At 33.9% G+C, this 72,089-nt stretch overlaps 1 pseudogene; it reads right to left on the bottom strand.

The window, feature by feature from the left end:
• Window positions 1-29,817: 29,817 nt before the first annotated feature.
• Window positions 29,818-71,200, bottom strand: LOC149533757 (putative auxin efflux carrier component 1d; annotated as a pseudogene).
• Between the last annotated feature and the right edge of the window lie 889 nt (window positions 71,201-72,089).

The raw sequence follows: 72,089 nt of genomic DNA, 5'->3' as shown, positions 1-72,089 counted from the left end.
TTTTGTATGTGTTTTTCTATGATGGGTTTTCGTATTTTATTTTTTGGGCCTTTGGTGAATTTTCTATTAATTAAATCTAATTAAAAGATATAATTAATGATTTCATTTAATGGAAAATTATTATGATATTTTAATATTTAATTTTATTTAATTAATTAAATAAAAAGAATTAAATTTGAAGATAAAAGCTATAAGATTAAATTTAGAATGTGATAATATTTATTTAATTTAATAATAATATATTTAGAGTTCATTTTTAAATTAATGCTAAATAGTATTATTATTTAAGTTAATAAATAGTTATCAAATTTAACGTTCGAAAATCAATTTAAAAGTGAAAAGATATTAAATTATGAAAAAGTTTTAAGTTTGCATGATGTGTGCATGAGATTAAAATATAAGAAATTAATTAAAAAGAAAAAACAAGTGAATTTAATAAAGATATTTTAATTGTATAAAGTACGCATGAGATTAAAATTTAATAAATTAATTAAAAGAGAGGTCAAGTGAAAATTAACTAAAGTTATTTAATAATTCAATAAACGTGCATGGAAAAGAAAAAGATAAAGATAAAAGAAAGATTAAGAAAGTTAATTTAGAGTTAAAGTCTAGTGAGCAAGAGTTCTTTTGGGGGATCGCACAATTAGTGCCCCAATTTAAGGAGAGAACTCCTTATCACCAATTGATGGTTCATTTTCAATGATGGAAGTTTTGGGGAAGGACCGTGAATTTTGAAAGGGAAAAGAATTTTGAAAAAGAGAAGGCTTTGAGAGGAGGGCTTTCTCTGCAATCATCTTGAGCGTAGCGATTAGCATCAAAGTCCAAGTAGATGCTTGTGATTTTTGCACAATTGATTATGCTCTTTCATTTCTTGTCTTCAGCATGACTATGGAATGTTTGTTCGATTTTCCCTATGATGAATCTTTCAATATTATATTTTGAATGTACTAGACTGCTTGTGGGAATCTTTCTGAATACATTGAGATATAGTATCATTGAAACCTTCTTTCAATAGATTTGAATATGAGAAATTAATCTATAAGGGTTTGAATTATAATGAACATTTTCTTTGTAAAAAAATTTTATAATTGGTGGGTTCGCAATAATTTTCCCATTAAAGTAATGCTAGGAATTTGATTTAAAAATATGTTTTTAAACAAATTTGTTTTATTCATTTTTTGTATGGGCAAAATCTTATAAAATAAATTATTTGAAAAAATACATAATAAAACATTTAATAAAAATGTAATTTAAAATATATATATATATAAATGTTAGCAAACTTAGTAAAACTTTAGGTTAATTCTTTTAGATCCCTTGGCAAGGTGTTACAAACATCCTTTGAATTATCTTGTTCAAGATGACCAATATAAAAAGACCATGAATCATCCTAAAACTCATCACTATATGCTACAGCCTCACCATTCAATGCAAAGTCACTTATCAATTATTTATTCTTATCTTCACATTCAACTTTATAAGTAACACATTAACTTATCATTTTCTAGACTTCATGCCTTAGGTGGAATCATTCTCAAGATCCTCACTACCAAACTAATTTGTATAATGTAAGGATTGAAATCCATTTTCAAATTTGAATAGTTCATACCTTTTCTTATAGAGGAACATCCACTCTTATTATTTCTCTATTCTTCCGATGTTGCATCCGAATCATATGAAGATGAATCAACACCATTGTTTTCATCACTCTCACTTGAGCAACAAGTCTTGGAATTATCTTCCCCATTGGACTATAGAATATATGTTACAGCTTCTTTATTAGCAATAGTATAAACATTATAACCAGCATCAATATTATATGGAAAACCTCTTGGAGCACCCACTTGTTGAACTAACATCTTATTATGTGACTCACACTTAACATAGTCTAAAATAAAACTTTATATTGTAGCATCATGAACATATATATTTTCTTCAACAAGATTAGGAGTATCTCTACTTTGTAAAAAGGAAATTTCATCAACACATGTTTTTAAATATGAATTTTTAACACAATAATTTACAACAATAGGAACATCTTCATGCTGATCTGAATTTCAAACTTCAACATGACATTCATTTCTAATCTTAAATGCATCTTGTCAACAAACCTTATTAGAGAAATGACTCTTAGTTAGTTTGTATTTCATATTGTTTTCAATCTCTATGGTTGTCATAAATGTTAGATTCAATTTCTTAGGTTCTTTATCTCATAATATGTAGCTCATCTTCCCATCAAAGCAAATGACTACACATACTTGATCATTAGGCCTACAATTCTCAAGGATTTCACTTAATACATTTCAAAATCTGATGGTAAAATTAGGAACCAATTCTTAGTTTCCAATCCTAATTTGTAAGAACTTATTAAATGCATCATATACACTTACCATCTCACAAATTTGCATCATAAAGGTTGAATACAACTCACTCTAGGAAGATATTGAGTAGGCTAGTAAAAAACAAAACCATTCCTAAGCATCATACTTCAACGTTTGAACAAACAACTTCATGTGAACATCCTCATGAGAAATCTCAAAATCATCCATCAAGTCAACAAATAACTAAGTATGAAGAGTTGCTAAATCATGTTTTTTTCCACAAAATCTTGGCAATTTCTCTCTAATATCATTTGGAATAACATTGGGGAAACCATGTATGCCATCAAAACACAATGGAAAGTATCTTTTAGTAGAGATAGGTCTACAAATACCACTAATGAGTTTCCTATTAAAACAAATACCACAAATATGTATTATGTAATGAGTTTCTATTTTCACATAACCCATAATAGATTTAAAACATATATGTAATTGAAATCCACATGCAAGAGAATAGACAACATACCCACAAAAATGTGACACAAGATATACCTTGGGAAACCATCATTGAGGGGAAAACCTAACCTCCCAAAACATCCATCACCATGTATTAATCAGAAAAAATCCATTGCAATACAACTATGAAATCATTTAAAACCATAGCCACAAACAAGCAATCCATGTGAACAAGCATGAATCCACACATCTCATTTCATGCTTCAAGCCTTCAGAAATTCTCCCTTGCCTAACCTACCAAGCCTTTTCTTATTCAACTTTCCTTTTTTTCTTTTTCCTTTTTCTATTATCTCTACAACTACCCTTGTGGCTACTTATATAGTAGCAACTCCCACAAAACCACCAAGTGGAATTACATAAACCATGTGCTACCCAACTCATTTCAACCTTACATTTAATATTAGATATTTAACTCTCTTTTTCCCAATATAAAATAATTATATCAAATATTATCACAATGTTACAATAAAACTCATCAATTATATCCCATGGAAATCTTTACACGTTGCACATCCATTTAGGTGCTCTTAGGTACAACATTACATAGTAAAATAAAATAACACAATATAACAATATTATGTAATGTGTGCAACACCAATTATCTCAACAATCTCCCACTTGTTGTATACATTGCATAGAGTCAATTTTAGCCACATAAATGATCAAGGAAAAAATCCCTCCTAACACATCTACCTTCATGGATCAAAGTACACCATGTACTCCATCCTAGTACTTACAACATAATCAAAGTATCCAGTATCTCAAACATGGATGATCTCACCTCCTACTATGCCACTACCATGGGACATATATAGAAGCCATCCAAAGAGAAAGCCACCAAAATTATTACATAAGAATCATAAAATCTTGTACCAACCAAAATTTCAAGCACAAACACCTGGTCCAAATGTAATCATATGTAGTTTTAGTTATCAAAATCCATAGCTAAAATAGCAAGTGCCAACCCATCCAACTATATATACCTCCAAAGGTACACCAATTGAATCTTACAGCATCAACATATACAATATATAAATTGCAATCACGAGCCTCAAGAGAAATACCTTCCACATATACACCAAGAAGCTCCCACTTCAAAAGATAATGTCAAATCTATAACCAATCTACTCACAAAAACTCAAAGAAGTGAACCCATGTAGTATCAAGGAAATCCATAGTAGATAAACTAATAACCTACAAAAATACATCTCATAGAAAGTCTATAACACTCTCCCAAGTTCTTTGCAACCAACAAAAGAAAGAGATAAAGGAAAAACCATGTCATCTCTCACATGACATACATGAGCACAAACCAGTGATCACAATCTCTAACCAATCTCAAATCCAATGTAAGTGAAACAAAAAATCTAGTAAGATAACCAAGACCAAAGAGAAACCATGCAAATCATAACCTGTATCATGTCCTTCTATACACACATCTAGATGTAAATTGTGCCAACTAAGATCTCCTCCATAAAACCCCAACCAAGGAGCTACAAAAACACCCAAACCATACCATATAACTAATCATGGATGTAAGCCTCTCATAAGAAGATCATACTCATAAACCATTCCTAAACCAAGGAATAACCATTCCTAATCCAAGGAATATGCCGAATATAAAACCATCTTCCAAACTCAACTAGCTTAATAAAATATGCACAAGGAGATAATCAATGATAATCTACCTTTCAAATGAACCCTACAAAACTAACTTTTGTATCATAGCTCAAGATCCATATCTATGAAAGAGAAGCATATATATAATGCACCTGAGAGAAATAATGGGCTATACCTCTCAAGTAGAAAACTTCCAAGTAGACCAAGAGTGGGGAATGAGAATATTCATCAAGATAGTCAAGTCTCCAACCAAGAATCATCCAATAAAATTCTCCTCTATAGTCCATATTAGGTGAATGCCCCTCGGACTTCCCTATTGAAACCAAAAAAATGTCCCAACAAATACATCTCCAATCCAAGAGAAATCAACATCACCACTATCTCTAAGTATCCATGAGCACTTGTAACCGATCAATCCATGTCAACTCCAAACACAACATAGAAATATCATGAAGTATACAAAAAATGATCAATATACTCAATACAAAGAAACTAAACCAAGATCAATGTCAAATTTCCAACCATGGCTGGGAACATAAAGATGACAACATGATCTAACCATCTCAACCAAAGAGACAACATGCTCCATGTAAACATAACATAACATTTCAAAACTCTAAAATTGTATCAAGACCATACCATGACATAATAATAAAATTATACTAACACCAAGGATAACATGTCAAGTATAAACCACACCTTTACCAAGAACTCCATCAGTCCTCAAGATGCAACCATCTCTAGACCCCAAAAATAAAACCATCTCCACACACCATGAAGAACCATCCTGATACACCATGAAGAAAACCATCTCCACACACCATGAAGAACCATCTTCATATACCATGAAGAAAACCAAGTGCACCATGCAAATGTCAAAGATGCTTGTGTAGCAACAAGATCTAATACAAACCTCCAACATCTGCAAATACTAAATAAGTATATTGATGCCAATAAGTCCCACTCAATTGTGATATTGAGTCACTGATGACATCATAACATCCATCTCCCACATTAAGATCCTCCAAGTCTACACACATACAACCAAATTGTTAGTACCAAGTGAAACCAAGATCTCCAAACTAAGAAGATACAAACCTAACCAGAAACTAATCTTGCACTATCACCACATCACTATCACAAGATCCCACTAAATAATGTATCCAAGATATCTATGATATAATGATGGAAAAGCTAGCCTCTAATCATGAGAATCAACCAAGGCATTAAACCATCAAAGAACTCAACATGCATATCATGAGCTCCTCAAAAGAAATCAAATAACCATGATCCTCAACCAAGAAGATATACCACCATAAACAAGTTAGGAATTCAAACCAATGAGTATCAAGGATGTACCTATATATCCACTCATGTCATGCCCAAATCCATGGCACCATTGTCAGATCCATGAATCAAGCAATTAACTCTTAATGTGTCCAACCTATCAACGTAAAATAGTCAATTATAGTCCTTGACCATGACTATACTTTATAACAACATCTCATCCCTTCTACATGAAGAAAAATTAGTAGACCATGTGACTAAGATTATAGAAAACCCAAATCCAAGTCACCAATCTAAATATTCATCAATAATGAAAGATCAATGGGAAAAGACAACCTGTAACCAAGCCATAAATGTAACCTATAAGTATAGACCACTTACAACATTGCACAACTTATAGATCCAACAAGTCATCATACATATCCAAACTAAATATTGATAACTATGCCATCATGAGACCAATTTGAAATATAAGCTAAGTATACAATGACATCAAATCTTAAATCTCCAAAATATATAATGTCATAAACTCACAATGTTACCATAGTCAATATATATCATAAACCACCCAAATTAATATATCACTAAATAAATCATGTCAAACCTACACCAAATCTGAACTAATGTGTAGATCTCTTCAAGAATTTTTTGTTGACTGATCGAAGTCCAAAATCTTCAAGAATTTTTTGTTGACTGATCGAAGTCCAAAATCTATCTCCATGTGCTCAAGTTATGCCCAAATCTATGCTCAAAATAAACAACATCCAACTTTTGAGCTCTTAAAACTTGACAAAATGTCAAAATCACATAATCAAACCTATGCCAAGTTGTAGTGCTTTGAATTAACTTTCCAACAACTATAAGAATTTCAAATTTTGATATCTTGAGAGAATGTTATGGTTATTTTACCAAGACAGTCTTTTTACCATTTTCCTTGCAATTTTTTCTTGTGATGAAAGTTTTGACGAGATTAAATTTAATGGTTGTCACAAGCTGAAACTAAAAACCTTTTTAATTTTCTATCAACATGGCCAAACTAAGGCATATTATATATCAAAATTTATGGACAACCAACCCAAACCCAATGGTTAAGTCTATTTTTTTTTCCTCCGAGATCATCTCTGCAAGCTCCCCCCTAAAACCTTCATTTAAATGAAACATCCAAAAAACCTTTTTGACCAAATTTCACATGCCCAAGGTATTTTCCAACATCCCATCATAACAAAAAATCCAAAACCCTTAGATCTAAAACAAATAACCAACAAAACCCTTATATCTTGCTCTTTCTTTCATCCTCTCATGGATTCCTATGGATTCAATCTGAGGTTACAAGAACAAAACTTGGCTTTGATACCACTTGTATGGAAACCTGCAACCAAATATATTACCATTTCCACATAACCCATAATATTTTTGAAACAAATATGTAATTGAAATCAACATGCAAGAGAATAAACAACATACCCAAAAAAATGTGACATAAGATATACCCTGGGAAATCCTTATTGAGGGAAAAACCCAGTCTCCAAAGTATCCATCACCATGTATTATTCAACAAAAAACCATTACAATACAACCATGGAAGCCTTCAAAGTTGTAGCCACAACCAAGAAATCCATGTGAACAAGCATGAATCCACACATCCCATGCCATACTTCCAACCTTCACAAATGCTCCTTTTCACATTTTTCCCTTTTGTTGTGTCTCTATAGCTACCTTGTGGTTGTTTATATAGTAGAAAGTCCTACAAAACCACCAAGTGGTATTACATAAACCATTTGCTAAAACCATATGCTACCTAACCCATTGACCCCATAGTTAATATTGGACATTTAATTTTTTTCCCCTATATTAAATAATTACATCAAATATTATCTTAATGTTACAATACAACTCATCAAGTATATCCCATGAGAATATTTACATGTTGCACATCCATCTAGGTGTTCTTAGGTGCAATGTTACATACTAAAATAATATAATATAATAATATTATGCAATGTGTGCAAAACCCATTATCTCAACATGATGAATTTTGACATATTTCACAAAGTTAACATTCATTCACAAAAATAACTCTCAAACTTATAGCTTGTAGCATATTTATGTACTTCTCTACTAAATTTTCAAGTATCATATGCTTCAAAATTCATACAAAATATTGAAAAATAATTTCCATGAAGTATGCATAACATTTCTTTTGAATTGTCCTAATTAGTGGTGCAATCACTTTGTGCAGAAAAAAAAAAGTGTACAACTTACTTTCACTAAAAGAGAAATATTTCTAACAGAAATAGTAAGTTTTTTTGTTATTTTTGGAGAACTTTGTGAAGAGAAGAGAAGTGTTGTAGGAGAAGAATTTGCTGATTTTATGGAGTCTTTACATAAGGAAGTAAAGCTAAAGTTGAAACAAAGTAATCATAAGTACAAGGAGAATGCTGATAAGTCTAGAAGACATCATATTTTTGAAGTTAGTGATGAGGTGATGGTTCATTTGAAGAAACAAAGATTTCCTACTAGAACATACAGTAAGTTGAAGATGAAGAAGTTTTGGCCTTGTAATATCTTGAAGAAGTTTCACAATGGAAATGCTTATGAACTTGAGTTACCTGATGACATGCATATATCTCCTATATTTAATATTGATGATTTGTATAAGTATCATGATTCAGATGATGAAGTTGTTGTACTTGATGATTATCCTAAGAAGTAGATTGAAGAGGTTGAACAGGTATTGGATTAGATAGTTGGTAAAAGAACATGAGGAAAAGAATACTATGAATATTTGGTGAAGTGGAAAAATGGACCAGTTGAAGATGCTACATGGCTTTCTCAATCTAGGTTGGATTTAGCTCAGGTTTTGATACTTGCATGATTTAGAAGAATCATTTCTTTCTACCCAAGTTGTTTGATGCAGGAGCATCTTGGGTTGACGTGTCATCCTACTCATTTGCATTCATTTTGCCAATTGTTTCGAAATTTTAGTCATTGCCAAGTTGCAGCAATTGTTGAGTGCTAGTAATTTTATAGTTTAAACCGAGTTGAGTTTATCCCACCTCATGTTAACACTCGAGTTTGTGCATTATCCCATCTCACTTTGTAGTGTATGCTAAGTTCCACAGTGTGCACCAAGCTATTCTTCATGTGCCAAGCTACCTAATGTATGTTGAGTGACCCTTCATGTGCCAAATAATCCTGTTTATGCCAAGCATCAATATTTTGTACGTTTTTTCTACATTTTTGGTGCGAGCCAACTTGTGGGATTTATTTCAGTCACGACATATATGATAAGAAATTTTCTTGGAATGTGTACAGACCATTTTTGGGTCGACCTTTCTCTTATGTAAAGATCTAGAATGTTTTGTAAGCCATTTTGGTAAGTATAAATAGAGTGTTTAGGCTTCGAGTTAGGAAAACTTTTAGAGAGTTTAGAAGAGGACGAAAAATTTTGTTGCATATGTGTCTAGAAGTGCGAATTTGAAGTTGGATCTTAGATCTTGAATATATTTTGTATCTGGCCATACCAAGAAGGCCTTAAAATTGGGCATGTATGCTAATCATTTGATGAATCAAATAAAAGAATATTGTTTCATCTCTCTATGGTGTTGTTCTCTTTGTGTTTTTTCTTTCGTTGTGTTAACTCTACAAGGTTGGTTTGGATTGTTGGGTGTGCCTTTGGCCCTAGTTATTCTTTGCCCTCCCTGTGTCACACAAAGTAGCTTAGCTAAAAATAATTCAACCTCCATCACCTGATCTATTAGATTTATCCATTAAATTCATCATTTTGATTAGATTTAATGTCAATTACCAATTCATTGATTAAAACTCCCTTTTACCCTTTTCTAAAAAGAAGTCAAACTTGTGTTAATAGGCCCTAGAACCAACCTTGAAAACTAACAACTGATAAAACCTTGGCACTTGTCACTCCTTCTCTATGGTCAATAAACTCTCACTCTAAAAAATTTCCTCTCATGATGATGTTTGAGTCAAAATATATTGACCAAAAAAGTTGCTCTTTCAAAACTAATCTTGCAATCACATCAAAAACAAGAAATTGTGTTTGGTTACTAGTCAAGTGATTACTAGGGAATTTGAAACCTGGGGCATTGGTAGAATCTTATATCAAGAATATAAATTTAGAATTTGGGCTCATTAAAAATAACTAGAAAAATTTGGCAAGTGTACAAAGTTAGCTTCTGGGATTTATAGAACTAGACAATTCATCAAAATAGTGATTTTTGCATATGGAATGGCCTTAGGAAAGTGCACAAATGGATTAGTCAAGATTTCAAAATTTGCACACTTGGAATATTTTTTATATGGAATATAGTGGGTTAGTTTGACTTCACCTATCATGGATTGAAAGATCCAACATCTTGAATAGGGCTACCAATCTATTTGTGAAAGTAATTTGCATCAACATGTTAGAAATTGTAAACAAAATCATGTTTGAAAACTGACCAATGAATTCATTATAAGCCTAAATTTGAAACATAATAATAATCTCAGTACTAGACTACAATGGAAAAATAAATTCCTCATTTTGTTCAATTGTCAAAAAATTATAATTAGTCAAATAGGGCTTCCAGAATAATGTGCAAAGTGAAAAATTATAATGGAGAAAAACACTCAACTTTGAGGGATGCAAAATCCTATCAAAACATATTGAGTTGACTTGAAAATTTAAACATAGGTTTTCTAATATGCATACTAAGTACTCCAATGTGGCAAGTCATGACACTTGACCAAGTGCAAGATATTTGAATGCAAACTAGTCTTCCAAGCTATGTTTGACACTCAGGCAAAAATGCACATTTGACAAGTGTTGCAAATGACACCTCATGAAATGATTCCAAACTTCAAATTGACAACCTAAAGTGCATGGATATACTAAATGAAAATAAATAAGAAATTGAAACATTCCCTATGACACAATAGGGCCACCTGACATGTTAGTAAACAATTTTTCCCTCTTGAGAGTTGTTGTCTTTTACAACAAATGTAAAACTAACTTGGCTGAACCAAGTCTTGTTATCACTTCAAGAACAAAACAAAAGACTCTCTATGTTAAAGGAACAACTCCCTTTATAAAATATTAATCATGAAAATCATTTATTATGAAATAATTTTGAATAATGGTTCTTTTAACATGAAAGAACATAAGGAAGCAAAAACACTAGTACATTTGGGCTCATTTTTTGACCTTCATTGGTCGAAATTTCGACCCAATTTTTCACCAAACTTCAAAAAAAAATTCAACCAAAACATTGGTTGAAAATTTTCTGGTCAAAATTTCGAACAACCTACTAGTTGGTCAAAATTTTGACCAATACATTGGTCGAAAACTTCTAAAATTGCTAGCACATTTTCTGCCAAGCATTGGTCAAAATTTCGACCAATGCTTGGTCAAATTTTTTTTTAGGCTCATAGTTATTGAGGTCCACTTCAGCAATGGCCCTTCCTGTGAAATTTCCATCTAAAACCTTTCTAATGAGATAATGTGTTATGAGCTCTTCATCAATGCGATGGAACATGAATCCAGGAGGCAGTTGTGCATCACCCATATCAAATTTAGTAATAGAGGCTCTTAACTTTAGTTACAGTCATGATATGGGTGATGCACAACTACCTCCTAGATTAACGTTCCATCCCACTAATGAAGAGCTCATAACACATTATCTCATTAGAAAGGTTTTAGATGGAAATTTCACAGAAAGGGTCATTGGTGAAGTGGACTTCAACAACTGTGAGCCTCAAGGAGGGTTCAATTCCCTCCTTTATTATTCACTATGCATATAATCCCATACACCCATTTGATCTCGAATGATGATATGTACTGAATGTTGAGTGTCTATGCTGAGTGCTCCAAAACCATCCATTTCATGCCTTCATCTATACACAATGTCTTTCTAGTTTCTTTCTACTCGCACACCCATTTTATTTCATATGATCATTTGAAAATTGTGTCACTCTAAGCTCTCAACTATTTCCTCTTGATTAATCATCTCATAACTGCTGAATGACAGCTTTGGGATAAGCTATAGGCATCCATCAAAAGTTTGGCCAGATTTCAATCTAGGATATAGTACTAGAAGTTATATTTCATGCCAGTCAAAAAATCTTCTTGGCCATGGCTTGGGGCAATATGAACCAGCCAGATGAATGCCACATTCATGTTTGATGGTGAAACCCTTCCTGAGAAAGGGGAGAGATTTTTTGTTGACCACTCAGTTGCTATTCTCCTAAAGCTACATGCTACAATTAGAAAAAAATAGACTCATCTTTGGAGTTGAATCTAATTCCGCTGCACACTATTTTTTAAAAGTTGCTGGAATAGGCATATCTATTTAGCTTATTTCTTCACACATATCTTTTAGCTCATTTCTTCATAGTCTTTTAGTCTTTATTTTTGGTTTTTCTAGTGTTTTAGTATGGGCAACACCAGAATTGTTTTTTCTCAAAAAAGTTGCAAACCTCAAGGGGTAAGCATCAAGACTTCCCTAGAGGTGACTTATCTTGGAACTACTCCAACTATGAATCATTAGCATTGTACAAGGATGGGTGACCTTGTGATATATCATGATGTTTCACCCTTGTGAGCATCACCTAGATGCAATAGATGGTAGGTTGACCATTCAAGCCCATAAGAACACAACTGACAAAATATTGATCAATGAGGTTGACTTTAAAGATACATAGTTGAATCCTGATAGAATAACATAAAAATCAATCCGCTAAAATACTTATATATGATATCATTTATTTGTATTGTATGTGTCTTCTTCCACACCATTCTATCGCTTTGTACATATGATGTTATTTGCATGTATTGTATTTGTCTTCCTCCACAACCATAGTAAATACCATATTGCAACATAAGACCTTTACATGTATGTCATACATAGAAACCCATAGAAATGCAAGAACAATTTTCTAATTGTGAAAAAAATGTTGTACAAAGATAATCTTCAGAATCTTAAATAGTGAAGAAAAGATATATTGAGACTAAGCCATGTGAAAGCCTCATATACAATTAGCTGATAAGAAGGATATGTCGATTGATCTACAATAGTATATCTATAAGCATGCTTAAACAGGAAGATGCACTTATATAAACTTAGCCTTGCTAAGGATGCAGTTTCTTTATTGTCAAATGAGATTTCAACTTGATGTAATTTAATGACATTAAATATGCTCTATCACAAATCATACAACACAAGAAGAAATTTGAATTGCACAAAACCTTACAATAATTAGGAAGGTCCTAAAATCAATCAAAATAATTATTCATATGCTTGCAATAATTAGCCTCAAAAGAGCATTCAAATGCCAATGAAAACTATTCCAAGTGTTGTATAACAAGAATGGCATATTGAGCATAATTGTAAATTTAATAGTTGGGAAGTGACATAATATAAATGTATCTCTTCAAATATGGGCATTTTGGTAATTCTTTATGTCTTGCTAGATAAATATGTAATCATGTTTAGCAAATAGAAATCCAAAACTAGTAACATACATTGCAAAAACCAAAAATTTCCCAATGTGATGGGAATAAAAGGATCACTAATTTTAGTATCCCAATGTTTTTAAGTTCCATTCCATTAGAAGTGAGCTATTTTTGCATAGTAAACAACTTTTCCCTACCTCAGAGAATTGTTTCAATATTATGATACATGTAAACACTATATCCATTGTGACACATATTTGAGAGAAATGAGAATAATTTAAGATACAAGATAGATAAACAGTCATTACCAAAACTCTATATTAAATTGATTCTATACTAGGAACCATGCTATTAATTCACTCTCTAATATGTCCAGTTGTTGTACCCAGCAAAGGAGCTAGCTATTAGCGCATCACAAATTATAGTTTCCCAATTATGTGTAAAAAGAATGATATGATTAGAGGTATGAGAATAGGATAATACCATCACAATGAAATTTTAATAGGTGTTGTGAGACATGAAGTGAAGATATCAGCTAGAAATCCAGCACTCTAAGGAAGAATCTCATCTGCAATAGAACAATCAAACCATAATAGAACAATCAAACCAAAAAAGCATTCACAATCATACCAGTAATAGAACAATCAAATACATAAATTGAGGGTTTCCCAAGCCATGATTCTAATTTAGAAACTGATAGGGGAATGTATTGTGTGTAATCCTACACTCAAAAAAAAATCCTTTAGCAACCTAACAAGATTAAAAGAGATATTGAACTATGTTCTACTAAGCAATTAACATTAAATTTAACCTTGTTAAACAGCCACATTTCCCCATTTGTTGTGAGCTTTGGAACTCCATGTCCATTATAATGGAAAAGAACCCACTCTAATTTAAAATTCTTGTGGCATTGGCCACAAAGCTTCTTTACCTCTTCAACAATAGGATCAAGATGGAGCCTATATCGAGCCTACATATGGAAAGATAGTATTTACATCACTGGTTCTAATATGCACATTTTACATCACTGTTGAGGCCTGTTCAGACCTTTGAGAGGCACCATGTGTACCTTGTACATATGTCACTAGAGGCTAATGCTTTGCTAGAATGTTAGCTGCACATTAAAAAAGAAAAATAATTATTCAATTGACAGGCTTAACCATCACCAAACTACATAAAATTGCTCGTTACTAAAAAATTGCAAATGATTTGGGTGTGCATCAATGTGAAATAAGCAACAATAAAACTCATTCCAAAGACAAGTTTAGTTCCCAAGAAACTGTTATACGTGTTATCTCTTATGTACTGTTAAAATCAATTAAGCTCTAGACTTATATAGTGAAAGCTACAACCATACATATCATTCAAGAAAAAAGGAAAATTGCATACAGATGTAAAGAATTAACACTTAATGTAATCTACATTATCCAGCATATCTCTCCCAATGTTCATACCTTATTACTTCCTTACACCCAAACACCATGTTCAATATTAACTACCAAATATAGAGCTTTATCTTATTCTTACTACATCGACATCCTCACACTAAGCATGTGATAAAATCCTCTTTCTTGAGATGCACAAGAACAATATAGATGATAGTTGGTTCAGGAAATTGCTTTAATCAAAAAGAAGTTAGAACCATTGATTTGCATCATGTTAAATGAGAAAACTCAAATATTGTGGATGCCAACTAAAGAAAGAAATTATACCAATGTCTAGCATAAATAACTAGAAATAGATTAAAAGAAGTGGAATGTATAGCAGGTTTTACCTGCAGATAGTCCTTATTTGAGTGTCTTTTGTAAGCATTCCTCATAAATCATGATGAATTCTTGGTGTTACAATGCATGTGATGTCCCCACCCCTTTTCACGCCATCTCCATTTTTTGAAGTCTCTGGAGGAGACAAAATTGAAAAGGTGCATCAAAATGATCATACAAAAGAAATCATCAATCACCCAAACTTGAAATTGCTTGTGGAAAAGCAACTTTGGGAGGGGTGGACTGTCATGCCCTTGTCATGACCTATGATGTCTTCATCCTTAAACAAGTAAAGTTTAACCACTATATATAGCAGGTGAAAATTCTAGTAGATAATTTGAGTATCGATTATTACAGTGATGGTTGCACATGCCTAAGAGAGAGAAGTACAAACAAACATCTTATGTTCTCTTGCAATAATCTCAGATATTCAGAACAATGAACACCAAAAGGAATTCACATTGAAGAAAAATGACATGTTGAGAATTCCATGATTGTACGTTGTGTTTTCCTTATGCATGGGTAGTGACTATTTTAGTGTTTGGGTTCTCTAAGGAAACTCATGGGAGATGGGAATGACAACTCAAACAAGGCTTTACATGATCTGTGGAATCTCTCTTGATATGTAGAGGATGTAATATTTTTTGACATAAGTGTGAGGGGAGGTTATGTGTCTTAAACTTTGAGCAATATGAAAGAAGAATCTCAAAGACCAAATCTATATAAACTTATGATTCCCAAAATTGCCACCTTGGATTAAAATAACAATTAATAGTTATAAAGGAAGGATGTGATTGACTAAGAATTATTGACATCCACTATAACATCTATTCAATGCCTAAGGAGACAACTAATGAATCAATTAGTAAGAAGTTTAAAGTATGATCAACAAAAGTCAACCACTCTTCAACCAAAAGATACAAACTATTGAGGTAGAGACACAAATCTCAATGGAAGGACCAAAATTATCATTTATAATTGGTATCCATCAAAAGGGAAGAGACCAAAAAGGGACTTATATTATTTATATTCATCATAGGATACAAATAATATTATATAGCAGGCGAGCATCATGCATCATCAAATTATGCTACAACCTATGTACAAATAAAATGTTGATTGGCATAATGTCATGACTGAATTCTATTAGGAATAAGGGGTCAATATATGGTCTAGTTTATATTCTATAATACCCTACCCAAGAACCCATGGAAAACATGGATTAAACATGCGCTAAATAATTTTTTTTTGTTAAATTAAATTGCAATAGCATTATAAAACCCAATCGCAACAAGCATAAACATAATATAAGGAACAAGGTGTGCAATCATGTGAACATAACACAAGCAAAAGAATTCAACTTTTTTAAAGGTTCCCAAGCCACTAACCCACTCGATCAGTCCCACAGATGTTCATTTTAAACCCAAATTACAAATTCTTACAATGATTAAGTATTCAAGTTCATTTACCTTTTAAAATCACATCTCATTCCAATCAACTAATTAAATAATCATAACAAGGGATGAGAAGGATCCTACAACACTAAGGAACCCTTAGGAATCCAACCTGGAAGCTCACTAATCAAGCCTACAACTCAAAACTAGAAGCCACTCAACACCTAGTGAAGACATTGATTAGTCAAGGATAGATGACGATTAGTTAGTGCAGTTGCTAGTTAATGTCGATAGGCATTCTATAGTAGCAGAATGAGGGAGTGGGATGGTGTGAGCATGTTAATGAGGGAGTGGGATGGTGTGAGCATGTTAATGTTAACCTTTCAAGCCATTTTTGTGTTAGGAAAGAGATATTGACCATTAAGATATCTTACAAATTCAATCAACTGAATTTTATCAACATGAAACCACTAGATGATGGGCAAAAATTTACATGTATTTTACTGCAAAAGGCAGACCTAATGAAGTAAGGCAAGGACATGCCAATACTGGTTCCTACCATTATTATTAGGAATCCAATGTTGTATCCAAATGCCATTCCAGCTAGCCACATTGAAGGTGCATAAGGTAGTAGAAAAATAGGAAATGAACCCATTGACCCAATAAGCACAAATACAAGTGCTTTCACACTAAAAGTTGCTGCTTCCCAATCCAAGATTGGTATAATTTTTCTTCCAACACTAATGCAAGAAAAAAATTAATTCCAATCTAGCTAGTCATAAACAAATGATCATAAACTCTAGCAAAAGATGTGGAGCATGTTAAACTTCAAATATGTTGCTCCTCCATCTACTTCTCCAACACGTTCAAATATATACAAACCACCTAGAAAATGATAGTAATTCACAATCATTTTCAACCAAATAGGCAGAAACAACTACAAGCATACATGAATGTGCATTCACATTAACACACACAGAGAAATGTCAATGCTTCCCTCCCTCTGACTTATTCTCATATTATTTTCCATATAAAACTAAATTATGTCAAGAAAAATTGTAGATTGCAGTGGATAAGTCAAAAAACTATCATAACATGTACTCAAAAAATAATACCATATCAATTAAGCTATATGGTATACCAAATTTATCAATGATGGAAAGAAAATTAAAATTAATTTTATAGATCTCCAAAGAAAGGCACAAGGAGTTAAAACATTTCAAAACCTGGTCAATTAGAATTGGCATTCCCTAGATGATGAAAGCAGCTACAGAGTGCCAATAGAGAAAAGCATAATAAAACTACCTTAATCCACCAGCATATGCAATGTTCCTATCTTTATTATGAATAGGCCAATCTAGTTACATGTATCTATACACATAGATCACAAAAGGAAAGGTTAATGAGAATGATTTATATGACCATAATTGTATGTAAAATAGCTCAGTTTAACTTATTTCAATAGATCAAAATGTTATAAAAATAGCAGATCGTGATCCTAAAAGAGAATTTAGAATAATTACACTCAAAGTGAATGCTTGTTTCTATACAAAAAGAGAATTAACCTACAAAATCATTGGAGTATTTGAATAATATTTATCATAGAGCATTAATACACCATGACATCAACCATTGCAAGCTTGTTGCTTGTCTTCAACCATTGTTCCAAAGCCAAATAATCGATCTAATTAAGGTGGCTAACTAAGCATATAACCCTCATGATTTATTACATGCTCCAAAAAGTGATTGTAAACACTACAATTTCCATACAAAATTCAAATTTAAAAAGATAGAGGTAAGCAATTCTAGTAGTTAAAACTCTCCCAAATTATTTTTTTTACCCACAATTCATATGCATACATTAAATAAAGTTTCACAATTGTGAAGGTCAGTTATCCACTTATATAGATGAACTAGAGAAAAGTTAACTCAGTTCGAAGGATCTAAGAAAATCATCTAACAACCTCAAGTATAGTTCAAAATTCAAATCAACATAGCAAATTTAGTTTCGGTCTGCACTCCCATAGGTAAACTTTCAGTTTGAATGTACTAAAGAAATAAACTTAACAAGCCCTAAAAATCCAGCATTGTGAATGATATATTCCTTACTTATTTAATTAAGGCTTTTATTTAATAAACACTCTACTTACCTAAATAGAATAGATATTTATGTAACTGGTTTATTTTCCCTTGCAAACACACATTCATATAAGTGCGTAGACACTAAAGTGAGATAAAGATTAAACCTTCAAATACATTCCACATTTAACTTTAGTATTTAATTCACAGATCATATATCTAAATTAGTTGTTTTTTCCAATGTTTTATTCATTTTATTATCCTATAGAAATTTCATTTTATGCTCTACTTATTTGATTAGCCTAGATATTTTTATTTTATACAATTAGTTTATTTTTCCTTACAAATGTATGCAAATATCATCCAAAGGAGTGTGTGTAAAAATAAATAATCTTTCATCTCCATTTTGAACTTAGTTTGATATGTGTATCTGTGCACATGTAAGCATGTGCCTCAAATAATTCACATGCCTTGTCTATGCTTCCACAGTTTGCACTAGTCTACCAAGGAAATTTGAACTTCAACATCTTGCAAAATGCCTCTATCCTTTGTACTTTGATGGATGTCTATAACCTGTTTTGAAGCTCCCATTTCAACATAGGAAGGCTAGATGCTGGTAAATATTTTTGTGTTTTCCTTTGAGACCAAATATCTTGTAATCATGACATGTCATCAAACTGCATTTCTTTGAGGCAATCAGTCAAAAAGTTTCCATGCCTTCTGCATGCTTCCAAATTTTGCATTCATATATGTATGAATGCACATATATATGCATACAACATGCATGCTCATATAAATATACATGCATATGTGTGTATATATTGTACATACATGTTTGCACATATGTACCCACAAGATTTTATTTAACACTAGATGCATGCAAGCATGTGTATAAAAACATACATATATGCATAAATATATACATACATACATGTTTGCACATATATATAAACTTTTTACATACATGCACAAATAATAATAATGCTATCCATCTTGACCACTAAGGACAACAAGATCTGAGATCAACAACCCTGCCCACCTACCTACCCTGTCAATCTCTAGTAGCACTGGTTACAAACTCCCACCAGCAATCATTAATCAGCAATCATAAAAATGATAATAATAACATCAAACAGTGCACTTTTTTAGAAGCAGATCCTTATCCTACTCTATAGTTTCTTCATCTTCTTCTTCTTCTTCTCCATGCCTTTTTCATCATCACAAGAATAGTTGTGCAATCAATGACCAAAAATATTCCTTCCTCTCACACAATCACCCCATGCTTATCCAAGCTAGAAAGAAAATATGTGCAGAAAAAGTATGCCTACCCCTTGAAACCACAAAAAATATGTGCAAAAGCACCATCAATTACACACGAAGAACACTGTAACCCTCATTGCATTTGAGCAAAACAATTTGTGGCACCAATCTTTTTGGGATGACTTCCTGACAACACTCAGTTGCAGAACAAACACAACCACCTGGCCCATCAGTACAACATGCCCATTCCATGGCATTCATATATTCATTTAGTACATCCTCTGACCCTAAGCCACACACCAAATAAGAATGTACATCCACAATGTATATATACAAAAAAAAAAAAAAAAACATATATACATGCCCCATCCTATAGGCCTCTGCCCCCTCTCTTCACTCCGTTCAACTCCATCTAATGTTTGCGATCCATTCTCTCAGCATCTTATACAACAGTTTGCCAAAAAAGTAGAATAAAAATCATTTTTACCAAAAAATTAGGGGATTTGGTTGCACAGTAATATAACTATATTCTAAAATTCATGTTCATCCACTTGCAAAATCTAGAATTTCCATCACTGAATAGTCATTGATATTCAGTATTGTAAATGCACTAATACCATTTCATGATTCCACTAAAACAAGATTGGTATCCCACCCTTAAATCCATCTAGTCTTTGGAAAAAACCATTCATGAACCAGTTTCCTAAATTAATCTCATGGTCTCCCTATGTTCCCATACAACATATAGTATGTTCCCTCACTAAGATTTGGTTGTTTTTTTCCATAAAGTTAAGTGGAGAAGCTAAATTGCAAGGGATGAGCATTATATATTGACTGATCACTCTTTAATTCTTACAAAAATGGCCTTGTCATTGATGCCAAAATATATTTAGACAAGTATGGCTATGATTCAAAGACATATTAATATTTGTAACATCAATTTCTCAGAATCAATTGTAGACAAGGGATACCATCTAAACTACAAAATTTATGAAGCATTTTGCATGTACACATATTGGAGGAGTAAAATAATGCTCAACTCCACTAAACATAAAACATGGTCCAAAATGTCTTGCTTTTCCAAGTACCTAGATCAGTCACTCCTTGGGTTGCTTTGCTAAGTAGTTAAGAGAACCACAAAGCTCTAGTAGAAAGTATCCTCTATTTACAATGGTCGACCCTAGACTGCTAGCTATTTTCTCTACAGCCAAGATCATTGATTTAGTTTTCTTTGAAAAATGAAACCATTTTGGTCAGCATTCTCCCTGGGTAGGCTGAAATGGGAACTGCATTTTCAAAAATTAGATTTGCTGAAAGCACTGCAAAAAATTTCAAGAAAATTAAATTGATATTATAAAGCCAAATTATGCAACCTTTTTTGGCATCTTCCCCCCCTATACCAAAATGGGAGCTCTAGAGTAGGTCATGGACATCCATCAAAGTATGATGAGAAGTTTGCACATATATATAAACTTTTTACATACATGCACAAATAATAATAATGCTATCCATCTTGACCACTAAGGACAACAAGATCTAAGATCAACAACCCTGCCCACCTGCCTACCCTGTCAATCTCTAGTAGCACTGGTTACAAACTCCCACCAGCAATCATTAATCAGCAATCATAAAAATGATAATAATAACATCAAACAGTGCACTTTTTTAGAAGAAGATCCTTATCCTACTCTATAGTTTCTTCATCTTCTTCTTCTTCTTCTCCATGCCTTTTTCATCATCACAAGAATGGTTGTGCAATCAATGACCAAAAATATTCCTTCCTCTCACACAATCACCCCATGCTTATCCAAGCTAGAAAGAAAATATGTGCAGAAAAAGTATGCCTACCCCTTGAAACCACAAAAAATATGTGCAAAAGCACCATCAATTACACACGAAGAACACTGTAACCCTCATTGCATTTGAGAAAAACAATTTGTGGCACCAATCTTTTTGGGATGACTTCCTGACAACACTCAGTTGCAGAACAAACACAACCACCTGGCCCATTAGTACAACATGCCCATTCCATGGCATTCATATATTCATTTAGTACATCCTCTGACCCTAAGCCACACACCAAATAAGAATGTACATCCACAATGTATATATACAAAAAAAAAAAAAAAAAAAACATATATACATGCCCCATCCTATAGGCCTCTGCCCCCTCTCTTCACTCCGTTCAACTCCATCTAATGTTTGTGATCCATTCTCTCAGCATCTTATACAATAGTTTGCCAAAAAAGTAGAATAAAAATCATTTTTACCAAAAAATTAGGGGATTTGGTTGCACAGTAATATAACTATATTCTAAAATTCATGTTCATCCACTTGCAAAATCTAGAATTTCCATCACTGAATAGTCATTGATATTCAGTATTGTAAATGCACTAATACCATTTCATGATTCCACTAAAACAAGATTGGTATCCCACCCTTAAATCCATCCAGTCTTTGGAAAAAACCATTCATGAACCTGTTTCCTAAATTAAACTCATGGTCTCCCTATGTTCCCATACAACATATAGTATGTTCCCTCACTAAGATTTGGTTGTTTTTTTCCATAAAGTTAAGTGGAGAAGCTAAATTGCAAGGGATGAGCATTATATATTGACTGATCACTCTTTAATTCTTACAAAAATGGCCTTGTCATTGATGCCAAAATATATTTAGACAAGTATGGCTATGATTCAAAGACATATTAATATCTGTAACATCAATTTCTCAGAATCAATTGTAGACAAGGGATACCATCTAAACTACAAAATTTATGAAGCATTTTGCACGTACACATATTGGAGGAGTAAAATAATGCTCAACTCCACTAAACATAAAACATGGTCCAAAATGTCTTGCTTTGCCAAGTACCTAGATCAGTCACTCCTTGGGTTGCTTTGCTAAGTAGTTAAGAGAACCACAAAGCTCTAGTAGAAAGTATCCTCTATTTACAATGGTCGACCCTAGACTGCTAGCTATTTTCTCTACAGCCAAGATCATTGATTTAGTTTTCTTTGAAAAATGAAACCATTTTGGTCAGCATTCTCCCTGGGTAGGCTGAAATGGGAACTGCATTTTCAAAAATTAGATTTGTTGAAAGCACTACAAAAACTTTCAAGAAAATTAAATTGATATTATAAAGCCAAATTATGCAACCTTTTTTGGCATCTTCCCCCCCTATACCAAAATGGGAGCTCTAGAGTAGGTCATGGACATCCATCAAAGTATGATGAGAAGACTATTATTGTCAAATAATTTTTATTGTTGGAAATGCAATGATAGATACATATGAAAAATACATAATAATAGACAAGGCACATTATTCTTCAAAGTGATGTCATCTCATGGAAATCCATGATTGTGGGATATGCAGTAAATGGATATATTAAATATAAGTTGTTCAAACTTGAAAAATAATAGAATTGGTAATGGTAGCTGTTAGATACATATGCAAAATAGAGAAGAATAGACAAAGCACATTATTCTTGCTTTAAAGTGATGTCTCATGGAAATCCATGAATGTGGGATATGCAGTAAATGGATATATTATATATCTATTGTTCAAACTTGTAAAAAAATGGAATTGGTAATGGTAGTTCTACAGAAACATTTCACTACTTCTTTAGCCTACTTCAAAGTTGTGGTAAAATGGCACCTTGGGAACATGGTATGGACATTAAGCAAAGCATAGAGGTTAATGGTGGAAGTCTCCCTCTCGAACCAGCAAAATCCTATCAAATCTGCAACTATGCATCAAGATGGTCTAGAATGGGAAGATCTCTATATAAATTGGGTGCATAAATAACCTATAGTCAGCTCATATTTAAACTAATATCAAGACTCTAGAATGTCCCCACACAGGACAAAGCGATTCTCCACATTTCAACAAAATTAACAACTAGAATGAATTTTTAAGGTTCAACATTCTCAAAACCTCCAAATATTTTACAAATAAAGCTATTGACTACAACAGTCTTAATCAAATTATCCTCATCAACAACACTATAAATCTATTCCCTTCACCCTCAAAACACCCTTTAATGTGAACAACCCTAAAATACAACCTATTATAAAAAATTTGGTGCATTTACATCCGCGAGGAAATTGAAATTACACACATCTTACATTGATTAAATCTTCATCTCTTGTGCATTTTTTTCAAACAATTTTAGCACCTTCTATATGTTCACATTTTGATGCCTTCTAACTTAGTAGTGGTTACTACCTTTATAGTTTAAATAATCATGGTGCAAACTTATAGAAAGAAAAGGTCAATGAACAATACAGTATATTTGGAAACACAAGTCAAATTGTAATATTGCTATCATGAGTCAATGAGTTTGACTCAAAAACTACACAGTTAAATGCTGATAGCAATATCACAATTTGATTTGATGTGGAAAATATCTCATACTTATCAAAATAGAAATCTATGAGGCCATTCTTTCATGGACAATAGGGCATGGTAATTGATCATCTCACAACCCCTATGAATATTGTCATTAGCAACCTAAACTTATGCATTATTTTCTAATGTACACAAACTTCAAGAAAACTAATAGAGAACATGGTAAAATTTCTAGCAAAATAAACTACAAGCTCGTAGATGTTTTATAAAACTGATTTCCATAACGTACCTAATAGTGTCATCTATTAATAGTTAACTCATTATAGAATATGAATCATTACAGTTTGTAACTATCTCAAGTAACAAATCATGTCAACAAAATCTAATTAACCTAAGCATTGACCTAAAATAATAGAAATACTTGCTCATGTTCAGGAGTACAAAATATACATACCATCAGTACTTATTCCAACAACATTCATGAGTATTCTTTGGCTTAGAGATAGCATAATTCCATGACAATTTTGAGACACTTTTGGGAATGATTGTGTGCCAATTTTAAACCATCAATGTTTCAGATCATACTCCATGATCCATCATATGGATGAAAAAGTGTACAAGGATGCAAAAGATCATGGATCATGATGATCCATCTACACTCTTTTGCTTTGCTTGGAAAATTTACCATGTTTTCTATTAGTTTTCCTGAAGTTTGTGTACATTAGAAAATAATGCACAATCTTAGGCTGCTAATGACAATACTCATGGGGGGGGTGGGGTTCATGATCAATTACCATGCCCTTTTGTCCATGAAATATTGGTCTCATAGATTTCTCTATTTTTCCAAATATTTTTGATTGTCCTTTTCTTTCCATATGTTTCAACTATGATTACTTAAACTTTAAGGTAGTGACCACTCCTTTGTAGATGGTTTGCATACTTCTCGAGAAATTGCTTAGATAGTGTCATCTTTTTATAGTTACCTCATTTCAAAATATGAATTTGAATAGTCCATAAGTATCTCAAGTAATGAATCATGCCAAACATAATTCTATTAACCTAATAATTCACCTAAAAGAACAACAATACTTGCTCACCTTCAATAGTACAAACTCCAAATACCCATCAGGTAGTTTGTCAAACAACATTAATGATTTTACATTTTCTTAATATTCATGAGTACCCTTTGGCTTAGAGATAGTAGATTCCACAACCCATGACAATGTAGAGAACTTTATTTCTCATTATATGGAATACCAAGTAAAAAATAAGATTTGCACTAGAAATTACCTATAGTCTTCTTTGCACTTTGGCATCCCCATCAGCTGTAATTCCATCTACCTTTACTAGTTGTCTCATGAGGAGCTCGATAAGTCTTGTTATATCATTTTCTACTACTTTCTTCCCATTGTTCACTAATCCTTTGAGGATAGACACCTGCAAATCTCCTCAATGAAAAGTATCATAAGTTACTAAATATAGGTTGTTTGAACTTACTACTCTGCAAACACCACGTACATGTATACTCACATGAATAAGTAAAAAAATGAAACAAGAAATTATGATGGATTAAGGGAAATGAATTTAAAATTTTAATCTCAGCAATGTAGGTATATGTAACACACAAAATGACAATCAACTGATGCATCAAGCCTTTGACCAACAATAATTAGTATAACTATATTTACACTATTTGATACTCATGAAAATCCATTTTTTAAATCCCATCTTGCACAAAAATGGATCTATTTCCTTCAAATGTGATCTCCTGATGTTATAATAATTAACAATGAATTTGGAAAATAGGACAACCTTTGTTTGATACTAACAAAGAATGGAAGATCGCGAAAGTCTTGGGCCTAATTTATGTGGACTTATGTGGTCCAATGAAGCCACTCAATTTGTCTGAAGTTAAATGTTCATTGCTGATTATTGATGCATTTTTAAAGAAGTTGTGGGCCTACTTCTACAAATAGAAGAACAGATATTTCTGGCATAATTTATCATTAGTTGTGTGGATGTAGGAGTTGTAGAAAGAAAGCGAGGTGCAGAAATTTCACGAGATGTCAAATTTCCATTCCTAAAATAATTTTAAAATCTTAAAAGTGAAAACTTACAAAATCCAATTAAAAGTTTGACATTTTCAGGGTGCATGTTTTGTAAGCAAAAGAGTCAATTCAAAATGTACATATAAAGCTAGAATGTTTTTTAGAAGGACCTCTAAAATATTTAATACCATAACATATGAATAAAATAATGGAGTTCCATCCACTAATTTTCTTGTGCTTCTATGTAGTGTTAGCTGTGTGGAAGCCAAATGTAATTAAATATTTTGCAGCTAGTGGAGTATTGTCAACTGAATTTTTTTGTAAGGATCAACCATGCTATGCAATGATAATGAAATTTGATCACAAAAAAATTGAATTTTTCCTTTACATCTCATCCATACCATCCAACTCTAAACTATCAAAACATAGTTCTAAGTTTCTAACTTCTATGTAGTACATTATTTGCATAAATTTAGATGCAATCATTTTTTACTCGCGTACCTGCCTGGATAAATCTCATGGCACCATTTCTTCTAGATCCCTTAAACTCTGATTCAATGCATCCTTGATCCTTGTGAATTTTACAAGGACAGAATCCCTAGTAACTACCTGAGAAAGCATGCACATATATGTGAAAATCAAATAACCTGAAAAAATTCAAAACTTCCACACTTATAGAGCATTAGGCTATGAAACTAAATCATATATCCCTTCTACTATTCAAAAATGGATTTTGCAAAGAAAACTACAGAATAGTTAGATATCTATCCCTCTACGATTCTCTTTTATTTTCTTTTTCAAATGCAATTCAACATTTAGCATTCCTTTCAGTGAGATAATTATATTACAAATTGTAGAATTAATTAATTTGGAACCACAATAAAAATAAAATTGCATTGTCTTATATCCCTTGAGTTTCTTCATTAATACGTACACATAATATTAATACAACTTGCTATTCATGTGGTTGCGATACAAAAAAATTCTACATGATATCATCCAAATACCTTCCATGTGTGAAATAGCAAGCACTATTATAGTTTTCTTATTGATGCATGTTCAATTAGCACAACTGGGACAAGATATAGATCATAACAAATTTTAAATGCAATAGGAATGAAAGAAGGGTTTGCACCCAGCCTATCAAACTGATGATAGCTAGTAGTTGCTGAGATTGCAATATCTTGCAAGATGTAGATTGTTACTAATGTTTTTAGAGTGGAAAATTATGATTAAATTAGGAAAATTGTGATTTTTTGGCAATCTCTAACAATTTTTTCATTAAAAAATTATAGTTTTTGGACTTTGATAATTATTGCACCAATTTTTTAAAATTTTCCTTAACCTAACCCTGACCAATTTTATTCCCCAAACTTAACACTAACCCAATGTTTTCCCATTATTTGAAAAAAGAAAAACATTTGTCTTGCAAAGTTATACACAAGAAATATATTTGCTACTAAGATAACTCTAGGCAGTGCCAATGCATGACTTCCCCCAGGCATAGATGAGATTGTGAATATGTATGGTGGTATTCCTCTAGTTATAGAACTAATTGGGCACAAATTTAAAAACCACCTTTCCAGTTCCTTTGAAGTTAGCTCTCTCAAGGAATTCTTCATGGAATCCATAGCATTTGGTGGAGACATTGGACTTGTGGTGGATGAAATATATAGAAGTTTAGACAATCTTTCAAAGGAGACCTTTTTAGACATTGTTTGTTTTTTTGATAATAGGCCAACAAGAGAAGTTAGTGTGGCCATTAGAAAGGCCCACCTTTGGACAACTTAAATCTCTGCCATTTTTAAATATGGCTAAATTTAGGGCATTTTCTTTTTTGCCACACAACTTTGGAAATCCATCCTCTTTGCAATTTTTGTCTTTAACTAAATACAAAGAATTGGTTGTATTATCTAAGAGCTTTTCCAATCTATGTGGTTTGAAGCTTCTCAATTTGAGTGACTGTTCAAAATTACAGAGTCTTCCACAATCATTTGGGCAGCTAAGTTGTTTGAAATCATTGTTTATGGATGCATGTGAGCACCTGAATAGTCTTCCTAATAATTTTGGAGAGCTCAAATCATTGAAATTTCTCACCATCAAAGGCTACAACAGCTTGAAGGCACTTAATGGTGGATTTAGACCCTTAACTTCACTTATGGCATTGAGAGCATCAAATTGTGAATCATTGGATGAAGAGGCAGTGGACATCATAGTTGAGATAAAAAGTTTACTATTTCCAGAAATGGATGGATCACAATCACTAATTCAGAGGTGGGAAGAAATAGGAGAAAGCTACCCTTTGATTGTCTCTGGCACTGGGGTGAGTATAAAGATAAGGTTCTAATGGTTTGGCTTGAACATCACAATCTAATTGTTGGATTGTTTAGGATCAGATGAACCATCTAATCTATCAGATTTCCACAAATCCATTAATAAGTGAAGCAAGTTTTTGGATTAGACTATGTGAATAATATTTACATCAATGTTTTGGATCACACTACATGATCCATTATCAGGATGCAAGAATACAAAGGAGGATCCACCATCAGGATGCAAGATGTCCTGATGATGGATCCTCCCTTGTCTTCATTGTTGAGATGCAAGAACACAAAGGAAGATTCATCATCAGGATGCAAGACACAAGAACACAAAGGAGGATCCATCATTAGGATGCAAGACAACTTGATGATGGATCCTCCTTTGTGTTCTTACATCCTAATGATGGATCACATAGTGTGATTATTTCTCCTTTGTGTTCTTGCATCCTGATGATGGATCCTCCTTTGTGTTCCTACATCCTAATGATGGATCACATAGTGTGATTTGAATGTTAATGTAAAAATCATTCAAAATAGCTAATATAAAAACTTGCTTCGCATGAAACAATCTAATCTAGAAACTTGCTTCACATGAACCCTCTAAACAAGTCAGTGCCTAAAGTGTGTCATTTAAACTTGACTGGAGCTGATGTTAGGAAAATATTTCACTTTTTTGTTTAGTGAAAGCTTGATTGTTGAAGAGCTTAGCTTGGAAGACATTCTTTGTGATTATATTTGTTATTCTTATCTTCTGGCCTTGCATGTCTTAGATTGATGATGAGTTCCTGCAAACTATTGAGCATACATTATTTCATGGTGGAAGCAAAGTTTTGGGTGTGGAGGGTGCTAATGGACAATTGGTAGACTGGCCTTGGTCTTATTTTGCAAAGAAAGAAGAAGTGGAAGTGAGTGTACTAATGAAAATGTGCAATCTTTCTTTAGATTGCAACAAGCATGTTCTACAAGTAGTGAGGAAGGAACCAGAAAGGAGGATGGAGGAAAACTATGGTAGGCAAAAGTTTCAAATAGTGTATGTAGAGGCAAGGGATTCATTGGACAAGAGTGAAGAATGTATCCGCCAAACTCTTTGGAAGCTTCTACCCAATTGCAATTGTGCTTGCATGCCAAAAAATAGTAGAAAAAGACAATTATTTGCATTTTCTCTCTATAGTCTACTTGAACCTAGGTCGAGGTATGCAATACAGTCTTTACATACATGTACTTTTCAATTAAGAGTTTGAATGCAAATAGACTAGAAATATGTGGAATTTCAAAGGTAATTTTTTCCAAATGATTACAAAGAGATGCTGAGAGATTGGGGAGGGGGGTTTAGGAGACTCTTCTCTACAATTGTACACTTTTGCAAAGTGGAACAGTAATTTGAGACTGACACTAGTACAAATAACACTATCACCTACTTTTATAAATGATTTTCCATAAGAAATTGGAAAACAACCTCAAAAGATGTAGAAAAAATTTGGGAGAGGGTGGAAGAAGTGGTTGTATATTGTACTCCTTAGCAAATAAAAATGGAACAATTCCCTGAGGGAGTGCTGCATGTGCCATGCAAATAAAACATGTTAGAAGACCTAAGAATCCAACTTTTCCTTACAAAAACAACAAAAATAATTAATATGTTGTTAAATAACGTGTGGATGATAACAAAATCTTCAATCAGAATAAATTGAAAAGAATTTGGTTGGAATTGGAAATATTTTATTGGTAGAGATGGGCATTACCTCACATAAGGGCTAGGTTCAAACCCTAGTAGTTTAAGGGTTCCAAATTGCTTAGAAAAGGAAGAGTTTGACCTCTAACATGGTTGAAAGTCTCCCAAGGTCTTATAGTTTCTCAAGTGAAATAAATAAGGATGGTTTCCCATGCCCAAAAAAGAAAAGATAAAGAATCAAGGAAATGAATTTTGAATGGCAATATGAAGATTACATTAATTGCACCAAAAACAACTAAAAAAAAAAATAAGAGACCAACTTTCAAAAATAGCAAGGTAGCCTCCAAGGTGTTCAGCTTTATTGTTTGAATGATTTTTCATAGCAGATATCTAGGTTCAAAACCTAAAGGGACATCTAATATGAAACTCTAAGTTGTGATTCATGATAATTTCCAGTTAGATTTGTGACTCTTGGTCTTCCATATGTAGTTTCTAGTGTAGTTTCTTGAAAGAAGCTAGTACTAGTCTCTTGTTGTGCTTGAAATTGTATTGGTCTTATATTGATGTTCATATGAATGGAACATTTGTAAAAAATTATAACTTTAAAAGAAGACGAAGGTGACCAGTCTAGTCACTCAAAGGAAAAAGGAAAAAAAAGAGCGACTTTGGGAGAGAATAATGAAACTAATATAATTTCAATATGGTGGTATTTAAAACAAAAAGATCTTTACAAATGTTAAAAAAGAAAAAGTCACATGCATATATTGAGTACCAAAAACCAAGATGGCCTAGAGATCTCCAGATGGAATAAAAATACTATATAAGAACATCTCTGCTATCGCCCCTTAAATTCTAAGATAGAAAACCTAACAATCAAGCATCTATGATTATTGAGCAAATTAACAGCAAATAGATTTAGAGAGAAAAAATAGTTCCTAATTTAAGCTAGTTTTGGCAATAAGTACCACTCAAAAGGTTTGCAACATTACTAGATGCCTAAGTCACAAGGTTTGAAATTCATATAATTTAGATGAAGTTTGGAAAGGATAAAAAATTTCTAAAATTTGAGCTTCATGGATGAAATTTGACATATCCTATGACTTAGCTATATACCTGAACAATAGCAGCATGCATTAATACTCCCCTTAGACCAAAAAAAATAGAAGTTGTACCCATAATAGTTGGCCCAATAAGAAACCTGACTGCCATTGAAAATGCTACATTTGAATTCCCACATGCTATGATTCTGGGTTGCAATGCCATGAACAGTCTTGTGACCCAAATAGGAAACTTGAAGCACAATATTAGTGAATCCATTACAATAACTTAAAAGTTATTTCTATGTGACAAACTCACTAAAATCTTAATCCAGTCTTAGATTTTTACAAGGCTTAGCTAAGCCATGCTCGAGGATGTGCAGAATAACTCCTCAAAAAGAGAGATAGAGAAGGATTCAAAACATACCCAAACTGAACATGGCTAGACCAAGACCAGCATCAGACAATATTCTTATTAACTACTCTAGGATGGTAGAAATTTCAACTTTCCATCTGCAAAAATGATTATAAAATCATGAAAATATATCAGAGATGTTTGATATTGATACAATACAACATAGATTAATTTATTCATACACCTATATGTCATAAAAATCCTTACACACTTTGAAAAATAATATTCCCTTTCACTTACTCAAAAGAAATTCACATAAAGACGATATTCGATTAACATGGATCCTAATATTCACAAGTATAAGATTATGTGCTCCATCATAGCAGCCTATAGATTTAATTTTGTTAAATGAAATAATTCATTGTTTTGTGTACAATCCTCAAAAATAATATTTTCCCTCGTCCACTTAATCCTATACAAAAGGCCATATGGCAGTAGGGGAAGAGACCCAACAATCATTAAGGGTCTAATTATTGTGAGGGTTTCCTGATAGATACTCTACAATTATTTCTTTTAAAAAGTCTAAAAAAATGATAATATGTGTATTAATAGCCAATCACATATGTACTAATAGTTGATCATCTTTTAACTTTCTTGGTTGCTAATTCATCCATTTGTGACACAAGTACAATTTTTTAAGTAAGCAATTATTGAGGGGTGAATATAATGGGTTTCATGCGAGTGATGGCACTTTTTAACCACTTTGCATTCCATGGCCTCTATAGAGAGATCTATAAATGCCCAAATGTTGAAACCTTAGCTTTAATCTCTTTAGTCACTAAGGAGGTCTACTAAAAAAGTTGGCATAATTTGACTTATGATTTAGGAGATCTAGATGTACAAAGTTAGCTTGGGTGGCTACTGGGTCTCTTCCCCTATAGATAGAACTATATAACATAAACCATAAACAATGGTAACCTTTGCAATAGTAAAAAATTGTTACAAAAATTTTATAGAGCAATAGGTTATGGCTAGAATAATTTTTAATCAATAGTGGAAAACAAAGAACTCTAATATATTCATGACTCACTTTAGAACAATTTGATACAACACAATAGTAGTAGAAGTAGGAAACAAACTTGAAGGTGATGAGAGACCAAGTGAGGCCTATAAGACTGGAATAAGCATTTGGATTGCAAATGAGATTTCTCCACACCGTGATAAGAATAAGTCTAGTCATGATGCTAGCAGGAGGCATATTTGAGAATTTGGAATTGTCATGGCCTTTGGGATTAAGCTTGGTTGTTGAACTATAACCAAACTCGGAGATTCTTGCAAGGGGAGGAGGAGATTCCTTGTGATTGATTTCCTCTTGAGTCATTCCTTTGTTCCCAAAACAAAAATGTTCGGGTATATATTCATCATATGTTTGGCGGGCCTTGTGCAAACCTGCATAACCAAATCACTTATCAAGCTGAAGATGTTTCACTCAAATCTATCAACCTTACAATGAAAAAAAATGTAGAATAGTTAAGTTTCTACTCACAACCTTATAAGTTTACTAAACTTCATAGGTTAGTTTCAGAATTGGGCATCAAATTTTAGTCCCTAACATATCTTGATAATCAAAATATAACTTCTATAAATGTCTCCCCAATTCAAATAAAAAGTTGCAACTACATCATTTCATGGTACTCAAGAGCTAGCAATAATTGTATTACAAAATATGCAATGGTGGCCTCAAAGTCAAGCTACCCTCAACACTCTTAAACCAAACCTTTCTTAGATAGCTCTTGGATTTATCGATTTAGCTCTTCATTTCCACTTCTCCATCAATTTTTGACCCTCTGCAATGTGGTTATGAATAAATTCTAATGCCATGACTAACCCCAGCAGTAATCCCAAACCAAGAAACATCAAGCTGCCTCATGAAGTGCCTCTTTAGCAAACTCACAAACCCTCACCATGATGGGGCGTCAACAACAATCCACCACAACTTATCTTCTCCGGCGAGGGAAAACAAATGGGAAAATACATACAATTTATCCAGGGCTTCGTCCATTCTATGCACAAACTCCATGGATGCCTTATACTCTTCAAGAAGAATCTCAAACTTCACAGGCAAATTGGGTGATGTGACAACTTTTGAAAAAAATAGAGGGGCTTCTGATCGTTTGACATGTACGATATTGAAGGAATATTTAGTGCGATTTTGCAAGGGAAGGCCTTGAATCAACCATACTAGGCCTCTCATTCCCAATTTGATGTGTCATGGCCTGCATTCACAAATTAAAACTTAAACACTTAACCATCCTCCAGCTCCTTTGCGTGCTCAATCAAATGATTTTTCATTTTAAAGTTAAAGCCCATGTTGGTCGAAATTTTGACCAACACAAGTTAGATTTTTAAAAAAGAGAAAAATTTCCTTCTATAATCTGACCAACCTAATCCTTTTTAATTGATGGTCAAAAATTTTGGTAGAAAAATGAGGTCAAATGTAGTAGTGAAACATCCTTTTATAAACATAAAAGAATATTGTAGATTTGAGGGATAATTATTCCACAACTTATGCCACATGAAATAAATTAAAATGCAATTCTGATATCTGATCAAACCTACTAAATTATAAAGAGGAATAGATGCACTATTTTAGAAAATTAATGAAAATAAATCATCATAGTGAGATTGGATTCAACATAAAATAATAACCAATTCAAACAATCATACGATCATATGAGTGATAACCAAAGAATAGCCATATGTTTAAACATTATTTATCATTAATTCACTATCAAAATGCCACAAAAAAATGATTACTACTATATCAAAAGCAATTATTATTAGTACTTTAGAATTCAGAGAGTTGACCCTTGGGATATAACCAAAGACAAGTAAAATATCCACACAGGGATTTAAAATTAGTTTCTAGTAATACTGCTAGCATCATCATTTTGTTCCAGGGTTATACAAGAATTGCTGCCAACTTCTTTATATGCTTTGCGAATGACTAGGAAGTTGATCAGTTCATTTTTTATGAGGAACTTTGAGTTTCTCTAGGAGTAGCTTCCACATCATCATGATGCTATTGATTTTTTATAGCTTCTTATCCTATGCTTCTAGGTGATCAGCATAAAAGATCATCATAGAATTGACCCTTGTGACAATGGTGAGATCCTTGATAGTAATTTCTTTCACCTGTTTCAATGCCCCTACTTTCGAAAATAATATCAATTCAACTTATTTAGAAGTCTTTCCTTCTTGTTCAATGTTTTCCATAATCTTCACATCGATACATTTGATATTGGCAGTTAAGATCTCCTTCAAATAGCTCATTTTTTTATGTAACTTATCACAATAATCTGAAGATTATTCAATCATGGCATTCATCAATTCAAGGTTAGCTTGAGCTACGAAAAAGAAATCCATGCTAATGTTGGCTACAAGTTGTTCAACCAAAAATGTGTCCACTCTGCATTCCTAAACCTCTAAGATGTCAATGATGTATTTATCTCATTTAACCTTTTTAGACTCCAATGCATTTATCTTAGATTCTAGAGTGATCACCATCTTTTCAGCTTTCACATTGGTGTTGGTGAAATGGGAGAAATAACTAGTTGTTTGAGTATTAATTGCATGCAGCCATTCATCATAAGAATGAGCAACAAACCTATCCCTTTTTAGTTGTCCAATAAAGCCCTTGTTGGTGGCAGAAGTAACATCAATTACAAAAATTGTGTTTAGTTGGTTTATTGTATCTGGATACTAAAGTTCATGAATATACTCTTGCCATTTTGTGCAAGGATTGCTTGAGTTCTTGATTATCCCTTTTGTCTTTCCATATATAATGAGATATCCTAGAATTACAACCACTCCATATCTTCATATTTGCAGACCTAGAGGTAGTACCAAGGGTGGTCTTTTCCACAGAATAATCCTTAGGAATGGTGAAGGGTTCTCCCCTTAATACCATAAACACATAACAAAAACAAAGAAACAACAACAAATGTGAGAAAAAAATATGGATTTCTATTATCACTAAAAATGTAGCATTATAGATATTACAAGTACAATATACTAACCCACATGGGTGCCTTTGTTACAGTAATTTGCAAGACTAAGCTGTGAACTACCACCCAGAGTTGTCCTAGACAATGTTTGAGTCTTTCTTAAATAGGAAATTTTATGCCATCGGGGAAGGTTCTAGACATTGAAATGTAATACCTAGGCCAATAGACCCTAACAAAACATATAGAGTCAGCCAAATACATCTTTGATATTTATTGTAGAAATTTTGAACAACCCAACTTTGGAAGGCCATAACTCATGAACCATTGCTCCAACTGGCTATTATAACCACTTTTTGGAAATGCCAACTCTTGATCTAAGGGCTCAAAACCATGCAAATGCCCTTCTATTGAGTTTTCAAACCTCATCTAGGGCCTTTAAGGCCTTCAAAACTGAGCTTTAATATTTTTCTCTAGAATTTTCCACCGAAAATCTACAATAACTTCTCTAATAGTTAAGATGGAGCAATGAGATTTTTATAGTAGGTTTATAAGTCTAAAATGAACCTTCATGTAGAAAATTAGAACATTCTAAGCTAGAATGAAAAAATTATTAAAAATAGTGAGTTCCTAGAAATAGTAACCCCCCAATCTACTAGTCCTTATTAAAATAGGAAAGACTGAAAATAAAAATATTTTTGGGTGATGCAAAATTTGCACTTACACCTAGGATGCTCCTACATCAGACACTCGAGAGATAATTTGAGAAGTGGCCCCATCAGGTCTCAGGTGTTCAAAGGAAAACCAAGATGGTTACTCTCTTCCCTTGCTAGCCATGATTAATCCTCTACTTGCCTCCCTTTCCATTTGACCAAGTATTTCTCATAATTTTTGTTCCTTGTACTTTTTCCAATACGAATGTCTAGTATCTCCTTAATATCCTTTGTAGCCAAACTAGTTGTTGGAATACTTCATTGCACTTCTGCAATTTCATCTCCATCACATCCTTCATAATACTCTGTCAAATTTAAAATATTAAATATTGGTGAAATATTCAATTCACCAGGCAACCCCACTTCATAAGCATTTTTAGATTCATGCCTTTTCACTATCTGGCATGGTCCAAACTTCTTCATCTTCAACTTATTATATGTACGCATTGGAAAATGCTCTTTTCTCAAATGAACCATGACTTCATCTCCAATCTAAAATTCCTTATACCTCCTTTTTACATCTGCCTAAGCCTTGTACTATATATTCATCTTTATGATGTGTTTCCTCACCTCCTCATGGATATTCTTCAAATGTTCAAAAAAACCTTCTTCTTTACCAATACTTATCTCTTCTTTATCCAACAAAAAATTATTATATGCAAATTTTGCCTATGGTAAAATCAAATATCATCCTTTTGGCTTGTCTCTAACCAAACATCTTAGTAATTTTTCCAAACTATGATTCACAAATCTTTTCTATCCATCAGTCTGTGGATGATGTGATGAACTAAACTTCAAATTTGTCTTCAACTTCTTCTACAATGTATACCAAAAATACCCAACAAATTTGGTATCTCATTCTAAAACTATACTCTTTAACAGACCATGTAGTCTCGCCACTTCTTTGAAGAACAACTCTACCACATGAACAACATCACTTGTCTCCTTGATGAGTTCTCTCTAATTGAACTTATAGGAATGCACAACTAGATTCCTTTGAACAACATATTCTCCTAGATCATGAAATCCAACCACTTTGTCTTGTCAAGTGTAAGAGGTTCTGTACAAGTCTTCCACACTTCCCCAAAACTAGGAACATCTATATACAAAGCACTAAGTTCCTTGAACCCAACCACCTCTATTTGCATTTCTATCAGAAAAAGTTGTGTTATACTAAGAGCATCTACAACTCTATGAGACTTCCCACTCCTATGTTTCAAAACATATGTCTAACTTTGCAAAAAATCAACCCACTTCAAATGCCTTTGGTTTAACTTTCTTTGAATATTTAAATATTGCAAAGCTTGATGATCAGTATAAAAACAAACTCCTTAGGAAGAAGGTAGTGTCTCCACTTCTTCAATGCTTGAACTATAGCATAAAATTCTTGATCATAAATGAAATATTTTATTTTTGCATCATTCAATTTCTCACTGAAATAAGCAATGGGTCTACCTTCTTGGCTCAAAACAACTCCTATTGTAGTACCACTAGCATCACAATCTACTTGAAACACCTTATTAAAATTAGGAAGTGCTAAAATGGGTTGCTCAGTAACTTTTTGTGTCAACTAGATTAAAACTCTTATCTGCTCCTACAGTCCAATTAAATTCTTTCCTATCCCCTTTCATTGTTTAAGTCAAGGGTCCACAAATACTGCTAAAAACTCTTATGAACTTTCTGTAAAAACTATTCAATCCATGAAAAGGTCTTACCTCTTTCGCACTCCTTGGAGTAGGTCATTCAAGGATAGCCTTAACTTTCTCTAGGTCCATTTTCAGACCTTTTGTTGAGACTACAAATCCTAGGTACACCAACTCCTTCTTTGTAAAACTGCACTTCTTCACATTTATCAACAACTTTTCTTCCCTCAACTTATCAATCACCTTTCAAATATGAATCAAATTCTCCTCCAATGTCTTACTTAAGATCACAATATCATCTAGGTAAAAAATGAAAAATTTGTTAGTCTCAGATTAGTTTTGACAATTGAGTGTCAACACACTTAACCAATTTCTAAAATGATGTTGACTATAATTTAGATGTCGAGCTATAGTATGTGATGAGCCAAAGATTCTTCAAGTGTCGAGAAAGATTCAGGTGCCAAGTGATAAGTGATGTTGAGTCACTATAGGTGTGGAGAAAAACATAGATTTCAAGCAAGAAAAAATTCCTATATGTACCAAGCATCAGCAATCAGCAAGTGTTGAGTAACATAGAATCAGCATATGAGTTTGTGCCTTCAAAAACTTAGATGTAAACTATTTTTGGAGTTGACTTGGGATGAATCTCAAAGGATCTTAAAGATAAGATCAAATATTTTGCATTCCCTATGTAATCAACATGCAGCCAATAAGAAAAATGGAGAAGAGATGCAACCAATAGGAAAAGTGAAAGAATTGAGTGGGAAAAGAAGAATGAATATTGATCGTAGATTCATACCTAACCCTAAGACTTTGAAGCCTTTAAAAGGAGGATGAAGCCCCATTATTCATGCATGAGTGAGATTTATATGGGTGAATGCTAGAAAATTTTAGTGGGGTATAAGGATTTAGAAGAGTAGCATTGTAGAATTCATTTGGTTAGAACAGAGCATTAGCATTTCGAGCAAAGACATATCAAATCAAGGAAGGATCAGAATAGACAGAGTAGAACAAGGATTTGGAATCAAAAATTGAAGATTGTAAGTCATCAGGTTAATCCATTCTAATACTCTCTAGCCATTATATTAGGAATGAAAATCCTATGGAGATAGGTTGGTTTACTAGCTATGTTGTAAGCCTTTCAACAAGGTGTTAAATCCTTTAACAAGGTAACATTCCAAGTGAGTGTTTGTAAGTCCTTTAACTAGGTCACTTTTAACAGAGTGTAAAGCCTTTAACAAGGCAAACCTTTCATAGGGTAGACCATTAGTGTAGAACCAGAATCAGTATGCAAAGAACATTAACAAATGAAGTAAACATTCACAAACCAAAAACTAAATTCACATATATGCTTAGACTAAGAAAAAAAATAAGAAGTGCAAACCTCACAAGAAAAAACACTCCATGCTTTCTTGATTCTGTAGATGTGTCCTTTTGTTGTGGATGTATGCTCAAGATGCTCAAAAGCTGCTTCAATGGAGATGGGTAATGGCAAATTGGTAGCTTTGTGAGCTCTCAATTTGGCATTATAAGGGTATGGTTGATGGCTTTGGTTCTCAAAATAGCATGGTAACTTTAGCTCAAAGATTGTTGATGAAATGGCTTGGGATGGGATTCAATTTATAGGCTAAGGGGTAGAGGGATGGAGGGCTTAGATGCAAGGATGGATGAAGGCTTAAGGAGGGCTAAGATGCACTCAAAGGGGAGCACATGGATTGTGCTTGTTTAGCACCAATGGGAAGGTGACACTTGTCACAAGGAGGAGGAGTGTGAGAGGGTAGGGTTAAGGATTGGTTAAAGTCATGATGAGTGGGGTTGAGTATGTAAGAGGGATGTAAGAGAAATGAGTGTGGAAGAGGGAAGAGTGTGTAAGATGGATGTAAGAGTCATGAGTGGGCTTGTAAGAGTCTTTATGTTTTGTAAGAGCACTCATGACTTAGTGGTTGGGTTTTTTTGAGGGGAGACTTTGGTTTGGATTAGGAAAGTCTTAAACTTGTTTAAGGAATGTGACAACATTAGGGGGTGGATTAGGCTTGGGTTTAGGATTAGATTAGGGATGTTAGAGATGTGCAAGTGGATGGCATTAATGAGGGTGGGTGAGTTAGTGGCTAAGCTTGGTTAGTATGGGTGGATGGGGTGGATTAGGCTAAATGGAGGATTAGAAATAGGTTAGGGGTTTTTGAATTTGAGGATTTCATTTATCAAATAGATTTATTTAATAAATGGGGATTTTTGGAATTAGATAGAAGAATAGGATTTAATTGATAAATAATAGATTATTTGATTTATCAATTAGGACTATAGATGATTAATTAAATTAATCAACTAGGGGATGACAAAGGATTAATTAAATAGAAATTTAATTAATAATGCCTTTTTAGATAACTAAATAGGATTACTAAAATAGTGTAATCAAATTTAGGTGTCTACAATTAGAACTGGTCAAACTTTGTAACCTTAAATAGTTACATATTTTTGCAGTGATAATTTATGGGTATCATCCCCACCCTAGTTTTACCTTCTCATTTTGAAGGGTTTCAGGGTGACCAAAATCTTGTGTTATCTATTTTCATGCATGTCTTTACTTTTATGTTAATTAGATAAGGTAGATATATGTGAATGATCTCAGCTAAAAAATTAAAAGGTTAAAGTTAGTTACTTCCCCCCCCGCCCCCCCCCCTCTCAGAAGTAAATCTTCCCATTTGTAAATTCCAACAAAATTTACCTAGAAACTCCTTTAGTACCTTAATCATGAGCCTCATAAAAGTGGTTGGTGCATTGGTTAGCCCAAAAGGCATGACTAATCACTCATACAATCCTTCCCTTGTCTTGAAAGTAGTCTTCTTCTCATTACCTTCTCTGATACAAATCTAATGGTATCCACTCTTCAAATCTATGTTTGTGAAATACTCACCCCTAGTCAGACAGCCCATAATATCATCCATCCTTGGTAATGGAAATCGATACTTGATTTTTTATTTTATTGATAGAAGGATAATCTATTCACATCCTCCATTCTCTATTCTTCTTCAGTGCTAATATGGCTAGTAAAACACATGGACTCAGACTCTCTCAAATCAACCCCTTCTACAATAACTCATGAACATGTATGTTTAACTCTTCACTTTCTACTAGTGTCATTTTGTGCACTGCCTTGTTTGGTAAACTAGATCCTAGAACCAAATCCATCTGGTGACTAATCTTCCTTGTTGGGTGTAATCCATTAGGTACATTATCTGACACAATATTAGAAAACTCTCCCAACATATATGTAACTTATGTAGGTAACTCCTCTACTTCTTTATTATCTTTTGGAATTATAGAAAAAAACATATGCTCAGGCTCCATACCTTTGAGAAACTCATTTCCATCAACAAAACATATTTTGGTAGCACTGCATACCTTTTCTTCCTTCTCTTTCAACATCTTCAACTTATGCTTCACTCTATCCTTGGTCAGAGTGTAGGTATTTTCTCGCCCATTGTGTACAACATGCCTATCAAACTACCATGGCCTACCTAGAAACATATGACATATGTCCATACCTATGATATCACCCAATACCTCATCTTGGTAGCTTTTGATCTTGAACTTCACTAAGCATTGATCATTGACCATAACCTTATGGTCATCTTGCACCCAAGCAATACAGTATGGATACGATTGTTTCTATCTTTTCAACCTCATATTTGTGACCATCATTTCTAACACAATATTTTTAGTACTTCCACCATCAATGATCACATTACAACACTTATCTTCACATATGCACCTTGTGTGAAACAAGCTCCTTCTTTGATCAAGTTCATTCTCACCACTCAGTAGGACTCTTTTGTTAACTAGGCCTTCTCCTCTTTTAGCATCTTCAAAATGTGATGATATAGCATCTTCACCAACATGTGCAATTTTGGCTTAGCCTTTGGTTCTTTGATCTATCATTCCTTGGTGCTAGGAACATTCAAATGCTTTATGCCCTTCTGCTCCACAGTAAGAACATCTCCCATGGAAGCCTCCTCTTCTAGATCCTTGTCCTCTGCCACTTCCTCTCTAATCTCAATAATTCTAATCATGGAACAGATTGCAATTGTTTCCTCTCTAGTTCTGACTATTACTTCTAGCCCAATCCTTGTTCTTATGATCAAGCTTATGGCCTCCATAAGATTGTCCACTAGATCTTCCACTGTGACCTCTTCCACTATTCTTATTATCAAACTTTTTGCACAGTTTCTCTTCAACTATTAGGGAAAAATGGTAGGCCTCCTCAATCATTTTCATTCAAACTAGGCTTAGCTTATCCTGAATACTCGGCCTTAACCCATTAAGATAATGAGCCACTTTCTCCTTATCAACTTCTACATAGTCAGTTCTAATGAGAACTCAGAAGAACTCTTCAGTATACTCTTGAACAATTTTTCCTGCTTGCTTCAACCCTTCCATTTTCTTAAAAAAATCAAGCTCATTATCCATAAGAATGAATTGTTGCTTTATTTTAGGTAACATCTAATCCCATCTGGTGGATTTTTCCTTTCCCTTTCTATGGTGAATTTTTCCTTTTCCTTTCTATTCCACTCCAATTGAACCTCCTACCACCAAATCTTTTCATGTCCCTTCAAGTTTGTCTTCACAAACTTGACCCTATCAAGATCCTCAATATCTTCATACTCAAAGTACTCCTCCAATTCATTGATCTAATTGATCAACTCCTCTGGGTTAAGATTTCCAAAAAATGTGGGAACCTCAAACTTAGGTCTTTTTCCAATCTTGGAGATGGCCTTAAAAAGCCTCTATCACTCTGTGTTTAGAACTATTTCTTCTTTGGAATTTTATTCTTCTTTATCCTCATCCTCACTTTCATCTCTAATGAAAAATTTTATTCCTCTGTACATTTTTCTTCCAATGTTTGCATTTGTCTTTGGAGGGTTCTAAAACCCTTAGGTGTAACACTTACAACTCTTCTACCACTCTCTCTTCATGGATGCATTTTTGACCTTATGTTGAAACCCTAGTGCAAACCACCTCACAATCAGTGATCTATCTACATGCTCAACCAAAATAATTGTCCTAGTGTGAACTACCTCATAGTTGGTGATCTGTCCACACAATCAAGAACTCTATCTCTAAAACCACTTCATGAAGTGTGCTCCCCTTAATACCATAAACATATAATAGAAATGAAGAAACAACAACAAATGCAAGAACAAAATATGGACTTTTTATTATCACCACAAATGTGGAATTAGAGAATTTACAAGTACAAAATGCTAACCCACATGGGTGCCTTCATTATAGTAGTCTACAAGACTAAGCTGTGAACTACCACTAGAGTTGTCGTAGACAATGTTTGGGCTTTTCTTAAATAGGCAATGTTATACCACCTGGGAAGGTTCTAGAGATTGAAGCTTAATACCTAGGGCTAACAGACCTTAACAAAACATATAGAGTCAGCCAAATACATCTTTAAAATTTATTCTAGAAATTTTATGCAGCCCAACTTTGGAAGGCCATAACTCACAAACTGTTCCTTCAATTGGCTATTATAACCAATTTTCAAAAATGCCAGCTCCTAATCGATAGGCTAGGAACTGCAATAGTGATCTCCTTTTAGTTTTTGGACCTCATCTAAGGCTTCTAAGGCCTTCAAAAGTTAGCTCAAAGTTTTTTCTCCAAAATTTCCACATAAAATCCACAATAACTTCTCTAATACTTAAGTTGGAGCAATGAGATTTTTAAAGTAGGCTTATAAGTCTAAAATGAACCTTCATGAAGAAAATCAAAACATTCTGAGCTTGTATGACAAACTTCCAAAAAATAGCAAGTTTCCATAAATAATAATTATTGCAAGCATGAATGTTGATGATATTCCTTTGGGGGAGTATCATAGATATGTTACTATGATGATATGTTACATTCATGACTGAGTTTGTCATTGATGTCAACATAGCAGTTTTATATGGTATCTGATAGAAGAATAAAGGAAAGATCAAGTTTATATAGATGGCTAGTTGAGTATTATAACTATCAGAGGTTATCGAAGATATGTCTAAGTATCTAGTATATGTAGTTAATGTCATAAGAAGAAATGATAGTTCTGGAAGAAGTTATGTAAGTTTTGGTGATGTCTATTTTGAGATAGAGCTTATAGAGGCATGTTCTAGTAAACTTGTTATATCTCTTAGCAGAGTTGTTATTCTAAGAATTGAGGTTGAGGATATGTAGAAGACATGTTGATGATGATGTGGCTAATTTTTCTCATCATAATATTGCATATACAAAAAGTTATTCAAGTTGCAAGGTGAAAGATTAATGTTATCACTAAGTGTAACGTGTTCTTAATGTGGTCCTATAATAATTAATTGAGAAGGTCTAATAGCAGACTTAGGGAATTTTTTTGTGGACTTGGTATAAAGGAAGGACATTTTCCTTTATCTAGTATGAATGAAGTTGTATGGAATGATACTGATGTAAACTAATTGTAAATAGCAGACCAGAGTGGAGTAGATGTGAAGGAAACTTCATTGTTGAGGTTTTGCTAAGTGATTTGAAGTTTGATATTTGGATCTAAGGTTTGTGACCTAGTATACAAGGTCTAATGGTGATTGGTTTGGTTAATAAAACAAAGTAAATAAGAACATACTAGTAAATTACTTGTTTGAGCAATGAGCTCTTCTTGTAGTTGAAATTGCATGTTTGGGTAGTGGGCTCTTCTTGCATACATTCTACTACAACTCCTAACAGGGTTGGCACAACTTCTAATAGGGTTTGAATCTCGTAACATGGATTCAAAGTCTCATAATAGGGAATTGATGTGCTAAATTTTGTAATAGAATCCTAAAAAATTTGGAAGATCCATGGTGAGCATGTTTAGGAAAGATAGTCTAAAGTTTGATGGAACAAAATATGACAGATGAAAAGAAAAGATGAAGACACATCTGTTGTGTATGGGTCTAGGATATTGGATCTTGAAAAAATCAGAAAAGAAAATCATTGTTAAAAAGGATTTGGAAAATTGTACCGAGGATGAAACAGACCTTTTTATGTGGGAAATGAGAGCTAGAGAAGCACTATTAACTGCACTTCCTAAAATTGAATACAATTAGGTAAAATCACTCGTTATGTCACATTTGATTTGGAAAGCTTTGGAAACTAGTTTTGAAGGTGACCTAGCTAAAAAAGAATCAACCTCAATCACCTAATCTATCATAATTATCCACTTAATACATCTTTGTGATTAGATTTAACATCAATCACTAGTTCATTAATGAAAACTCCCTTTTACCCTTTTCTGAAAAGATGCCAAACTTGTGTTAACAGGCCCTAGAACTAGCCTTATGAATTGATAAAAACACCTACTGAAACCTTGGTACTTTTCACGCCTGCTCTATGGTCAAGAAAATCTCACTCTAAAAAAATTCCTCTCATGAAAACGTTTGAGTCAAAAGATATTGACCAAACTCTTCCAAAATTTGTCTAGCAAATATGTTAGAAACAAGAAATTGTGTCTAGTTACCAGCCAAATGATCACTAGGGAATCTGAAACCTAGGGAATTGGTAGATTCTTATATGGAGAATATAAGTCTTTAATTTGGGATCATGATGAATAATTCTATAAATTTGGCAACCATGCAAAGTTAGCTTCTGAGATTTATAGAACTAGATAATTCGTCAAAACAATAATTTTTGCATATGGAGTGGCCTTAGGAAAGTGCACAAACAAATTAGTCAAGATTTCAAAATTTGTACACTTGGATTATTTTTGGTTTTGAATATAGTGGTATGATTGGTTTGACTTCACCCATCATGGATCCCAAGATCTAACGTCCCAAACTAGGCTACCAATCCATTTGTGAAAGTAATTTGCATCAACATGTTATAAATTGCAAACGAAATCATGTTTGAAAACTAATCAAATAGATTCATTATAAACCCAAATTTGAAATATAATATGCCTTTGACCCCTAAAATGTAATGGTAAAATAAATTCTTCATTTTAGTCAACTAGATCAAAATTATAATTAGTCAAGCAAGGCTTCCAGAAGAAAATTTATGATGGAAATAAACACCCAACTTTGAGGGATGCATAACCCTATTAAAACATATTAAAATGACTTGAAAATTGAAATATATGTTCTCTAGTATGCTTGCTAAGTACTCCAAAGTGTCAAGCCATGATACTTAATTGGGTGCAAGATATTTGAATACAAATTGGCCTTCCAAGCTCTGTTTGATTTCTAAACTTCAAATTGACAACGTAAAGTGCATGGATATACCTCACAAAATTATTCAAAACTTAAAATTGACAACTTGAAGTGTGTGGATTTACTAAATTAAAAGAAATAAGAACTTGAAACATGTCCTATGACTCAAAAGGGCCACTTGATATGTTATCACTTCAAGAAGAAAACAAAAACTCTCTAACTTGCCACCACTGAGTCTTGTTATCACTTCAAGAAGAAAATAGAAAACTCTTTGTTTAAAGGCATAACTCCCTTTCTAAAATATTAATCATGAGAATAATTTATTATGAAATGATTTTTAATAATGGTTCTTTTAACTTGAAAGGACATAAGGAAGTAAAAATATCCTCTTATAAACACAAAAGAATCTTGCAAATTTGAAGGATAATTATTCCACAACTTATGCCCCAAGACATAAATTTAAATGTTATTTTGATTTTTGATCAAACCTACTGAACTATAAAGATAAATAGATGCATAATTTCATCAAATTAATGAAAATAAGTGATCATAGTGAGATTGGATTTCACACAAAATAACAACCATATGATCATATGAGTGATAACTAGAGAATTTTAAACACTATTTGTAATTAATTCACTATAAATATGCTAGCAAAAATTATTACTACTATATCAAAAAGGAATTATTATCAGTCCTTCTATTTTTTAAAAAGTCAACCCTATGGATCTAACCAAAAAAAAAAGTAAAATAGCCACATAGGGCTTCTGAAATGGTTTTAGAAACTAATTCCTTAAGGAGTTACTAACTATCAAATAATCAAGTCTTAAGAAAATATTAACCAAAAGAAAATAACATCACTATGACTCATGGCCCCTAGATCCCTAACTAATTGCTAGCAATATTTCCAATGTTAGCATTTTGTTCCTGCATCATAGGAAAACCACTACCAACTTCTTTTCATGCTTTGTGAATGACTAGGAAGTTTATCAATTCATTTTGCTAAGATACTCCAAGTTGCTCTAGGCATAGCTTCCACATCATCATGATCTTATTGATGTGTTCTGACTTCTTATCTTGTGCTTCTAAGTGATCATCACAAAATATCATCATAGAATTGGCCCTAGCGACAATGGTGAGATTCTTGACAGTAATTTCTTTCATCTATTTCAATGCCCCAATTTTGAAAAGGAAAGTTGATTCAACTTCTTTAGAATTATTTCCTTCTTGGTTAGTGTTTTCCATGGTCTTCACATCAATACATTTGATTTCATGAGTTAAGATCTCCTTCAAATAGTTCATTTCTTTCTATAGCTTATCACATTCATCTGGAGACTGTTCAATCATGATGTTCCTCAATTCAAGGTTAGCTTGAGCTATAAACAAGAAATTTGTGTTTATGTTGGCTCCAGGTTGCCCAGCCAGAAATCTATTCACTCTATATTCTTGAACCTCCTAAGATGTTAAAGATGTATTCATCCCATTTAACCTTTTCAAACTCCCAAGCATTCATAATAGATTCTAGAGTGATCATTAGCTTTGGCTTTGGTGTTGGTGAAATGGGAGAAATAACTAGTTCATGAAAATACTCTACCATTTTGAGCAAGAATTGCTCAAGTTCTTGCTTATCCCTTTTTTCTTTCCATATACGATGAAAGATCCTAGAATTACCAATACTCCATATCTTTATATCTATAGACCTAGAGGTGAGACCAATGGTGGTATTTTCCATGGCATAATCCTTAGGAAGTATCTCATCTAAACTCTTATCAATTTTTAGCTTTAGAATTTCTTCTACCCATGTTTAGTCTTTTCAACAATGTCTAGTATAGTTTCAACCTTTGGCTTCTTGGTTTTAGGGATTTTTCCCATGCATTTTCTCATTATGTCTTCAATTGGGAGAATTGTAGGCTCTAGACTTCTTTCATCCCTACTAATAAATCAAACCATTTAGGAACTCAAGTGTTATCCTTTGGAGGAGGTGTTTGAAATGTAGAAGAAGTGTTGAGTGTCATTGAATTCAAAGCATTATCCCCTTTAACAGCTTTCTTACTTCCTTGATCCATTCTATTATTTGATCTCTTAACTACATAATCCCTTGGATCTATTTCAATCGGCTTCCCTGACAGAGCTCTACTAACTCTACTATTTCCTATTATATGAATGGGTCCACTTAACTAAGAGGAGAATTTGAACTGAACATTAAATAGTTAGTTTAGGTTCAATGCTCTACTATAGTAAAAATGTAGTGTGAGTGAACAATTTCATTAGTGTCTTCAACATGATGAGTTGAAGTAGTGCTAGTAGGCGTGTCTTGAATATTAAGGGTATTCTGGGAGAGTCGTCCTTTGCATGCAAGCCATTATTCAGTTCTAGTTATTATAGATAGGGTTTTGGTTTGTAATTCTCCTTCTTTTGAAGTCAACCAATCAACAAAAGGTAAGGGGTATGCTTCAACATGTTCAATATACACTAAATTAACTACCTCTTCTTCAACTTCTTCAAGGACTCTTGAGACGTCAAGCTGAAGATTAGAATCCTTAATTTACTTCAAAGTAAGCCTTGACCATAATCTTTTCCTAAATTCATAGTCATCTTGGCAATCTACCTAGTAGTCTTCAATTTGAGGAATCTGGGAAAAAGATGAATGCATCTCAAAATTATTTGATACAAATTCTTGGCTATCAAAATTGGAACAAGGGGTATAAAATGAGAGGTTCATAGTTTTAACCTCCACCTTCAAGCTCAAGGTCATCTTGAAAAGACTTGCATCTGTAATGTCCAATTTCAACTAGAAAGTTGTAACCAGAGCCTTTCTAGGCTTTACAATTTCTTTTGACCTCTGCCAATTGCCTACATACTTCAATTAACACATAATGTTCAAGAAAATGTTGAGGTAATATTAAAGGTTTCTCTTCATATTCTCCAATCCTCAAGTAATTGAAATTCTGAAAGTAGATAAAGAAACCACAAAAATTATTGAACAGCTAAGTTGCCTCTTCCAATAGCCTCCTATTTTCCTTCCCCTAGAGGTCAAACACTAATCTTCAAAACTTATAGGTTTTCATCCTTCTATAATAAGGGGTAGTTTTCATAAATGGGCATGTCTTGGTTTCACACCTAGTGAGGTAGGCCTTTCCATTCTCTTCCACATGTTAGAACGAAAAACATAGATATGATGACATATAAAAACCAGAGATTAGAAATACTTGAGAACACTTCTCTTGCAATCTTGTTGCTATAATATCATTCCAATCAATAAACTTATCTTTTCCTAGAATATTTTGGATAAAAAAAATACATCCAATTTTTCGAATGGAATGCATAAAAGTTCCCTTTCACTTTATTTAATAGGGTTATGATATCTTTAATTTTAGGGATCATGTTCTCTCTAGTTAAAGGACGTGTAAGATAGGAACTCCATCTTTAAGGCTTGAGTAAACAAACCTTGGCAGTTACATTATTGTATTTGTTAGAATTGGTAGTGAATTGGGCATAGGCAGATTCAGTAGTCCAATGTTCATGAACCTTGCACAAAGGAATCCTCAATGCACCCATAATAGAAATTGTGCCCACATATACCAAGACTTCACCACCTTTTGTGTGAATACACCTTTCAGTAGAATCATACCTATCATGACATGATAGAACCTGTTCTAGTCAGGGGATAGCATTAGGAAAGCTAAAGGCTTGCAACAACCCACTACTTGAGACCTTTTCAAAAATTGACCCAACATTTGCATTGGAGAATCTAGCCACTAACTTGCCAATGCCCTCATTAGCCAATGATGTATCTTCAATCTGGGGTGGAAAACTACCTATGGTTGATGGTTTGTCTTTCTCTAGTAATTTGAGGCAAAAGGAAACCATGAAGGATTTTGGATTTGACAAACAACAAGTAGAGAAAAAACCAAAATAAAATACATAGACAAGTAATCAATTTGTAGAAAAGAAACAATAGCCAATAGAAAGAAAATGGAGGACTCACTGTGTTGGTTGTATAAGAATTGTTGATAATGTGGCCTACTGCTATCTCCTTGTATCTCTAGAAAAAATAGTAATTTTCACCTTAAATAGCTAAGTCAAAATAAAAAGAAAATATTCTTTCAAGGAATGCAACCTGGAGGTAAAAGTGTGTGGATGCAAAGAGAATGATTGAAAAGACATGTTACTTTCCATCATTAATCATTCCTTCAATTTTGCACATACCAAAACATACTTCATCATTATTACCATCAACTGCTAATAAATGTTTATATTTCCTATGAGCCTCATAAAGAAAAGGAAAATCATCTATATCACCACTTGCTTAGATATGTGTCTCCGCCACCAAGAACCTCCTAGCCTGTAAACTATGAACAATTGAACTACTTAGTAATAGTTCGATGTTCAAGTTTATAGGCCTTAAAATGTTGGAACTAACACTCATAACAAGATAGAACTCTATCAGGTGACTATTGAACTTGAACATAAAGTGTTCAAAGTTCAACTTCAATAATGAGCGATAATTTTTGGTGGTTGACAAATCACCTTAAGTCTAGAGTGACCTAACACTTTGTACCCATGAACCAATGAACTATGAACCTCTAAACACATTGTGTTCAAAGTTCATATTCAATTTGAGCTTCATGTTAATGATGAGATATTTTAAAAGGGGTCTAAAGACATTGAACTAATGAAATACTTGACTTCTAGGTTCACACTAGAGACTTGTTAATGAAAAGAGGGTTTTATTTCAACATATGACAAAAAGATGTGGCATGGCTAATACGTGGGTAACATGACACATAACCATGAAAGGCACTTATAGGGGCCTATTTTAGTAAAATTTTCAAAATTGTACTCAAAATCCACTCTCACTTTTGAGTCCCAACACATTTCTCTCCTGTCAAACTAACATTTGATGATAGCTTGATGTTTTGATGCATGTTCTAATGATTTTTTCCTTTTCTCTTCCAATTCAAAAATATTCAATAATATGATTTGGACCCTATATGTATCTTCAACATATCCCCTCATAAATTTTAGCACTAGGAGCTTGAGGTTGATTGGAAATATGGGTTCCTGTTCGTAGACTAGAAAATGTGTGGATGTCCCCAAAGAAATATTTATTCTAACCCTATCAATCCATAATTCATATTTTGATTGGGTGTGTCAATCCCTTTGATTCTCTGTGAGATAGCATTTTATGACCATTATAAAGTCCTTGTTGGTAGACTCATCTACACCATTCCCTTGTGGATAAATAGTTGGATGAGAATTTGATTATGACATAATTCTCTAATGCCCATTGGATAAGAAAATTGATGAAAAAGATGACCTTTTGTTCCAAACCAAAAAGAATGGCATTCCAAACCTAGTCACAATTTGTTCTTCTAAGAAATTAGTGACCACTTTTGTTGTATGATTCTTAAAAGTTTCACCTTTAGCACACCTTGTGAAATAATTTTTAGTTGTTAGAACAAAAATATTTCCTATAGATGATGGAGAGTTTATGGATCCAATGGAATCTATCCCCCACTTGGCAAAAGGGAAAACCTCAAAAATTGGTTGGAATGGCACAAACGAGTTCCTTTTCCTATTGGAATTTGTTTGGAAAATGTGACAAGAATGTATGTGTTCATGCCTGTCCTTGAAAGTAGTAGCCCAAAAGTATCTTGACTTTAGAATTTGATGGGTTGTGGGCTTTGTTGATCCATCACCAGTACCATAATTATCATGGTATTTTTTTAGAAATTTTCTTGCTTCTTTATGACCCAAATATTTCAAGTAAATCCCCTCTTAGTTTTTCTTGTATATCTTTCTATCTTAAAGCATATAGGACTCACATTTCATCTTTAGTCCTCTATGTTGGGAACTTTTCATCCATTGAGGGCACTAATTTTACAAGAGGCAAAATAGAATCTCTTCATACTAGACATCTATGATTATGCCTTTATTGTTGTCCACATGAGACACCATGTTTTGTTCTTCATTGTCTACTGTAATCTTTGTTAACCCTTGTCCTCTTACTAGATTCATTGATTGGATTTATAAATCAAATTCTTTTAAGATGGCCATCAATTTTCCTCTTCTTTCCCCTAGCTCATTTTGCATCCTCAATGACTTTACTGCAAGGTCCGATACAATGGCATATACCTTACTTTAGAGTATGTAATGATGAAACTTCTTGATCACTTTTACTAGTGAAAATAATTGATTATCCATATTGGGATAATTTAACTCGGCATTCTTTAGTGGAAAACTCACATATGTGGTAGGTCTCTCATCTTCTTTTTCTTTCTTTTGTGTGAGGATACATGCACATGAATGTTCCAAGTGAAAGAAAAGACTTGAATGGAAATCGATAATCAAGAATCACAAGTATTGGAGAAGTATAAATAGCCACTTTGATGTCTTCAAAAGATTTCTTGATTAAAGGAACCCAGTCAATCTTTTCTCTTTTCTTTATTAAACCATTGAAGCGGTGAACTATTTTGGCAAACCTGCTGATGAATTTTCATACAAAGTTAATCTTGACAAAGAAATACCTAAGCTCTTGGTGACTATGAGGGGAAAAAAATTTCAAGATTGCTTCTATCCTTTAAGGATCAATTGAAATGCCTACTTAATAAATGATGTGGCCCAGGAGCTTCCCTTTTGTAACTCCAAATGAACATTTATTTGGATTAAGAGATATGCCATATTTCCTACATCGGTTGAAAACTTTCTTCAGGTTAGAAAAATGGGTGCTTCCTTTTTTTTTAAATAAATTGAATTCCCATGCAGATGACTATGCATTTTTATACCAACCCCTTAAACACTCCATCCATTACTCTTTGAAATGTAGCTCCTACATTAATTAAACCAAATGGAATCCTTCTATATGAAAATATTCCCCATTTGATGGTGAATGTTGTCTTCAATCTATCCTCCTCATCTACCATTACTTGGTTGTATCTTGATTATCCATCTAGAAAAGACATCATCTCAGATCCATTTACAATCTTTAATGCTTTGTCAAGTGAAAGTAATCGGTAGTTATCTTTCTGAGGCACTTGGTTTAAATTCTAAAAGTCCATGGAGAGGTGAATCTCTATGGCCTTTTTTCATACATGAACTAAATTGGCAACCCAAGTAGAATGTCAAATCAATAAAATAATCTTGGAATCGAACAACTTTTGGACTTCTCTTATTATTAGGGGTTTGATAATGGGATTTATCAGCCTTTATCTCTAGCTAAAAGGCTTAGCATCATGCTTTAGGGGAATATCATGGGTAATAATGTTGGGATCATATGTCTTGAGCTCTTCATAACTCCTTGAGATAATATCTCTATATTTTATGAGTATTTTTAGCATACCTTCTCTCTCCTAGGAGTCACAATCTTTCCAACTTTTACCATCTTAGGGTTGTCCTTAATACCTAGGTTATAAGAGTTGCATTCTTCAATTCCCTTCTCTTTAAAGGTTCTCCTATGTAATTTTTTTTTGTATTGATAAAAGATATGTTCCTTCTCCTCCATTCCCTTAGGACTAGTACTAATTCTTATATATATGATCCCATCTTCATCGTCCTATTCACCCCTTTCAAGTATGTCATCAGGTGTTTCATCAATTTCTTGTCCTTCAAACAAATCATTACACATGATGAATTCTAGAATGTGTTGGTCATCTTGGAAAATTTGGAAGCTAGTAATATTATCAAAATATATAGGGCAGCCATAAGTTCTACTAAGAACCTTTTGAGTTTTGTTCTTTCTACAAGTTGTAGTGTGCTAGCAGAGATTGTGAGTGCATCAGCTACTATATTTCTTCTTCTTGCGATAGATTTGACATCTAGTGCCTCAAAATCGTCCATCAAGTCCCAAAATATTTTATAATAAGCCATCAACCTTTTTTCATTGCAGGAATAAATTTATTTGACTTGTCGAATCACCAGTTGGGAGTCTCCTTCAACTATGAGAGCTTTGACATTATTTCCCAACATGAAGAGGAATTTTTATATCAAGGCTTTGTATTTAGTAATTTTTTTAGTACACATGAATTTTAAATGATATATAGCATAAAAAGACTTATCTTTGGGATTAACCAGCTCCATACCTACTTTGACTCCCTATTTGCATTTAGAACCATCAAACCTAAGTGTCCAGACGAGTTCTTCCTTCGACTTTCTTGACTTGTGTTTATTTTTCTGAACCTTTCCTTTCATTTGGTATTTGAAAGACCATTTCTTGGGGACCCATTGCATCCTCCCCTACATCAAGCTTGATGAGCCACTATTAGTTGTGTTTGATATAGGGATTTCTTGTTCCTTTTGTTTATCCTCAATCTCTTCAATCAACTCCATGACTTTAGTAGTTTGAGTTTCTCAATGGATGACAACCAAGGTCCAACCTTGAACATTCACAAAATTTATCCTTCTAATAACTTTCGGCATTCCTGTAGAGGGATATAATAAAGCTTCCCCATCTGAGGAAGTGTTAATGTATGAAGCATTTAGATCTTCTTCAATTTCCTCCCCAAGGACATTGTTCATGATTTTAAGCATCTTGGGGTATGTCACTTGTGATTTTGCAAGTTATGGAGTGTGTTATCTAAGTAAAAACTTGAGAAATCACTTCTTGGGAGCTTGAGCATTCAAAATATGAGTGACTCATATGGTGCAACCTATAAAATCCCAGGAGTAAGATGTTTGGATTTGCATCTTCTCCTAAATACTACAAGTTTTCAACCATTTCATCTATGAATTGAGTAATGATTCCTTATCATGGGGAGGGTTCTTGTGATCCTATAGTAGCCTTGTCATCAATTTTTTTGGTCTAAGTTACATCTAAATCCATCACCTTATAGGAGCCTATGTCCAGTTAAAGAAATGCCACTTCCTTTGGAGCATTATATTCCATGATCATTGTCTTTAATTTTGGCTCCTCATCTATTTTGATTTGGTTTTTTAATCTCTTCCAAGGTAGCCATAATTAGGTAAAATACATTTAGAACCCTTCTCTCAGACACCTAGTCCATTCTTTTCTTAGTAGTAGACTACATATTTCTAGAGTTTCTACTACATGTATGTCAATGATATCATGGTTCCTGGCATTTGTGGTCAACTATATGGGAACATCCTTTAGCACTACTATGACTTTTACATTTGTTTTTTCTAGTTGGATTACAATTTGATTTGTAGGTTGTGAAGTGACACCTAACTTTTGAGATATTGAAAGTGGCATGACATTACATGAAGTGCCTAAATCGATGAGGCAATTGTGAAGATTTTTTCCAAAAATTTATGAGAATTAGTAAAAAGGGAGGAACTTATACTCTATCTTTACACAAGGTGGAGATAGCCTTAAAGGTATTAATTTGTGGAAAAAATTTCTTCTGAGTCCTAGCATCAGATGTTTCATTTGTGTGATCAAGGGTTTTTAGCAATGTTTCCCTTTGGATATGACAACTCTATAGCATTTCATACATCAAGGCATTGGCCTTATCTCTTTTCAATTCTTCAATTGCACTATACTTCTCAACCAAGCAAGATTTTTCATTATAGTGGGTATGTTCCCATGTATCTTAGTTTGTTATCCTTAGAAGGGTGATCTTGAAAGTGTCAGATTGTTATTCACCCTTGGATTAGGTTGAATTGGTTGTAATCTTGGGAGAATTCCATTAGTCATGGGTTCCGTTTAGTTTTATAGGTTGCAAGTGTTCTGATTATCATTATCGAAAGTGAACATCTCAGCTAGTTCAGGATTTGATTCTTAATTGAATGGGAACACAAATTTTTTGTTGACTCAATAACCTATTTCAATGTTCTTTAGAAAATCATAAGATTCTAATAACATGGTGTTAAACTAAATAGGACACTCCTTGTTATCATTGTGCAAATTTTGGTTCATCTCTTGATTTCTTCCAAAGAATGTGGCATCATCATTTGTACATTCTAGTATGCATCAAGTTGATTGATATCAATAAATAAAGCATTATTAGTGTCTACAAGAATACTTCCATTTTTTGGATGGGTATTCTATTGTCAATTTTGCCTTTGATAACTGTTGTTTTGATCTGGCATGTTGAAATTATTTCCTGTAGCATTATTTCCACTTAAATGCTTTTTGTAATATTGACCATAACTATTTTTTTTTTGGGGTTGCATTAGCTCTTTGGAAATTTTTATTTATCCCTTGTGACAACCAAAGATGGGTTATCTCATTGGTTATTTGGGACATGGTCTTTTTCATTTGGTCTAGCTTGGTAGTAGCATTGCTCTTTGTCTCAATGGATGATGTAACCTTTTGCTGGAAGAAGGTGAATTTTGTAGGTTTATATCATGGGTAGGTTATAATTGGATCTAAAGTAGTTCGTGTCTATTGTATTGGGACTATATTTAATAGAATTAATTGATTAGGTATCACTAGTGCTCTTGTAGGGTATGGCGGTACTATCATATTGGAATTAGCTAGAATCATCATGCCTCATCCATTAGGGTTAGCCTATTTGGTAACGATGACCGCTTTTTTGAAAACCTTCTCTAGAGAATTGATGTCTACATTAGGAAATCTCCTTAGGAAGATAGCAGTGAGATGATCCATAGAGTTTATATAGATTTGAATTGCAGCCCCTACTATTATGGTATAAAGGGTTTCCAACTTGTGGTATCCCATGTCAAAATGATAATTGAAGCATGAGATATTCTTTGTTGGATCCATCTTGATAGATATGAACTAGTGGTGTATCACGAATGCATTGATGAATGTTTTGAATTGATCCAAGAATAACTTCTCAGAAGATTTCCTATTTGGAATAGATCTTGATGTCATATTTACATACAAGTTAAATGAAACCTCTCCCAGTGTGTATGCGAATAGATGGAGAACCGCATTTTCTTTATGAATATATTTTTTATTGTATATTTCTTTGAAAATGTTTGTGCAATCTTTGGTTATCTATGTCTCTTTGTAGATGAACCTTGGGAAAATTTTCTCAAGGTTCTTCGAAAGGTCATTGAGTGGATCTTGTAGGTTGATTGCTAAATCTACTACATTTTCAAAGAAAGCCATAGGTGAAGGATTCAATGGAATAGTAGGTAGGGGTAAGTTGGAATGATAAATAGATGAAGATGGTATAATTTGAAATATGAGTGGCTAGAGCCTGGGTATCCCTTTTTTTGTGATTTTTGTGAAAGTGACTAAGTTCTAGGAACTCATATCTATCAGGTGAAGACATTAATGCTTTCTGAAATGGAGATGGTGGGTCAAGATCTTATAGTTTGTGCACCTTCTAAAAAGTACATCTTTTGACTATTAACAAACTTTAAAAAATAGAACCTTAAAAATTGCAGAACTGTTAAATAACAACTTTTTTTTGGGGAAAAATGGTTTTTAGGCCCTCCTTTTAGTGCCACTTTTATTGAGTCATCATATGGCATGATGATAATGGTAGAAATTATCATGAATCTGTCTCGTAAAAAGTTGGTCAATGACTAACTCCAAGGTTCTAGATGGCTATTTTTCAAATTGGTGGGTAACTTAATCAAAGATAAATGTGAATGTTCACAAGGATGCATTTTCTAGTATCTACCAATTCTGCACACGTTTAGTGAAACATAACCACAAAAATAAATATATTTTTGTATTTTTTGCTTTATGAATAATGTAATTTCTTATTAATATAACTATATGATTTCTTATTTTGACCACACATTTGAAAAGGAAATAACAAAAATAGAGTAATGAGAGAATAAAGAAAATTACAGAAAAGGAAACTCCTAATGGACATAAGCCATAGAAACAACACATCTGTGAATTAAATTGTTGAAAGGACCTAGTAGGAAACCAATGATTTTAGGAGTAGCACTTCCTAAACTCCACTAATATAATAATATATCATAACATTAATGAAAACTTAAAGATGTTTCACAATTCATCAAATCATGCAGCCACAGAAAGTGCCTGCACACGAGACAAAATGCTATGCAAGAACAATAAAGATCCTTTCTCCAATTTGTAGACACCTAAAAATCCTTTAGAAAATAAAGTATTTTTATTTTCTGAAAAATTCCTGATGACATCATCATTTATTAATTAATTAATTAATTAATTTTTATGCCATTAAATCCCTTTATCTTAATTAAAAATATTTAGTTAAGGAATCCCTCCCAAAAATGTTTAAATCTTATTTAAACATTATTTCCTTATTTATTAATTATTTAATTAATAAATTGACCAAAAATCCTGAAATAAATAAAAAAATTATTTTTTGCCCAAAACTTGGCCAATTTCCTTATGACCAATAACCTCTTCCAAAATATTCTAATCCTTCTTTAATTTCGATTAAAGGCTAATCCCATCATTTCCTACCCCTAATCCCAACTCAAAATATTTAATTAAGATTAAATATTAATCCTAATGTTTATTAAAAAAGTTTTAATAAATATCTCCTCAACCCAAACCCTTGAAATAAATAAAACTTTATTTATTTCCTAAAAATCTAATTTATCCTCATCCTAAGAAGTTCTAGACTCTTCTAGAAAGTCTTTATCCTCATCCTAGGAAATTCTAGACTATTCTAGAAAGTCTTTATCCTCATCCAAAGTCTAGACTCTTTTAGAAGATGTCTTTAAACCTAATCCTAATCCCCTCCTAACCTTGTCACATTCCCTAAACATGGGTTAAGACTTACTAACCCAAGCCAAAGTTAACAAATATCTCCTCCTTCACCCACCCTCATTAAATGCCATCCACTTGCCTATCCTTAAGCTAATCCTAAACCATCCTAATCCATCCTGTAATCATTTGCACAAGCCTAAGCAAGCTTAGAACCTTCCTAATCAAGCCCAAGTCAAAATTGCTCTCATCACCCTCAAAATATCTCAACCATAAAACTTTATGAAGTCCACTAGGTCATAAATGACTCTTACAAGCCCTTTTATTGCTCTTACAAGTCATTATGAGGGTCTTTATAAAGATTTTATCCCTTGAGCCTCCTTTGTTGACTCATTTTTGCCCTTTCCTCCATCCTCTCACCATGTGACATGTGTCACTCCTTGATTGGCTATAAGGAAGCACAATCCATGTGCTCTCCTCTCATGCAATCTGAGCCTTCCATAAGCTTTTTCCCATCCTTGCATCTTAGCCCTCAATCCCTCAAGCCTCTTTCCTATAAATTGGATCCTTCCCTTTTACAAAATAACACAATCTATGAAGTAAAGTTATAATGCTATTTTGAGAGCCAAATCCATACTAAAGCCATCTATCCACACCAAAAATCCACAATCATCCATTGAAGCCTTTGGAAGCATATTGAGCATACATCCTATCTATTTAGACAAAGCCACTCAACAAGAGAGCTTCTCATTGAGAGAGTCCATTAATGGCTCATATTCTCAATTGAGAGTTCATCTTAGTCTATCTTGAAGTTTATGAATTTTGTTTAGTTTGTAGAAGCTTTATTTAAATTTGGTTTCTATTAGCATACTAACATTGCTCATATACATTTTGGCACGCCCGATGGGACCCTGCATGGGTCATCTTCATTAGCTTTTTTAGTCAAGTTTTGTATGTCATTTGCTGATTTTGGCTAATTTTTCTTGTTTTTGTGATTGGTAGGATTGTATAAATTGGTTTTGTAGGTCCACATGAGCATGAAGAAGACAAAGGAACTCATAGTCTATCTCATAGTATTTGCAGATTTTTCAAGCTTATAGGTGGACAAAGAACTTGAAATTCTTCTTCCTCTTCTTGTCTATATTCTTCTTATTCCATCTACTTCTTCTTCTTCTTCTTGTGGGAGATCTTGGCCATTTTTTTTTTAAGGAAGCAAAATCATACACACTTCTTTTTAGTGCTTAAAATGAACCCCCAAATCATACTTAAATCCATTAAAAAAATAAAAATTTGCAAAAAAGAAAAAATCTTTTAACAAGTGAAACTAAACCAATCCAATAATTTGCATCCTTGCAACATCAACGTTTTAGATGCATTCATGCAAAGTTAGGAACACTTCATTTTTGGGAATTTAAAACAACTTCAAGTTTCCATTTCAAAAGGTTCAAAATCAACACTAAGTGCACACTAAAATCTAAATCAAACTCAAAGCATCAATCAAGGATAAAATGAACCTCATTTGCAAATATGTTAAAGTTCTTTTAAAAATCTCATGAAAACTAAGAGTCCTAAATGGTTGCCAAAATTGTCCTAAAAAGCTTTGTTATTTGTTCCAAACAAATGTCTTGTTGCAAAATCTTGAATGTTTCTTAGGTTTTTCATGCATCAAAACAATCTAGGAATATCATTTTTGGGCTTAAAACATGCAAACTAGAACACAAAATCTTGAATGAAAAGCAAAGTCCAAAGAGCCATTTTCACTTTTGAGTCCAAAACAATCTTGAATGATCTAAGGTTAAAACAAAGCACTTCAAAGTTCTTAAAACAACACACAAAATCTCAATCTTGAATGCTCAAAGGAAAAAACTTGAATGTTTAATTACTTGTCTTTGAATGCATGTTGCTAAAATCACTCTTGAGTGCCATGGATTAAAATCAAGTTTATTTTTTTATGAATGCATGATTAAAACAACAAATCCAATCTTGAATGCCATAGATCAATTAATCATCTTTTGGGGCATAAAAAGAATCCACATTTTTGAAATCTTCTAAGTTATAAAAACTAATAAAGACGCTTAGAGTAAGTTTGTAGTTGGACTCACCCTCTTTAATCACCCATCAATTTAACCATTGGTTCCAATCTCAACGCCATCTATGGGGATGGGTCTACCTAAGAGGGTGTTAAGTGCTCCACGCAAATCAAACTCCACTCACTTGGGTTTTTAGTGGGTTTTCTAAGTTAGAAAATTCCTTGAATGTGCATTAATCTCGCTCACACTTCATTTGGGCATAAAAATTGGACAAATCTTGACGTGGAGGGCCTCCGGGTGCGCGCTTGAAATCGAATCTCACACACCTATGTTTTGGGCTTAAAATAAACTCACACTCAATCTTGAATGCCTTAAAGAAAAATCAATCGATACTTGACGTGGAGGGCCTCCGGGCGCATGAGTTTACCTTCTTGTTGACCCTAACTCTTCTTCTTGTTTGCATTCTTCGATCAATTTTATTTTTGTCGACACTTCAAAGTTGGAATAAACATTCTATCTTAAACATGAGTGCTTGCAAAGTCTAGATCAGAAAACTTAAGCGTTAGTTGGTAAAAGAACAAGCGTGTTTTTTAGCCCAAGATCGTCCAAGTCTTCTCTCCCCTTGTCGTCTTTCGAGGCCATCTTGGGTGCATAAGATTAGGATCCAAAATCTTTTCTTAGCTTTTTAGGAGGCCTGCTTGGGGATTTCATCACCCCTTGGGACGACCTCAACTCCAGCGTTCCGGCGGAGTATAAAAATCGGGAGGTGATTTCAAAGACACCTCTCTTGGAATCAAGATTTTGTCACTCGGGCTAAGCCTCAAGGAACTTTATACCCTTGAGAAGTGAAAGAGGAGAAGTGGGTTACCGCTCCTCTCGGCTGTGTGACATCTTTTTGGTTTCATCTACGGATTTGGGCCTCACGTACCTTGCGTATATCGAGGACTCCCTAGCTATAACAAATTTCATCCTTGTAGAAAGCTTCCTAAGATGTTGGTGTGTTTGACATGCTTGCTCCAAAATTTTGTCTGCTTGTTTGTTCATATCTTTTGAATGAATGTTTGCCAACTTTGGTCAAAATCCCCAAAAAAAAAAAAAGTAGAAATCTCCCAGCTCAAGGCATACTTAGCGTAGTCACTGCCTCATCAGAAAATCATCCAAGCTCCCCCGCTGCAACTGAATCTATCTAGTCCTTTGCCTTAGAGCAATCCCAAATCCAAAGTCCATCCAAATCATCCCTCTAGTCAGCTAGCATCCCAATCCAAAATTACCCAAGCCTTTAAAGAGTTGTTGTCACTTTGCCAAATTTTGCTATCCAATCAATCTATCCTACCAATCAACCAATCTCACCAAGGTTATCCCTCTGACAGAGCATTTTCTAGGGTAATCTAGCTTTGTCACTTGCATCCCTCATCACCTTGAGCTAAAGGTTGGGATCCACAAGTGGTCAATCTCGTGTTCTTACTATAGGATCATTAGTCTATCCTTAAGTTGACATAATCTCCACCAATCCAGCGCATAGGAAAGAAAAACTCTCACTTTTTGACAGCATGCCCTTGAAGTCTTCCATCCACAGGAAAGCCAAAAATATACAACCAATCCTCCTTAGGTCTATCATGCAACTTTGACTCTCCCTAGGAAATCTTTCATCAACCAATCCAAAATGTGTGCTTAGCCCAAATCCAACCATGAGCTTCCGTGTTCATCCATACGCAAGACCCCATCCCCATCAAACTCATCATCAAAGCATGAAGTACCAATCCTATCATGATGTGTTTGGTCACATTGTCCTTGCTCCCGCCACCTCCTATTCCAATGATGATGAAAATCTTATTGACTATGATGGGTATATTGAAAGCCTTAGAAACATTCCCCCAAGCATCCCCCAAAATCCAAGAGTTATTCCAAACTATCTAGTCATGCCATCTGATATTCCAGCTTCCCCTCCATCACCCCATCAACCAAGCTTCCAATATTCCACCCCCATCACACTAGCTATTCATGTCAATCCACCTCCACCTTCGACACACAAGTCTCCAAGGAATCTCCTAGAGGAAATACAAGAAAAGTTGCCTCCAACAGTCCATAAGCCATGTCATCTAATCCAACCATGTGAAGTAGTCAGTGATGAAGCTTACCCATCTATAATATCACCTCCATCTCCCATAGCTATCATCCCCATACCATCCATCAAATTGCTTAAAATCCTTCCACTTCCCGCAAGCATCAAAATCCCACCACCTATCAAATCCCTCCAAATCCTATCCACATCGCCTCCAAGCATTTCCCAAATCTCTCATAATGACCCTTATGCATCCATCTTCTAGTCACCCACCTCCACTACTGAATCCCCCATCTATCCATCCGCTGGTTTTGAAGAATCCATCCCTTCACCTCCTATCGCACCATCCACTCCAAATCAATCCTATCAAGATCCTGCCCAAAAGCATGTTGACATCCCCCAAAGCATAAATGAAGATATCATCGTACCATGTCTTCCATCCATAGTGCAGTCACCATCTCCTCCATCTCCAAAACCTCGAGCCATATCTCCTCCACTACAAGATATCTTGTCATCCCACCAGCTACATCAAGATCCTATCATTCCATCTCCCCCGCTCCATGCTTCCATCTTACCACCTATCCAAGCTATTCCACCATCTATAATCTACCCTCTTGGTTCACTTACATTCATCCATGGTGGCCCTCTCTCAGCAGAAGAATTAAGAACAGTATCTCCCCATTGCAATACACCTAATAAATCACTTCTACCATTTTCTACAAGCAAAAAGTTTCCTCAGCTTGTTCAAATGCTCAATCGATGGAATTATCAAGGTTAAGGTTTAGGACCACAAGAGCAAGGAATCAGAGAACCTATTATTGCACAAAAAAATCTAGGATTTCATGGTCTTGGATATGTATCCAAAGACTCACCATCTAAAGGTGTTGGTACACCACACCCGCAAACCATGCCTATCTCCAAGCCCACCATGCCAGCCTCCCATCACTCCTTCAAGAAATCTTATGTCATCCCCCCTCCACCATCTTTGCAACCCAAAACAACCTACCATATCCCCCCTTCATCCGCTAAATCCATTTTGGGTCCCTATGTCCCAAAATCTACCATCCTCCATCCTCCTATCAGCCATCATAAAAATCCTATTCCATCCATTTCTATGCAAGATCAACAAAGGCACATATCAGGGCACATCATCCATCATCATCCCCCTACATGCTCTTTCATATCCTCTCCATCTCACAAAGCTTCTCCTAACCATCTTCCCAAAGCTTACCATAGCAATGTGAATGCCAACTTCAAAATGCATAAAGCTAAAAATCCACATCCTAGGCAATCATATGTCTATTCTAAAAGACATACTCCAAAAAGGCAAAATCCAATCAAAGAATGCAAAACAATGCAAAATCCTATGAAAAGAAAATCCAAAACCATGTGGATCCCCAAGAAAAAATTTGAAACCCAATACATAATGGCATCCACCATTGCTAATCCCCCATCTAGTGACTCATGTCCCCCATCTCCTAACTCCATCTTGGGTGTCTATATCCCCAAGCACGCTTCCACAAATCCTCCATCACGCCCGCATCTACCATCTATCCCCCATATGCTCTTTTCACACCCGTCCCAACATGTGCCAATGTTGCTCTTGCAAGCATCCCCATCTCAAGACTTCTATAAATGAAAGCTTGACCTTCTCTAGGTGCTTATGGGAGTGTAATTTTCATCAAAATGCATTTTTTGATGCATGAAATGCTCAAAAATAGAAATTGACAATTAACTATGATCACACTTCTTCATCTTCAAAATTATAGATGTACCTCTTGATTTGGAGCACCTTGTGAAAAGTTCACCTTCTGAAAAGTGCAACTTCATAAAAGTGCACCTCTAGGTGACAAGACTAAAATTAATAGAATTTTTCTATGTCAAAAATCAATTTCAAGCATCAAGCTCTTCTTCCCCCTAGAGAAAAATGACATCTTGATGTTTTATTCTAAACTTTTGGATTATGGTTATAGTTTCTTGAGTTACCAAAAAATCTAGCACACATACTTACTACGCTCTACTTGGCAATAATTACTAATCTCCAACCTAGCATCTACAAAATCCTCTAACCTAAAATTTAACTCCAATGGTGCTTCTTCAATTTTGAAGATCTTTCTAATATCATCTTTGAAGGAAGCTACCTTATACAATGCTCTAAACTATCATACTACTATTTCTACTAAATAAATTTGAGTTCTTGACTCATCCCCAAAAATTTCTAGGTTGGCGGCATTATAGTACTTATTCACTTCCAAAATTATCCTTCGAGCTTTATTCTTCATTTCTTGAATACCCTCGTATAACCCTACCATAACTCTATTTTACGTTGATACCTTCTCTATCCAATCATCTATTTTATCTAATTCTTCCACTATATATACCCACATAAACATCTTATACCTTTAACCTTAGATAGTCTTCAATGCTTCCAAATCATTATCTCAGGTATGTACTTCATCCATCAACCCAAAATATTGGTTTCTTACTATAACCAATTTGTTGGCATTATTTTGGATGTTTTGTAGAATGTTAAAATTACCTTCAATTATATGTGTCCCTCTATCTTCTAAACTATGGCACCACCTTTTACAAGTGTCAAAAAATGAATCACTATCTTTTGTAACTTGTCCTTGTCCTTTCTTCTCCAGAGCAGCCCCTAGAGAAACCTATGGATGGTTAGGGTAAATCATTCCTACTATTTCATTAACATATCCCCTTACTAACTTATTTTTCTTTCTTAATATGAAAACCTCTCACTCACCCTAATCCAAGTGTGTAAACACTTTCTTGAGGCTTGTGGTGATCATAACCTTTGTCACATCAATTGTGGTTCTTCCCAGCAGCAATCTTCTTCATGTGATAATCTTTTGGTGACATATCTTCAATATTAGCATGGGGAGGTGAGATGGCAATGTGTGCCAGCAAATTTTCATTCTAGTTCTTCATGATAAAGGCAAGTGTCTTAGAATCACCTTTAATAGGTTCTGGTACTTTGAATTCCTTTATGAACTTCGTCATACCTCCTTTGTGTATTCCATATATCTCCTTTGAAAAATTAAAATTTTCTTTTTTAACCACACTATAGTTGTTCCCATGAGGGACAAGTACTAAGTGGATGACATAGGTTCTAAAGCTAGCCCTTTCCCTTTATCACCTCATTCTAGAGTCTTCTCTTTTCATGGAAGGACCACTGATTGAGCCTCTATTTCTACCTATTGCAAGGATATAGTCTCTAATCTAGGAGGAATCTCTTCCCCTTCCTTGATAATTTTTCCTCCTTCTAATACTTCATCTGTGTGTAACTAGAAATATTCATCTCCCTAAATGGTTTGGCTCTTCAGCTATCTTACTAGAGAAGGTATCGCAATTACTTATTGTTCTTATTCATGAGGAGGTATAGATAGAAGGTTCTCTAATGGTGGAGGTATACCAAGTGGCCCTTTAGGTAAGGGAGGAAATTGCTCCCAATCCTCTCTAGTCTCCTAGTGATTCATTCTAAGGGGTATCCTATATCATTTCCCCTATAATCTGTGTACCCACTGGTATGAATTCAAAGTTTGAAATGTCAAAGATATTAGTCCCATATCCTCCCATATCTTTAGTCCATCCTTCCTTTTCTTGATCTGAGACTTCTATTTAAACTCTTCCTCCTTTCCTCTTCCATGGCTCTTCCTAACTAGGTCCTCTTATTGAGTGAGATATACTCAATTTCCTCCCTTTCTTCCTCATTTTGAGCCTTAGGTATGGTCTATGGAACCTGTGGGGATAGAGTACAATTTTTTCAACTTTCTCCTTTTTTCTCTAGCCACCATCGTTGTCTTAGTTCACACTCTCTTTGGTACTAACGAGGTGCCCTCCACTTGGGCTTCTAGGGATTCTTCTTCTAGAGCCTCTTCTTTCTCAGGTTGATTCACTTCTTATTGGGATAGTTCTAAGTGAGCATATTCTAGTTGGGATTCTTCATGTTGTGTTCTTTCTTGAGTAAACATTTCCCCCTTTTTACTCTTTAGCCTCTCAAAAAGAAAATACTCCACTTCTCGTTCATTTTGATCTATTGTCTCAGGCCTTAATAGTAACTTCATGGGATATGTAGGAATTATGACCTTTGTTCCTTTAACTTCTCTGGTCAAGTAGTTACTTGCAAATATATAGCTTGGGGATATGCATCCAAGTGGACTAGTTTCATGACCCCCTCCTTGGTTAATTATATAACATGTTAGGCCTTATGATATATGTCATCATTCTCCTCTCGATCAATCCCTAAATTCATAATGGGTCACTAATAGATCTTGTCCCTATTGTATAATGGGTTCAACACATCAGGAGTATCCTTGTTCCACACCTTTAGGGGTACCTCCAAATTATGTTTCTTTTTTGCTAGTTTTAGACTCATCCTATAATAGTCCCTAATCTAGACATCATAGTAATCTACACAGTTCATCCAATGATCTTTAATTATCATATCTAGTATGAATATTTTCCCTACAAGATGTTGTACCATCTCAATATTGTTGAAGTAGGGACAAGGTGTTGGATATTCTTCTAAGGGGTATGGATCCCATTTAGAATAAAAAAAATTTATGTGTCACATTTAATGTTTGACCTCAAACACTCCAATGGTGATCAGCTAGACCCATGCCTTCTTGTGTTATTTTTGAACTTTGTCATAAGTTGAGGCAAGTTGTCTTGTTATCTCCAAAAGTAGCAATCTATTTGAAGGATAATGAGGGATCTTTTTCAGGCACAAAAGAGTGTCTTCTACCCAAATATAAGTAGATGTGTTGAAATATATGAAATAATCTCCTACCTATGATATTCAAATTATCTCTTCTACTGACATTCTCTTAGCATAGTCCCCTTCGAAAAACCAAATAATAGAAAATATGAATCCATCATTCACCAATATGTATTCAGGGATTTTAAAATGTAACTTTCTTTTTATCAGCTTAGGCTAGACTATGTATGGCCATGCATTTGCATCTTTCATACTCCTTTTCTTAACCAAACTAGTATAATTTTTTTGTGTTGTGGCTAAGAGGTACATGACATAGGATGTCACATAGAATTTTGGGTCATTCTACACCGAGATGAGATGCTCATCTAATTTTTCACTAAGGATCGTAGCCCAATCAATTGGCATCCTTCATGTACTGATGGTTTCTATGAAATTTACCATCTAGGCCTCTAGTTAACTTGTTGTTGGGACACCCATGGCTCTATTCAAAAGGACTATAGAGTAGCCAATATCATTGATCATGTATCCTTGGGTCATGTCGACCTTCCCACCTCTTTGGTTCAATGGTGACCTAGTGATGAGGTATTTCTAATGTACTAGTTCCCTTGCCTCTAATTCATTCTCCCTATACCATCAATCTACCATGTCATAAGTGATCTGCAAATATTGATCTACCCTTGGTAGATGGAATACCTTCTCAATGTTTGGAGGCCTTAATTCTAGCAAAATTTCTCCTGTCAAATTCTCAACTACCTTCTCTACCGGTACATAGTAGTCTGCTAGAGTTATTATTAGCTCAAATGAATGGATGGATACCAAATGGGAAGCCATATTTTCTAGCCTACTCCTAATCAATGCCAACACCATCTCTTTTCTTTCCTTGGGTTTGTTTCAGAGTAGTATAAATGCACTCCAATCGATGTTCCCTAACTTGTTATCTCTAATCTCTCCATATTTATCTTGAAATCTGGACTTCTTTGGTAGTCCTTAATATTTGAAAGCCACTAGTTTGCATAAGATATTTGCAGCCATAGAAGATGATTATGATACTATTTTATCTTCACAAAATAAAAATGTCAATATATCGTTAATGAGAAACTAAAAGATTCTCTAGCAGACTTGACTAGACTGGCAAAAATTGACCAAACTAGAAGAATCTGAAAAGAAAGCCTATATGTTTCAAATGCACACATGCACACCTTGTGCACCAAGTGCACCTACACATGTGCACAAGGTGTGCATTGTGTGCATCTTGTTTCCATGCCTTATTTTTAAGAGTACACATTTAAGTGTATTGCACATGTTGCATACATAATGCACATGCACATGTGCACAACATTCAAGGTTTTGTGCAAGTTTTGCTTCTTCAATGTGCCTAGTGTTTTAATTTCATACAATGTACACCATATAGGGATGCACACATAGGAAAGTATGCATGTAAGCATCAAGGATTCACCTTGTGTTTTCCAAAACTGGAGGATATGATGCACAAGTGTGGATGTGTGTATCAAGAGACTCAAAGATGCATAAGTGAATGCCAAGACAGGGAGATCTTTTAGAGGAGCAAGGAGTCATTGGGTGCACATAGTGCACCTCCAAACATGTGCATATGTACACAAGAATTTATGTGCACTTTGTGGGTTCAAGCATTGTGGGAACATGTTGCTCACCTATGATGGGTGTCTGTGTGTCTAAGGTATGCATATGTGCATTTTATGATTCACTCAAGAAAAACTAACCTTTTGACCATGAGGTATTACTCAGGATTGACCAATTGGACATCCTAGATATATCTAGAGCTAGAGGAAAATCTTATTCACTGACACTTGACTGGGTGCCCTGTTCTAGAGAATGGGATCCCTTTCCCTAAAATAAAAGAGGGGGTCCATTTTGGACTCAAAATGGGGTGTGTGTTGTGAAGGCACAAAAATTCCATACAATACTTTATTCAACTTACAGACCATGTCCTTCTTTCCATGTTTAACAAATCCTTTAGGTTGCTCAATGTAGACTTCTTCTTTAAGTATTCTATTTATAAATGTAAACTTGACATCCATTTGATATATATTGAACTTCTTGTAGGTAGAATAAGCTAACAATTTTCTTACACCTTCCAATCTTCAACAGGAACAAAAGTCTCACCATAATCAATTCCTTCTTCTTGTGCATAAACTTTGCAAACCAATCTAGCCTTGTTTCTTACCACTTATCCATTCTAATTTAGTTTTTTTTTATCAAAATCCACTTTGTTCCTATCACATTCTTATCAGAAAGTCTCAATACAAGTGTCCAGGTATTATTCTTCTTAATTTGATAAATCTCCTCAATCATCGCATTAACCCGAACTTCATTATCTAGTATAGCTTTAACTCATCTAGGTTCAAAATCAGCTATTAAACATGTACTTTCACTTAGCTTGCTTCTTTTTTGTACTTGAGCACTTTTATCTCCAATTATTTATTTAGGTGAATGGTTCTTCATCACATATTTGGCCAATATAGCTTCAATTCTCTAATTCTCATTATTTTCTTCACTTGGTAGAGGTTCAACTTCATGCTTAGGTTGTACTATCAAGTACTTGGGTATAACTATTTGAGACTTGGTAGCTCTATACTACAACTTTTGTAGAGTATCAAGTGCCTCCTCATTGACATAAATAGACTTATTGTAATCTTTAGGTTCTCTTTTTCTTTCCAGATTGTTTCTCTTTGAAAACTCATCAAGTCTTAAATTTGCACTATCAATCATCTTGTTAGAAGCTTTGTTCAAATATTTGTAATCTTTTCTCTTAGTTGAATATCCTAGGAATAAACCTTCATCACCTTTAACATCAAGTTTACTATTCCTAGAATTTTGTAAATGTAACACCTACTTCCAAATATTTTTGAATAACTTACATTCAGTGTATGACCATACCATAACTCGTAGGGTGTCTTGTTTGTTACTTTCTTCAATTGAACTAGTTGAGAGTGTAAAAAATAGGATTGAATGCTCTTCTCCAAAATATATGAGAGACCTCCATCTCAATCATTTGTGTTCTTGCATAATCCATCATAGATATATTGCTTCTTTTAGAAATGTCATTCTATTGTGGTGTCCTCAGTGTAGATAACTATCTTTTGATACCATTCTCAGCACAAAATTTAGTTAATTCAAAAGAGATAAATTCACCATCTCTATTAGATCTTAAACATTTCAAAGATTTATGAGTTTCCTTTTCAACTCTTTCTTTGTACCACTTAAACATATCAAAGGCATGTGATTTCACTTTCATGAACATTATAGTCATCATCCTTGAATAATCATCCACAAACAATATAAAGCATCTATCACCATAGTAATTTTCAACTCCAATTGGGCCACTTAAATTAGTATGTACTAATTCCATAATATCATTTGAAGTTGTCTGTGCCTTGCGAGAAAAAATATACTTTGTCATCTTACCAAGCTGACATTCTTTAGACCTAGCATTTTTTAGGTTTTTGCAGATTTGGTAAGCCTCTTACTCTTTTCTGTCTACTAATTTTCACGGTATTTTCAAAGTTTGCATTATACAACCTTTTAGGCCTAACCACACATCCTTAACTCTAGAAAATAAACATGCCTCAACTATAGGATCAAGGTAGAATAGGTTACCTTTTTTGCATTGCTATTCCAATCAAGTTACCTCCATCATCAAAAATATTGGCCTTTCTTTTCTCAAATTCTAATTTGAGACCTAAGTTATTGATGTAACAGGCTCGCTGATTGCTTAACGTGAGGATATCCATTTAACAGAGTGGCCATGCAATATGCAGGCCACCACCTTTCCATTGTCACTGAGCCCTTCCAAAATGGACGACTCTATGTTCTTCTTCACGCATGCTAGTTTCCACATGGTATCGACTGAAGACTTAAACACGCTCTACAATATCCACATTCTTGTTATCTGGTTTTGGGTGAGAAATTGCCACCCTCTCTGTTTCAATCGCATGATCTTCTTGTCGACCTGATCTTCTATGTTGGACTTTGACAGGCCGAGACGTAAACTGTACCATCATATGTTGGTAATGGTTCTTGACAAACCGTTAAGCATTCAAATATGACTATCAGACTTTGGAACTGGTCCAATGTTAAGAAAATTTATTCACCTTCACAACCGGGATGATCCGAATGATGTCTAATATCACAGAAAATATAATGGACTTCATTGTCCCAGATCGGTACCATCCTGCAACCTTATTCACAAATGATATAGATGCCTTAATCCATTGCATCCAAAACCAAAAACAAAAGATTCACATGGAGAGAGGGTAATTACGAAAGAACCAATTCTTGGTGTGCAAGTAAGACTAAAAAGAGAGGGAAAGACAAACACGAAGCTGCCAACAAAAGCAAAACTAGAATATATAATTAAAGTGCTAATTATTGTCTACATATGTGGCTCTCTAGCTAAAGGCCAGAGAGCCAAGTCTTCTCAAATATTTCTCGTCTCTCACTCTCTTAATTCCAACTATTCCCTCAATCCCTTATCGATCCTCTCTGCCTCTAATGTGATCTCTTTAAAATAGATTGTAGGTAGTTATTTTAACTACCCATCTACCCGATATTCAATGCCCCTTTAAGCATTACAATGCAAATCTACATTTCTTGTTTATCATGCCAATTGTAAGCACTTGT

Source organism: Cupressus sempervirens, chromosome 10, assembly GCF_028749045.1.
Source record: "Cupressus sempervirens isolate cs-2001-9-10 chromosome 10, ASM2874904v1, whole genome shotgun sequence".
Classification (NCBI taxonomy): Eukaryota; Viridiplantae; Streptophyta; class Pinopsida; order Cupressales; family Cupressaceae; genus Cupressus; species Cupressus sempervirens.
Note: the sequence above shows the minus strand (reverse complement) of the source record. Positions and strands in the feature narration are given on the sequence as shown.